General features: G+C 34.9%; 2 protein-coding genes across 2 annotated transcripts in view; both read right to left on the bottom strand.

Annotated features, from left to right (window-relative positions):
- Nucleotides 1-17,546: 17,546 nt before the first annotated feature.
- LOC149797890 (uncharacterized) lies at nucleotides 17,547-43,358 on the bottom strand. The gene is made up of 10 exons (XM_089960174.1): nucleotides 43,265-43,358; nucleotides 41,771-41,824; nucleotides 39,797-39,979; nucleotides 38,202-38,305; nucleotides 36,793-36,945; nucleotides 33,996-34,032; nucleotides 32,767-32,963; nucleotides 30,790-31,045; nucleotides 27,872-28,103; nucleotides 17,547-25,383 (listed from the first exon to the last, which is right to left on the bottom strand). Exons 1-10 carry the CDS (start codon nucleotides 43,356-43,358, stop codon nucleotides 25,281-25,283), a joined length of 1,413 nt encoding a protein of 470 aa, XP_089816300.1. The 3' UTR covers nucleotides 17,547-25,280.
- Nucleotides 43,359-58,091: 14,733 nt separating this feature from the next.
- Nucleotides 58,092-72,089, bottom strand: part of LOC149797889 (von Willebrand factor A domain-containing protein 3B-like) — a 22,627-nt gene continuing 8,629 nt past the window's right edge. The window contains exons 2-4 of the mRNA XM_089960173.1: nucleotides 69,917-70,046; nucleotides 63,235-63,359; nucleotides 58,092-58,256 (exon numbers count right to left, since the gene is read on the bottom strand). Coding sequence (XP_089816299.1) covers nucleotides 58,092-58,256; nucleotides 63,235-63,359; nucleotides 69,917-70,046 — 420 coding nt within the window. The remainder of the gene's footprint in view (nucleotides 58,257-63,234; nucleotides 63,360-69,916; nucleotides 70,047-72,089) is intronic.

Genomic DNA, 72,089 nt, shown 5'->3' with positions numbered 1-72,089 from the left:
ATATATATATATATATAGAGAGAGAGAGAGAGAGAGAGAGAGAGAGAGAGAGAGAGAGAGAGAGAGAAACACACGGGAACAGCTCTCCGCCTTTTCCTGCGTCAAATTTAAGAATTAACACTAATATTTCAAACTACTACGTGTAGCGTAATAAATTTGGCACTGATGTTTAGCTGAGAGATTTGACTTTTTCTGCCATTAGAAAATTTGAATCCATCTTTAGGGAAGGGACAACCCTTTATGCAAAGCTACTACTCGATATAGCCATGATCACACCCACTTAATATGCAAGAGCAACCGTTTGAATGAAAATACTGCCCTCTCGGTATTCCATTCCGTTCCAGAATAACGGATGTAAGCCAAATACACGTTTCCCGTAACTGCGTGTTTATTAGGAAGTTGCCATTTGGTAACATGTTTTAAAAAAATGGCCTAAATATCTGGAAGAACCCACTCCCAAAGCTTTCGCTAGAATAGGATTTGTGTATGTGTGATGGAAAGAGACAATGTACAGTATTTTCGATATGGCTTGAAACTCTACGAATGGGGGTTCTTATGTTACTGTTTAGGCTCGAATAAACAGTAATAAAAGAAAGAGTGAAAACAACAAGCTTTAACAAATAATTTATTTCCCTGGAAAAATTAAAAAATGAGAACGTACGGATTTAAGAATCAAATCCACAAAAAAAATCAGAGAATAATCAACGAATTCAATTTTGGAAGTCCTTATTCTAGTGAATTTAAATTCGAGTCCCGACGAAGAATCCTATTATGGAAGGCAATGACGTATAATGTAGCTATTATTAAGATGTTGTGTCTACAGTTCTGTTGTTATTCACAAACAATAATCCGGTGTTTGAATTTCCCAATAAAATTTATGAAATGTCTTTGTCCAAGAATTCTGTATAAGCACTCATATATTTCCAGGAAAAATAGTTAAACTTTTGAATCCAAATAATTCGAATAAACATTAAAATGTAATTTCCAAACGGATCACAAACAAACGAACACCTTGACATCAAGTGTTTTAAGCCCAGACTGACGAAATATCTCTATAAACAAAGGTTATATAGTAACTTGAAAAGCAAAACAGATTCCCAAATGAGGGTCAGCTTTCCAGAATCTTCGAGGAGTAATTACGCCTAAAGCACATAGTCCCAGTATGACCATGACACAAACCAATCATTTTACTCTAAGAACAAGGTAAAAATAAAAATTTGTTTACTTGTCTTGGTGATTTCTAAAATCAAAGTCGGGAACCAGGTCGCCTTTAGGTGTTTACATGTGAACAGTCAAGGTCAAGCTATTTTCTGAAAAAAAAATCGAGTGTCTACTAAACAAAACTACATTAGTTTGACATGTAATGAAATTTAATATAAATATATTCTAACACTTACAAACAATTAAATTAAATCAAATGTAAATTAATTCAAATATACACAACAGGGTAAAAGATTCATCCTACCAAGATCATGCCCAGTTGTCTCTGCTGTCACTACCTTCGCTTGGTTGGTCAAGAAATTGTCAGGAATTCTCGCACGAAGAGACCAAGGTCGGTAAAACGTCAGTTTACTAGAAAGTAATTTCGTTCAAAGTGCTGCGAATGGTGATAAATGTCTGCGTGAAGATAACATTTGTGGTATCAAGTTACCAAGACTTTTGCGTCACTGATTTACATCAACTGACTTCACAATTTAATGAATTACTGGACTGTAACGGTCTGAATATGAAACGCAGCTCGTATTTGAGACATCTTGTATGACTGTTTACACTGCCTCTAATCACAGCAGCAAGAAGAATCCTGATGGGTTGTTCTGTGAAAAAATAAAGACAAGGAAAAAAAATAAGCAACGCAAACACAAAGAGGGTGAACACAAAGAAGACGAACACCACAACCCTCACCCCAAGAAAGATAGGCATTGTCGTTAAAACGTGTACATACCCACGAAAATGTTGTCCTTCAATCACTATATCATTATTGTACCGTCACCTCCTTCATTGATGATGTATTTAAGCCTGATTTTGGAAAGGAGTCTAACGAAATGTTGAAGACACCCCCTGAATTAGCACCCATCTTTAAATATACGCCTACTCCTCCTCCTTCGTTTGATACCGCAGCTGCAAGTAAAGTGACACACCCCAAGAAATAGCACAACAAGAACTAACATGTTACTGGCATTAGCGGGTCTCTTCAGTAAAGCACTCACTCTATTTAGTACTTTGAAAGAGCATATTTATGTTGGGTCCAGTGGCCAAACCAATGTTCGTTTGAGATTCCGACAGAAAATGAATTCTTGTCTCTGTATGCAAAAGATATTTGAGTCCAGAGCATCATTATCGTCGAAGACACATTCAAAATTATGGTAGAAATCCCAAACGTCCTCGTTTAACCAAACAATGGCGTCTGTTGTAGGTGTTAAACAAAGCTAATGCACCAATGTGAAAGCAGACCCCTTCCCTAAAAGTTCCAAAATACATAACCTAATCTGTTGGTTCGACTATATGGTCCTAAAATAAGTAACGCAAAGACAGAGAAATGAACAAGTTTTGCAAAATTCAACAAATAATTTACTTGCATTGTATTCAAAGTGAAAATTTAAAACGAACTTACCGGATTGTGAATTAAATGCCAGATAATCCTAAATGTTCTATCACAAGCAATAAAAACTATAGGATATTTCGAAGGAATTCAAAGTCTTAACTGTGACGATGGATTAGCTGATGTACCATTATTCTTTCTGTATCCCAGTGATATGCTTCAGAATGTCTTTGAATGAATTCACAATAATCTCAAAGTAGTGTGTTACTCCAAAAATGTCAGTGAGAACTTTTTAATTGCAATGAATAATTTAAATACATGATTCGTCTGAACACAAAAGTAAATGATTCCTGCTAATATTAAAATAAAAATGAAGACATTGTTGTCAAAAAGGTTATGTTCTATACATCCTCACTTGACATGTCACAATAGCTTTTCTGAAACAAGACAAAAATCAGGTACACACTATAACTCCATCCTCAATAATGGACAAAGGTCAAGTGTACAACACAAATTAAATATGCACAACACTTTTCTCATAAGAAAAAGAAATATTTACACAATAAAGTTTTGTTTTACGTACTATTCAAATATACAATGGATATTATAACAATTAAATTTACATAGGAAGATGTCTTATGAATGACAAAATATAGATAAAATAAAACAATATCGTACTTCTAAATACGCGAAAGTGCATCTGCAATCAAATTATGTTTTCCCTTGATGTGACTAATGTCAACGTTAAATCCATGCAACATGAAAACCCCAGCGTAACATTCTCTGGTTTTTTAAAACCCTTTTGTCATGAAAATAAGCGGGTTGTGATCACTAGTTGCAATAATCGGAGAAGGAACTACTAATATACACTTCAACGTGTTGCAAAACCGATATCAGGTTTAACTTAACCGTGTCCCACAATATGGCTTAAAAATGTAACACAACATGGCAGTACCCACGTTTGCTTACTCAATTCTCAGATTTGCATCAGTGAGTCGTTCAAAGAATTTCCGAACGGTTTCCAATGATCTTTCCAGATGTCGTTGTAGATGATGACGTCATCGATGTAAACGTCACAGGTATCTAGACCACATGTTATCATGCTCATTAAACGCTGGAATATTGATGTAGAAGTTTTCATAATAAATGGTATCACTATATATTGATAAAGTCCAGCAGGAGTTGCAAAGACCGTAATTTCTTTTGCTCTTTCCGTGAGTGGAATTTGCCAGAATCCTTTCAAAAAGTCAGACTTCGTGACACATTTTGCATTTGCAATGATGTCAGTGCATTGGCATTAGAAATAAATCCGTTTTGGTGACAGCACTGACTTCTTAATAGTCAGGACACATGCAGAAAGTATTATCTGGTTTAGTGTCAAGAACACAAGGTGTACTCCAGTTACTTTTATTTGGTTCAATGGAATCATTTTCCAGCAAATATTGAATGTTTTAAACATTCTTTTTTGAGAGGATTCATCCTGTCTGTAATGATGCTGTTTCACAGATGTCGAATCTACAATTTCAGCGTCATGGTAGATTTTATTTATTCATGTTGGAGCATATTCAAACAATTGCTCATCTTTACATAATAATCTGTGTCCTTCACTCTTTCTGTGCATGTATAAGTGACAGTGTCAGGTCCAGATTATTCAATATGTCTGAACTCCGAAGACTGGTTACACCACATTCCGTTTGCATTCCATCGTTGAAATACTCACTATGTGGGACACGTATAACTAAATTGACTAACATGGCTATCTCTAGCAAGATATAATTTTAACAAGAGCATGAACTCTATCACCAGACTGAAAACTCCTTTCCTATGTATTTTTGTCTTACCTTAATTTCATGTCATCTTTGACTGAGTAGATTGCAAATTAGTTCTTGCAACTTCACAAGACTTTGAGAACTTATATGTGAAATTATAAACATAGTCAAGAAGATTAATTTCTGATTCTTCATTTGAGAGAAGTTTCTCTTTACAGCAAAAGAAGTTTCATTGGCTAGACTAAGATTTCCTGTCTATACGTTTTAGGAACATCAATTTGATAGCTCACTAACTACTCGTCACAAGCATGTACTTCACATGGTTTCCATTTTCTCATAAGGACCCCATTTATAACAAAATAATAAATAGGTACTTCTGCGGCTTCCGTTTTATTGATTGCCTTCTGACAAACAAAAGATCTCAGGATCTTGTTCCCTGTTCGATAATGAAATATTGCCGTTTGCCACCCTTATTAGAATAAAGAGAATGAGTTATAAAAAGTAGATCACTGTGATCAATACCTTTTCATTGATCCATATCAGGAGCAAAAGTGACCTCATCTAAAGCCTGACCAATAAATGTATCAGTTAAAGGAGTAATTTCCTGATCAACAACATTCCTAAGAGCTTTCTTTGCCATAACTCTATGACTACACGTGCTGAGTATGAGTCAGGGATCTCATTTTCAATAGGATCAATTTTCTGATCCAAACCAGACTTGTCAGTTACAAGTGGATTAACCACAACCTTGTATCCAGCTAGGCCATTGCCTAGTTATAAATGAATACCCTCTGTTGGTAAGGGAGTCACTATTCCAATTGTCGCAGGTTCTGAGACTAAGTCTGATGACAAATTTACACAATGGAGAGGAACATTAACACACATGCACTCTACTCCATGAATAAGAACACTTTCGTTAGAAGAAGACTTCTGAGAAAAAGTCAAAATACATGCTAATCAAAGACTCTGAGAAGCTCGTATGTCCCTTATAATTTCAATAGTGATATCATTGATAGAATCACTACTAAGTGATATAGAACCTCATGGCATGAATGGTCGATAATTCTCCATAATAAAATCAGAATGGGGTTTGTTTGACCAAGCAGATGTATTGCTTTCAATACATGACAGTGACATTGACCTCTTAGGAATAAAAGCATTGAATATCTCTGTCCTGAATCTGTTGGTTATTTTTCAATCTGTAGCAATCAGAAATAACGTCCCTTTTCTTCTTGTGATAGATGCACATAGGAAGAGATCATGATTCCTGATCATTCTTATCAGAAACTTTAATACTAAAAGCTGTGCCGTATTAAGATTTAGAATGTTCGTATGAGACTGATATGTTTTTGTTTTTACTAATAAACTTCTGAGTAGAAGGCTTACTGACAAACGAAACTTTGTGAATCAAGGAATACTCTTCAGCTGTGCGAGAAGCATTTCCTAACGTTTGGGCCTTATGCTCATCAAGGGAGGTCATAACGTCACTGTGGACACAATTATTAAACTCTTCAAGTAATTTGAGTTGTCTGAGGTTATCGTAGTCTTGACCATCATTCTTGGCTGACCATTTACCTATCAAATAATTGTTCTTTATCTCTTGCGAATGGACATGGGTCTCTCCACTTAGAATTTCTTGTCGATATGAACTCGGAGCTACAATTTAGTTAGTTCACTGACCACTCACTCCTCAGATGGTCCACCTTTTTCATAAGGACCCCATTTTTAACAAAATAACAAAATGGAGCTTGTGTGGTTTCCGTTTCAATAATAGCCCTCTGAAACAAACGGGAGATCTCAGGATAATGTTCCTATTAAAAAATGGGCAATTATTTTTTGTCACCCTGCCTGGAATAGAGAGAATGAGTAGTAAACAGAGAATCATTGATAAATATATCTTGAAAGCCTGACCAATAAATATGTCAACTAAAGGAATAATTTCCTGATCAATTTCGTGCTCAATAAATCTTGCTGCCATAGATCTGGTAACTGAGTATAAATAATGGATTTTAATCTGAACAGGATCAGCTTCTGATCCAATCAAAGTTTATTTCCAGTTCAGTTAGGTCTTTGCTTGGTAATAAATGAATACCTTCGATGGATAAGGAATACGCTATTCCAACAGTCAAGGGTACTGTGACTAAGTCTGATGACAAATTAATATAATCTAGAGAAACAGTAACAAGACCGCACTTTGCTCCATAAGAACAGAAAAATACTGAGAAACCTCTGTGTCCCTTAACATTTTAGTAGTGATAAGCTTGGTATACCACCAATATATGATATGGAACCTTTCGGCTTGAATAGTTCATAATTCTCCATAATAAAATCAGAGTAGTGTTGGTTTCCTTTCAATACATTTCCGTGACATTCACCTCTTAGAAATAAGAACACTTGGAATAACTCTGGTTTTATCATGTTGCTTATTTTTCCACCTGTAGCAATCAGAAGTAATGACCCATTTCTTCTTACATTAAGTGCATGTATGGATAGATACGAATTTCTGATAAATCTTACCAGAAGTTTGATTTCGAAAAGTTGTGCCAGATTGAGATTTAGAAGTACTCTTATGAGACTTGATGAAATGTTTCCAAAAAGCTGCTGAGAGTAATACTTATTGACAATTTAACTTTGTGAGTCAAGGAATACTCATCAGCTGCAAGACTGTTATTTTCCAACGTTTCCACCTTTTGCTCATCAAGCCAGGTCTTGACATCACTACAGACGTAATTCCTAAATTCTTCAATGAATATAAGCTGTCTGAGGCTATCTTAATCTTTAACAATAGTCTTGGCTGATCACCACATATCCAATACTTTTTCTGTATGAATCTCCTGTGCAAAATTCGACAAGGGTTTGTCAAGTTTCTATTCTGCAATTCCGAAACCTTTGTCGATATACCTCACTTACCAACTGATAACCCTTCATGACACATTCCTTAATGAAGTCATAATCAACACTTTATTGTGCCGACAGTGTAGTGTTGACTTCACGAGTTTTGCCAATATGTACACTTTGTTGTGCCGACAGTTTAGTATTGACTTCACGAGTTTGGCCAATATGTACACTTTGTTGTGCCGACATTGTAGTGTTGACTTCACGAGTTTTGCAAATATGTACACTTTGTAATAATAAAATTCAATTCTTTCTTGGCCATTACATGTTTGCAGCAATTTTCTCAATGTGAGGAAAATTTTGATCTACTAATTTTCTATAATATTGGTATTAAACTAACATTTCTGGTAAAATCTAAACCTGAACTTGTGTAGAAAGGTGTATGTGTGTAAGCTCTGACTTCCAGATCTAATTCTTATAATTTGAACTGCATCTCCCTCTCTCTCTCTCTCTCGGCATCTTCCTTTCCCTCTCTTTTTCTTCTATTTGAATTTATATATTATCTTTTCTCTCTCTTTGCATTTGCAATCCCATCTATTCTTTCTAAAGCGGAATTTTTGATAATTCCAATTCCATCTGGCTTTTTTTTTATTATAAAAAAACTGTAATTCCTATCAAAATCAGAGACAGACTTAAAAATCAAACAAAAATAAAAATTTCTCCAAAATTTCCTTTCCAAGATATTTTTTTATTCCTTGCTTTGTTAAAGATGCCTTTACCTCCGAAATATCATAACGTCTGGAAAGCTCACTGAATAATAATATATTGAAGCATTTTTTTTCAATGCATTTTACTTTGGGCGCCATGCGGCCACCTGTATCTACTCAATTACATCTCTGAATTTCTGGGCGAGTTTATGCTTTCTTCAGATAAATAGTTTCATTTGTACAGAACCCGTATTACTTTGTGTTTGCCTATGCTGTTAGGTGGGTGTACATTGGCATTGTTTGGTATTCAATATTGTTGCTAAGGTGGTTACAAACTCAGCATATATATAGATTTTAACTCATCCGACACTAGTAGTTCAATGACAAGGTATTAACTGCGATGTTTTAACTTGCCAGATTTTGTTTTCGTCCTGAATCCAAATAGACAGACACAGTACCTTCCATTGCATATAAATGTTACTTTGTGACTCTCATTAAGACATAGATACTGACTTCAGAAAAATCCAACATTTCCCCAAAAAGGGGAACCTCCTGCAGGAGCGTATGCAGAAATCTCGTTTTGAGGGAACGTAAATAAGTATACGAGGGGTCTCTAGAAAGGAACCCGATGAAGACCCACGGGGTTACATGACACAATTTTAACCATCTAACTTAAAGAGAACTCTTGCAAACGTTCCAGTTTCGTGCTGGCGGCGGGGGGAGAGGGGCAATGCCGACCTATCTGCCATATGGCCCCTGTGTGGAGTGCCAAACAGGCATTTGTTTACACAAAATATGAAGAGGAAGACGGTGTGTGTGTGTGTGTGTGTGTGTGTGTGTGTGTGATGTGGTAGGTAGAATGAGGAGAGCAAAGAGAACCGTCTATAGCAGTGTTGCTCTAACATATCTTTTCTACAGGGTCATACCGTGATGGCAGGGAGTAAGATTCTTGTAGTGTGTTGTCGGGCTATGCCTTTTCGTTTGAAGACGATTATGAACGTGATCCTCAAAATGTGTCTCTGAAGGCATGGAAAGAGGGCAAAGCACTGTCAGAAAAGGTACCGATGGTCGTTCTGCTGGACCCTAACCAGGTGTTCCATTATTTTGGTTACCAAGCCGAGAACAAGTATACTGAATTGGCAGAAACCGTTGACCATAATGACTGGTACTATTTCAACAATTTTAAAATGATGCTATACAAGCAAAAGCTATGTATATTTTTATTAAACATCAGATACAGTTAAGGAATTAGAGGGGGTTTGAGGACATGGGTTTTTCTTTCACATCAAAATGATTTACTGTTTGCATATAACAAGTTCTTTTCTTCTGCGAATCAGGGCAAAAATATTTTAATAGCTATTTCAATGCGGATTTTTCGTCTTCAAATAGTCCAGCCCTTATTGCCAGTCCCTAAGACATGGCACCATGCAGTCGTTATCCTAACTGAATCTTCGTTTATTGTTTAAAATCTTCATACGGAATATAGTTGTCCTAGGAAGTTAGGGTTCGCCACTAAGCTGTGAGCTGTGATATATTCTAGAACAGTAAGGAAAGGACGTCAGGAACTTTAACTTTATGTGGGTAGGAATGTGGGCGTGAACCTAGGACGCTTCTTTTGTTAAAATTCCCACCCCCAAAAAGCTTGAAAATTATTTCTTGCTCTGATTTATTAAATAAGAAAATATTATATCCATTTTATTAGCCAAAAAATCAGTTATCTTGATGAGAAAAAACCCACTGAAATAAAAATACCAATCCTACCATCCCCACAATTAAATGGTTCGTAAGTGATGTCCCTCATATAGGAGGGACAAAGTGCATTTTTGATAGGAGGACACGTGAAGTGATCCCACTTAAGGGCAATAGGGCCTATTGTTCGAGCAGTAATTAAAAAGCCATATAATAATAATAATAATAATGAGGACTATGTATAGCGCCTAATCTTTAGAAGCTCTAAGCGTTTTACAACATTAGACAACACATATAAGATAATAAAAGAACATATAATAATATTATTACAAACACACCATGAAATTAGAAAAACATTAAAAAATAAAAAACATGCTGAGAATATTTAAGGTAGGAAACATTATTAGGTCTTTAAGTTTGTTCTTGCAGTCGAAATAAGTGAGTTTTGAGAGCTATCTTGAATGTGATCACTGTGTCTTTGTGTCTAAGTTCAGTGGGCAATTCATTCCACGTTGCTGGGCCCTGGTATGCAAAAGAACGCCGTCCATATGACTTTGTTTTCATAGTGGGAATAATGAGTATACGATTGTCAGAATAGGAGCGTAAGTATCTTGCTGGTCGGTACACATGGGTGAGATCAGATAGGCATGTTGGACTAGAGTCCGACAGTGAAATGTAGCACAGAGAACAAATTTTGTGTTTGATTCTGGATCGAATAGATAGCCAGTGTAGGGTACAGAGCAGCGGTGAGGTGTGCTCTGATCCTGGTACTCTAAGTATGATCCAAGCAGCTGTGTTTTGAACTTTTTGAAATTTCTAGAGTAGATATTGAGATGAACCAGACAGAATTGAGTTACAATAGTCCAGTCTTGAAAGTACTAATGAACACACAAGTGTTTTAGTGGCATCAATATAAAAATATTTGCGAATTGAGCTGATGCGTTTCAGCTCAAGATATGCAGCTTTGCATATGTTCATGACATGTTGGTGCAATGTGAGAGTACTGTCCAGAGTAACACCTAGGTTTCGTACTGATTGTGTGAATTTAATGTTGGTGTTGCTGATATTTATTGTTTGAGGTAAAGGATGTGAATAAGAAAGTATTTTTTTTTTGTCATCAGAATGGCCTCAGTTTTATCATCAATCATCTGCAGCTTGTTACATGTCATCCATGATTTCACATCAGAAATGTACCTCTCTACACCTTGGATGTTAGCATCAACTTCAGTTGGGTGGCTAGATTTGTATATTTGGGTGTCATCAGCGTACAATTGGTGAGACACTGGATGATGATCTATGACACTTGAGAGCGGCTGAGTGTACAAAATGAAGAGAACAGGTCCAAGAACAGACCCCTGTGGAACACCACAACATAGATCAACTGGGCTGGAGTGTATTCCATTTGCAGATACAATTTATGTCCTGTTGACCACGTAGGACTTGAACCACAGAAAGGTTGTATCATGAATACCAAATACATGCTGGAGACGGTGAAGTAATATATCCTGGTCTACTGTGTCAAATTCAGCAGACAAATCAAGGAGGGTGAGGACTGTAATCTTTCCGCTATTCAACGCAGAGAGAATGTCATTAACTACTTTTAGAGGAGTAGTTTCAGTACTGTGGCAATTGTACATTGCTTAAAAGACTGTTTGAATTTAGATGAGATACAAGCGGGGATATAACAACCTTTTCTAAGATTTTTGATATGAATGGGAGATTAGAAACTGGGCAGTAGTTCTTTAAATCGTTATGGTCTAGTGTTGGTTTCTTCAGAAAAGGCTTTACAATGGCAGTTTTGAAAAATGATGGGAATTCCCCGGATGAGAGAGAGGTATTAATAACATCAGTTAGTGAAGGCAATACTGGATCTAAGCACTCAAGCAGCAGTGATATTGGAATTGGATCAAGTTTACATGACTTTGGTGCACTCTTCATCAGGATTGTACGTACGAAATCCATAGAGACAGGTTCAAATGCTGCTAATGGTTGCCGCTCAAATTCTGTATCCCAACTGTATGGTGACGACGAGTCAATTGAAATTGTGGTGTCAAGCTTATCTCTTATGGTTTGTACTTTGTCATGGAAGAAATTTGCAAACATGTCCGGAAAGTCGACTGGAGAGTAGGTAGTTGTAAGTGGTGTTGATTTGTTCCTTGACATTAGCTTGTTAGTAATCTCGAAGAGCTCTTTGCAGCTGGAACTTTCCATGATCTTAGTAGTATAGTGAGCTGATTTTGCTGCATAGACTATATTTGTGGCATTCTTCTTAGCGACTTCATAGATTTGCTTATGAATAGTGAGTCTGGTGGAAAGCCAGAGCCTCTCAGCTTTACGGCGGTCTCTTTTAGCAGTGCGAAGCTGGTCCCTAACACTGCCATACCATGGAGAACACTTTTGAATTGATACTCTGCACTTGGTAGCTGGGGTATGTTTGTCATGCAATGAACGCAGGCAGTTATTGAGTTGTTCTGCTGTAGGAGGTAACCAAGTTGTTAGGTTAGCTTGGATGTCATGCATTAGTTTGGTTCTATTTATCATACGGAGGTTTCTCTTAGTAGCAGATAAAGGTGGAGGGTTAGGGACTGATACGATGGCCTATAATGCAGAGGTGATCTGATGCAAGATCATGGGATACCAGGGAGGACCGTAGAATGTTATCATCAGGTCTATGAAGAATCCAGTCTAAAATGTGACCATGTTTATGTGTGGGTTGGTTAACTGACTGTTTGAGGTTGAAAACATTAATGGAATCAATGAGTTTTGATGTATTTGAGTTTCCGGGACAGTCAAAGTGAAAGTTGAAATCTCCGAGAATAATCAGGTTGCCACCTATCGAATTTCCATAGTCCAGGAGATTTGGAAACTGCTCCTAAAAGAGAGAGTCAGCCAGCTTGTTTTTTCTACTAGGAGGAGGGCGGTATAGGCAGAAAAAATGGACCAACCTTTGCTCCAGTGTGAGTGTTGTTTGGACTAGTTCAAACGATGTGTGGTCGAAATTGAATGTTGTGGTGTAGTTAAGACGTTTTATCATGGAGTTCTTTGTGATGACAGCAATTCCACCTCCGCCAGTTGTTGTTGTGGGGTTTAACGCCATTTTTCAGCACGATAGGCTATACATGGCGGCCAGTACCTCCGCCAGAATTACGGGGGAACGACTTGATGAAGTAACCAGTGGGTGTTAGATCCACACACTTGGACTGATCGCCTGATGTTTTTAGCCATGTTTCTGTCAGGAAAAATGTGTCAACATTTTGGTCGTTGATAAAATTAACCATTTCTGTGCGTTTTTCCGGTGGTCCTACTGACTGGGCATTGAATAATGCAATGAGCAGAGGTATTTCTAGGACAGTTGACACAAAGGTTGACGAATTAATAGTGATTTGAATTAAGTTACCTAAATTAACGGTCTAATTTTTTTTTAATGGTTGTGCCGATATAAGGGAGATAACTGGGATTCTTCTTCCTGTTCTTCGAAGGCCAGATTTGAAACAACGTTTCTTTTTTCGCCTCTGTTTACATTTAGGTAATGATGAATGTAGTCCCAGTTCGTTTAGTCTAGAGCAGAATGTAGTGTGGAGAGCCAAGGAGTGATCATTTAAAGCAATTAATGAGGGTCTATCGTAGCATAAACGGGATGACTGACGAGTATCACGTGATGGCGGTTTGTTCAAAAACAGTGCAGCAAGACAGCTGAAAAAGACTAATTGTTCTCGTTTCCAAAACAAGGAGATGAAGAAACGCATACGAATTTAACAGCCAATACATAATGAACACAATAACGAAGATGCAAACAGGTAACAAGCACAAATATCATGAAAACGGCACTAAAAAACGGAACAGCTGCTTCAAGCCGGTTAAGCGATAGCGGCCATCTTGTTTCAAAGATAAAACTTACAAATAACACAATTTCAAATGCATGAACGCCATCCAATATTGTTTTTAAAAATCAAATGCACGGTGTCGACTAAATATTGATTTGCGTGGAGAAAATAAGTCATTGTTTTGTGGCTGAACTTGCAAAAAGGGAATTTTCATTATTAAGGCAACAGGCTGCACTTTCGGGCACATGATAGCGTGCTGTAATGGCAACATGATGCACGGTAAGGAGAGCGAGTTTGCTGAACGGCCAATTTTTTTAGCGAGAAAACATTGTGTATATTAAGTAAGTATTGCAATTTCTATGAAATCTACCATTGCAAAACAACTGCCATATACTGAGCACAAGTATTACTTACATGGCGTTGAGTTATAAACAGCTCTAAGTTGAAAATGGTTTCCCTATCCTATAACGTGCCTAAACCGAAACAAATCCAGGTCAAAACGTACCCAAATTAAAGCATGACCCACACTCGCTTTAAAGATGGACATAATTTTAGTTTAAAATGTTCCATATGACACTAACCGGCCTAATGAGCAATGGAAACTGGGGCAGATGCAATGGAACTATATTATCTGATGATCTTTTAATTTAGAAGTATCGTTTGAATATATTTTTGTTGTGTTTTCACGTGGAGAAAATTCTGCCAACTGATCCATACCATGGTTGATGACTGTTTTACGTGTTTTAACCAGCACTCAAATGCACAATTTTCATACAATTATTAGCGTCAGTTTTGAAATTTAATTCCAATTTCTATTTCGCAATTAAAACAGATATGTATACTTGTGATGACAAAACCCTTTTTCTCTTTTTATAATTAAAAACACAGAAATAATTTCCATTGTATCTTTAGTTGCGTTGCGTTCCATTTTTCCATTTCTTATTTTATTTGATTGCCATTGTGATCTTTTTTCCATTGCATATTTTATTCATATCAGTTTGAATCAGCAGTAATACTAGGTTACTGTGACAATTAACTGCTCACGATTTAAAAAAAAATGCTGAAACTACCGAGAACAGTAGCACCATAAATTAAACTGGATATGGGTGCTTTTTTCATGTGAGTCAGCACATATTTCCAGTTCACTTGTCCGAAAGCTATAATTTGATGTAATAATTACATTTTATAAGGCTTGCGTGCAAATAGATGCAAGAGTACATAATGCAAGAAAATTGTCGGCCAGTGAGTTTTTTTTTTAATGATAATTAACATATCTGCCTAACATTACACTGGATTTGGGTGGATTGCAGGTGTTTAATTTTTTAAGTTCAGCTGATCTAATTAATCGAAACGTTTGTAGGAATACATAAATTTTAATGCAGCTAAATATGTGATATTACTCCTTAAAATCAATAGTATTTAACAAAAAGAAGTAAAGTATTACTGATGATTCAAGCTGGTTCGACTAAAATACGCAATGGAAAAATGAAACGCAAAGGAAATAAACTAAAACACGAAAGGTTTTAATTTGGAAACGTTTTGACTTCGGTACGTTTCGGTCTGGGCACGTTTTGACTTGGGTACGTTCCGGTTTGGGTACGTTTTGACTGATAAATTATTGTTTATGTAATGACAGTATTAACTGCAGTATTAACTGCAAACAACAGTAATAATACCAACAAGAACTTAAAAAAAGGAATAATTATAGGCGAATGAGTAAATAATGAACTGCATGAACGAATCATTTAAATGAAAAAAAAAATGGGAGCTCTAAACAGAAAACAAATAGTTGACCATTTTTGTTTAGTTAAAACGATTCGTTCATTGAATTCATTATTCACCCCTGCTTTCTATTTATTAGCAACTGGGCAGCAGATCGATAACAGAAATAGATCGCTCCGGTTGCCTAATAGGTTAGATCGTCTGCCTCGGATGCGCGAGGTTGCGGGTTCGAACCCCGGCTGAATCATAAAAAAGACTTATAAAAATTTTAAAAATTGTACTAGCAGCTGCCTCGCCTGGGGCTCAGCATTGAGTTTAGTGTTAGGACTGATCGGCCTGGTATCAGGATAATGTGACTTGGTGGGACATGATGCTACATGTCTGCGGCATGATATCCCAGTGCTAGACATCACTTTAGACAAAAGGGAATGTAGCTTTATCGATACATTTTATCGTAATGAATGAAAGAAACTCACAGAGAAATGCCGTATCTACACCTCAGTCAGCCCAGACCCCATGTACATTGATGAGGTGAAGTGTGAGACACTTGGGACAATATACATTTATCCTCCACAAGGAAGCTGGCCTCCCGAGATGCATGAAGAAGTCGTAATGGGGCTTGGCAGAACGGAATTTCGAGTCACAGTCTTATGATGAAACCAATAAAAGAGAATTTGATTTATCCTCTGACTTCCTTAAGTGAAATGCTGGTCTACATGTGCTATATGGAGATATATATGTACGTCTTGATCTTTCAATGTTAATAATAATAATAATAATAATAATAATAATACAACTATTTTTAATATTGATTGAAACCAGCCCTTTCTGAACGGATGAATCTTCTTGACAAACAACACCATTCTCTATAAGAGTTTTGATATCTTTATATTTCAGAAAAAGTGCAGAGAAAATGCACAGAAATGCATTGGAAACAAAATAACTGCAATTTGATCTTTTTTACTTCAAATTTAGGTTCCAGGGTATCACACATATTTTCCAAGAACTATTATCGTAAATAAAAGTAGAAGCCTTAAGAAATTAACATTGTCCATGTGCTTTCCTAAATTATTCATGCTGCTTCCTGTCCAACCATTTCCACATTACCACATCCAAAGCCATCCAGTCTTACATGATACATGCAGTTCATGTGACGAAGAACTCAAGAGCCTCCACTCAGAATAGTTTCTATACTTTCCAATAAAAGACTGAAACAGAATAATTTCAGGATGATCTTTGGAAGGAAACCTTCAATGTACTCAGCATGATATATCATTAAGTATTAATGAATGCACAATGATATCTAGACAGAATGTAGATGCCATATTGTTTGAATGTATTTAATATATATATATATATATATATATATATATATATATATATATATATATATATATATACATATACATACACACACACATACACTTCATCAATTAGAAATCTAGACGGTGTATTCAATGTTTCATGTTGGTTGTGCTTTGTGAAGATACACACACGTTTATAAGCCTAATGGGGTTTAACTCAGAGCTGATATGATCTCCTCCCTTCAATGCTCAAAAATCAGATAGCATGACATCCATGACCCTTCTATATCTAGATTGGGACCCTCCCATATTCTAACTGACTTGCCTGTTGGATTTGTCCTAAAAGTAAAAAACAAAATTTACTTTATGTTCTGAAAAATCATGAGTATTCCAGCAGAATGTAGCCCTTTTATTCTGAAGTTCTTGAATTTCACCAGTAAATTAAAAATATCCAGCCCCATGCTGAGGATGCATTTATAGGTCCCTACCCATATAAAGATAGGTTGCTTGCTTGTACTGAAAACTAAATACGTTGTGTGCAAAGTGAAGCACGTGACTAATAAATTGGAAACAGCACCATCTATGATTGCCATATTTAATTGGTTACCTATAATTAGCACTCTTTGGTCATTCATGAATAATAATGAGCTGTCCATTGCTCACATGTACAGTGTAATACCTGGATGGCTAAAAATATCCTAATAGTACCTATGTCATCATTACAATATTGTTTTAAGTGAAATAGAATAGTGAACAAAATTAAACATAAATGGTTAAAAAAAAACTGTAAAGCATAAATTATTTGGGTACCAAGTACTGGTTTACATCAAGACCTGGAGAATTCAAAACCTTAGTAGACAAGGTCACACAAATTTTGCTTTTGAAATACACTACAGGTGATGCATGTTTTACACTAATTTGATATATGTGCTTTCAGTTTATGTATAATGAAGAAATAACTTTCAATTTGCACCTCCTTGCTCATTTTTAAACCATTGCTTACATCATGTGCTGTGACTTGAGCACAGTTCATATATGTTCATTTAGATTACTTTAAATTTATGCCCATTTGATTTACGCCATAACTATAGGAATGTATCTATGGTATAAATTGAGAATCACCTGTGTTTTGAAGTCAAATAAACAGAGAAAATGAGTAAATTTAGAGCATTTTTTAATTTCCTTTTATTTAAAGTGTAGCAATTTCAGTTTTGTATCAAAATAAAAGTGAAGACTATGGGACTTTGTGGCAAGTGGAATGTGAGTCAGAGCAATGGTTTATTTTAAAGCTACATGCCCTGGGCCTATGACTGGACAATTTTCTTTGAGCTGGGCATTATCCAGACAAGTATGATTCTATACGAGACAGCTGTGAAAATAACCAAAGAACATCCCAGAGCTCAATAACCTCTACCACATGCAGGTAATGATAAATGCAGCTCCATAAAGAAAGTCACACAACAACAATATTCATCATCCACTAAAGTTGGCCTCACTAAGGCCATGCAAGAATGAATGAAATACCAAATTGCTCTCTTGTATACCCAGCTGCTTGAATTCTATTGGCTGATTAAGCTAATGCAGGACCGATGGTGTACATTGATTGGAGAAAATCTCCATAATCCGATTTTCTTGTTTCATTCTTTAGAGAATAACAATAATTCTTTGGTACACGTGATTACATATCTTTAGATAATTTTACTGAAAACATAAGGATGAATTAAAAAACAAGCAGAATCTTTCATGGGCTGTTCAAAGATCATTGAGAGCAAAGAAAAATGTGACATTCATTTGATATGACAGATAAGGCAAAATTCAATACGTAAAAATATATGTTTATACTTGTCAAAACAAATGGACTAAAATGATTGGGTATGACACATGCTGAAATAAGATACAATAGACTGGAAGTGCCTTTTAGAGGTACTAAAATATTTGATTTCTTTGCAAAGATAATATGGAAGATGAAAGAAAATCATCTTAAAAAATGTCATGTCAGGACCGACTTCAATACTAACCTTGGGTTTTTCAAATTAATAATATAAAATGAGACAATAAAAGAAAAACATGTTCTATCACTGTTTTAACTTTCATGATGACTGTGTTGTCCAAACATTTTCAAATATAATATCTCCAGTAGAGTTTGCAGCAACTTTGTCTCAGTTTTTCTTGTGCAAATTATTAATTATATGTATTTGGTCATTACAAAAACTAGATATAGCTAAATGGTATTTCACATACTTCAAACAGGCCTATAACTAAAACATTTTAAGACTACTGAGTAAAAAGGGTCATGCTTAATGGTTGATAGTTTAAAATTGTCCTCTTTATTGAATTGCAGATGGAAAAGAAATACACGGATTTTTTGTTCATAGCACAATTTTACATCAATATCAAACTATTTTTAGCAATTATATATATTGGCAATATAAGCCAGTAAATCAAAATTCCATATTAATGACAACAGCGAGATTTTTTTAAAAATGACTATCAAAACATTTATCAGTTTATGATCATGGTATAGAACAACAGTGAAATGACAAGTGCAAAGTTACTTTTTTACCACTTTTAAATGATCCTACATATAATCTTTTGTATGGCGCTAGATAGCCTAACAGTGCTGGTGTGCCATAAAAATAAAATCAATCAATCAATCAACAAGAGCAAAATTGATTCAGTTCATGTAATTAACACACAGTGAACATTTTACAGAGTAAGACTGTGTATGTCATCTTATAAAGCAGACTATAAGAACTTGAATATTGTCATATATTATAATCTGATTTATATGAATCCCATACTGAGAGCAAAGAAGAACCATCAAAGAGCCTAGAGACTGGGATAGAATTACACCAGGACTGGCATCTAAGCTTTCTCTGAAGCTATGTACGACTCACCACTGAGGTCCCCATTTTCAGCACTTTTATGTCTGAGGTCCTCACTGTTATATATTTAATACCTTTAGAAAATACCAGTATAAGTTTCATTCCTATAAATGATACAAAAAGCAAACTGGTTTACAAAATATTCTACACTTTTGGTTCATGAGCTAAACTTTCAATAAATCTTGCTTCACTTTCATTGCAATTTTTCACTGTAACTAGAATACAAAGTCAAAATAAATTACATGTGTACATTTTTTTCAAATATCTTTCATATCCTTCACAAATGTAAAGATACTTGTAAAATCTTTGTAAATAAATAAATAAAGACAGAGTGTGAAGTACAAATCAAGTACTGCAACATAATGTGCCACATGCTTAAAAGCCTAGGTGGAAAGATAAATATCTGGTGAGGCAAAGAAGGAAAGGTATATTTTTGCATAATTCTAGTTCCAATGAGGCTAGGGTCTATCGGCAAAATTTTACTGAGGAAATGGCTCATTGAGCTCTTGAAGATTCTTGTCTCCCAGGTATTTAAATCATTGCAATATTCTCTAGATAAATATCTCTTGATGTAAGACCATATTGTATTTGACAGTAACATAAATTTGGATTAATATACAGTACAATACTGTGCATGAAAATGCTTGGAGTGTAGGAGCCATGACCTATTTGAGCAGAATACACAATGTCAATGAATGAAAAGTATGGCTGATTTGAAAATAATGTTAATTTTTATTTTCTTAACTTGGTTAAACAGATGTTATAGAAGCAGCTTCCATTCTAAATGAGCAAATTAAATCAGTTCAAAGGTAATACTCATGTTGCTTACATGTACATAAGCCATATACTTACATATCCATGTTATAAAAATGTTTTCTTTCTTTGTGATGGGACAAAATATATGGACAATATAAATTTGTTAAAATCTTGGGTTACATAAATGATTTTGTGATAGCTGGAAATTATAGCATTTATTTGACTGACATTACCTCAGAAAGGCCAGACATTGACCTTAAGTGAACTAATGGCGAGTAAAAGGCATGACCTTTTTCATATGGTCAAATAAAAGGGTAACTATTGTGATACTTGTCAATGATATGCATGTTTTTGATCATCTTGATTTTCTCTTGACTTTATCTACTTGTCTCCCAAAAATTTTACCACAAGCCCATGACATATTGTGCCACAAGCACTTGTCATATTGTGCTACACACCAGTGACATATTGTGCCAAAAACTCTTGATATACTGCGCCATGAGCAACTGATATATTACGCTGCATATCAATGAAATAGTGTGCTGCAAACCCTCAACATACTGTGCCATAAGCCCTTAACATATTGTACCACTAGCCCTTTACATATTGTGCCACAAGCACTTGAGATTTTATGCCACAAGCACTTGACATATTGTGCCACATGCACTTGACATATTGTGCCACAAGCACTTGACATATTGTGCCACATGCACTTGACATATTGTGCCACAAGCACTTGACATATTGTGCCACATGCACTTGACATATTGTGCCACATGCACTTGACATATTGTGCCACAAGCCTTTGACATATTGTGCCACAAGCACTTGACATATTGTGCCACATGCACTTGACATATTGTGCCACAAGCACTTGACATATTGTGCCACAAGCACTTGTCATATTGTTCCTGTGACAAACCAGTGACATATTTTGCCACAAACTCTTGATATACTGTACCATGAACAATTGATATATTATGCTGCATGTCATTGAAATAGTGTGCTGCAAACCCTCAACATACTGTGCCATAAGCACTTGACATATTATGCCACAAGCACTTGACATATTGTACCACTAGCCCTTTACATATTGTGCCACAAGCACTTGACATATTATGCCACAAGCACTTGACATATTGTGCCACAAGCACTTGTCATATTGTTCCTGTGACAAACCAGTGACATATTTTGCCACAAACTCTTGATATACTGTACCATGAGCAATTGATATATTATGCTGCATGTCATTGAAATAGTGTGCTGCAAACCCTCAACATACTGTGCCATAAGCCCTTGACATATTGTGCCATAAATGGCACTTGGCATATTGTGCCACAAGCCTTTGACATACTGTGCCATAAGCCCTTGACATATTGTGCCATAAATGGCACTTGACATATTGTGCCACAAGCCTTTGACATATTGTGCCACAAGCCTGTGACATATTGTGCCACAAGCCTGTGACATACTGTGCAGATTTACTCATTCATCATCTTGACCAATGAGTATTATTGTTGATGGTTATTGTGAAATAAGTCACATTATATAGATTTGGGACCGGAAATGGGACTTTTTAAAGAGTTCATATATTTCATCAGAATTATCTTGTATGGGAAATTGCCATAAATGAACTGTTAGTACTGAAATGCATACAGTGATATCATGATTCCTGTATCAAATATTTTAATGCTTGAAAAGATTCAATATAAATAAGCTTAATAAATACTCTTAGGCATGAATATGAAACACAATGAAAGGAAGTATTACACAGGGAAATTAAAGCATGGACCTAGACCCAATCTGCCAAAGTTAATCAAGCTCATTTTACAACATACAAAATATAGAAAAAGTAACATTTTATTAATTTCACACTTCTTGAAAAAAAGAGATCGCATTCAGGTTGAAACAAAAGTTTTGTGAGACAGACAGGAGTCATGTTTCCTGATTATGCATCATACTAAAAATGTGACAAAGTTACATCTCCAAGACATGTAAACCTACATCACATATATTCCATTATGAATAATCTTGTTCATTTTCATATTCAAAATTTCAAGGTAAAAATCAAACCATTCATTGCAAAAGTAATTAAAAAGTACACCCTTCTTTCAAACAATTAATGTTCATGAAAACTGGGACAGTATTAATTACATAATAATTATGGACAGTAATAACATTCCATATATTTTTGTCTATAATGCATGTTTTGTTTTTCTTCTGTGTACAAACAACTGCCTCAAAACAAATACTTTTGCAACAGCACCATTACCAATTATAGGTCTTAATACAAAGAAAGGCTCTCACAAAGTAGTTGATCCATAAAATGTATTTGAAATCTGCAATTCCTAAATCTGTAACAATATGTTAAAAATATTGTTTAATTTGCTCAATATTAATATAACAAGATGACACTGAACCACATGAAAGCCATATTTGATTTATACATGTAATTTTACAAGAATGAAAAGAATTTAAAGATATCATTAAAAAAATGTATAGCAACAAATCACCAACAATGTAAAGTGGTCCCTCACTATAATGATATCTAGGAGAGTCCTAAGGGGAACTGTAGTATAGGTAAGGCTACATTATACTGGGGTGAGAGCCCTAAACAGAACTGTATTATAGGTAAGGTGACCTTATACTGGGGTGAGAGCCCTAAAGGGAACTGTATTATAGGTAAGGCTACCTTATACTGGGGTAAGAGCCCTAAAAGGAACTGTATTATAGGTAAGGTGACCTTATACTGGGGTGAGAATCCTAAAGGGAACTGTATTATAGGTGAGGCTACTTTATACTTGGGTGAGAGCCCTAAACAGAACTGTATTATAGGTAAGGGTACCTTATACTGGGGTGAGAACCCTAAAGGGAACTGTATTATAGGTAAGGCTACCTTATACTGTGGTGAGAGCCCTAAAAGGGAATTGTATTATAGGTGAGGCTACCATATACTGAGGTATTGTATAAACTTATTTATAAGTTGGATCCAACTGCAAACTGTATAGACCCAGATCTGCCATGGCATGATGTAACAGTCTGTCCAGTTTGTTAGGAGTAATCACTAAAACAAACAGCAGAGACACTGATCTGATCACTATTCACAAATCAGGGTCCATGTTCCTTGCAGTTGGACCCGATTTATAAGTGAGTATATATGGTGTATTATAAGCAAAACCAAAATGTATTGAATATAATGGAATTTTTTATACTGCATTATACTAAGGTTCTTTATAGTGAGGGTATCACATGACATGACACATAGACAGAAAGCCTCAATAAATTATACCAAAGGACACTGACACACAGACAGAAAGCCTCCCTTTATTATATCACAATGAAATGTAACAAACTTTTTATTCTCAGAAAGATTGATTTTTTCAAACTGTGTACATAGCAAACATGTAATTAAATAAATTTTGTATAAAAAAAAGTTTGAGCTAAATTTAATGAAATCTTAATGTATGATTAAAAAACTATTTTATAAAATATATGAAACAACTATTATATAAATACAGTATTTCTATAATGATAAGCCCAGAAGATCCTGTCTGTAAAATGTGATTAAGTTGCAAATAGTTTGTTAAATTTGGGAATGACTAACCTTAAAGCATGGGTTTATAACTTATATTTGAAGCGTTTCCTCTTGGATTAAAAATCCACATTTGTACATTTCCTATTATATTAATTTCATCTAAAAACAGTGTTATCAGTATTAATTTTTTTGAATGACTGAATTAGTCATGGAAGAACAATACTAACACTAATGCAGCAGCAAATCCAGAAATGAAAATGACACATTTCCTTGTACATTTAATAATTAGGTATATCAATCCTTTTGGTTGTTTTTTATTTAGAGCTTGCCACATCTTGGTTGAATGTTTTAATATTAAATTTCATAAACAATTAAATTTTTGGGTTAATTTTTTTAGAAAGATCTCACAGTTCAGCTTGAGCCATAAGAATATCAGGATCTATAGTATATAAATATATAATATGCAGATTAAATGACAAAATTCCATAGATGGATCGTATAAAACCTCTGACTTACCATTCCATAACATTATTATAGATGTTAATATGTTGATACTTTCATTTGTTTCTAACATGGGTAATGCCAAACAAGCTCATTAAAATAGTAAAAGGTAATGTCAGAGTAGAAAATGTATGTGTGGCAGCTTGTGTTATATTACTAAGTTTAAGGTATCTAAGAGATTATTTCCATACAAAATATAAAAAAATACATCTTTAACTTTGTTCGGTTCCTGACACACCCACACTGGGTGTAGTGATTATAGATGCCTGCTGAACATTGCCACAAAATTTTGCTCAACATTGGAAAGATTCAGCATGTACAGAAAAATGACTAAAATGTCTCACAACCTTGAGTTGTCTTGTGACCCTGAATCATAGCCATTATAAATTTTACAGAATAATTATTTTCAGAGTTTACTTAAAAAAATAGTGAGAATTTTATTAAAAAAATTATGTGTCCTTACAGCTGAGGTCAGCATGTAATTGTGAAATTGACAAGATCCTAACTGGTATATATATATATATATATATATATATATATATATATATATATATATATATATATATATATATATATATATATATATGTATATATCATTAAATAGAAGAATATATACATATCATTCAATAGAAATCAGCCAGCGCAAAAATATTCAAAGATAATAATTTCACTGTAACTTTGACCTCAGAGTTTAATATGTTTGACTAATATGCATGATATATCTAGGGACAATATTTATATTAATGTATTGTTCCACAAAAGCATATTCCATATTTCCAAATTTACAGTGGACAGACAAAAAATGGCTAACAAATACAGGACAACTTTAAAATCTCTGACTAAAGTACCATGGGTAAAATCATTTTTGTCTTCATATTTTGGGATGTTTCAAGTTTTTGAGGTCACAGTTAAATGAATGTTTCATGCCAGGAGAAGACAATAAATTTATTTGGTCCAGAGTAACTGCACATGGTTTATGTCTGAATTATTGCTCACTTAATTTGACCAAGTTACAACCCTTAACCTGAAACCAGAAACTTGAATGCTGACATATAATAATGTAAACACACATAAGGTACCATCCAATGATTTTACCGAGAGTTTGTAAAATGAACACTAGCACAATATGGATGTGCAGATCGACTGACAAAAAGTTACTGCATCAATAAATAGCATTCAGAAAATCAATATTCCAATGTATTTGCCATTTAAAATTAATCATCATCTAATTGTGAACGTTCCCTGGCCAGGTAGTAATTCTTGGCATTTTCATAGTAGTCTTCATTTAGCAAGAGACAGTCATCTGACCCCGTCTTCCTGAAAATGGAATACATACATTATGTATAGTGATGTAAAGCAGATGTGTAACTTCCTACAGGCCATGGGCTGGATAAGCAATTTTTAAAGTCACACCCTATGATGTAAATAATGGGATATAATCAGATGGCAGGCCATAGTTTCCACATGCCTGATGTAAACAAAATATCAAGTTTTAACATACATTATGGTAAAAATTAAAATAAGAAAATCTTCCTGCAAATGAAATATAAGCAGAACAGAACAATTATGAGAGAGTTGGGCAATAAAACAAACATACAGAGTTCCTTTGTGATATCATTATGCTAAATGCCTATGCTATCAGATAACAAGATATAAGTGTCACTTTTCTATAACTAGCATTGGCTTCATCAATAGCAAAGTTTTCTGTTTAAGTTTTAAAAGTCCTTACTTTAATGATTTTGTACAATCCAGCTATTGTCCTATATTTGGTAGATGAAAGCACTCAGCTTTTTCAAGTTTATTATTCACCATGCCAAAAAAATATTCTCAAATGCTATAATAGTGGAAATTCTTGACATTAATATTGGAAATGAACGTAATTTAAACACACCATTTGTTAAACACATATTTGGTCCTAATAAAAATATGCTCTAGAACTGGTTCTTTCATCATTAAACTCAATGGACCTAAAGGGGTCAACACTGAGTAAAACGTTCTCTTCATATGACCAAGCTAATCTAAATAGCAGTTTCTGATTGGCTTCATACCAGTGATAATGTAATAGTGTGTGATTTTTGTGTGTGTGTGTGTGTGTGTGTGATTTTGATTTTTTATGTAGCTTTAACAATTGTTCAGTCATATCGCTTCAATATCTGCAGTGTGACAGTTTATATTGATGTCTAGTACTGGGGCATCACGCTGCAGACATGTAGTATGATGTCCAACCCAGTCACATTATCCTGACACCAGGTCAAGCAGTCCTCGCACTAACCTCTTAATGTTGAGCGCCAAGCAAGGCAACTACTAGTACCATTATTATAAGTCTTTGGTATGACTCAGTTGGGTTCAAACCCATGACCTCCTGCATCCAAGGATAATGTAATTATAATAGTATAATTATGCCTAGAACCAGTCTCAGGTAAAAAGGTGTTACATACAATCCTATTTTTGTCTGTACACTTTTTAAAATTATATTTTCCTGTGTACAAATAGTTCTAGGTTAAATACAAAATATAATTTTCTTAGGTACCTAAAATGTACAATTTTAATTTTTAAAAAGATTCAAATAACACATATATGTTTTGTATGGAACCCATGCATACAAGTTTTGGTGATCCCAGTGAGAAAAAACAACCTTGAGACTGGGTCCCTCATTAATCAATCATTGTTTTCTTGCCTGTACAGGTATCACTTTCCTATTATTCTTTATTTTCTGTATCACTTTCCTGTTATTCTTTATTTTCTGTATCACTTTCCTGTTATTCTTTATTTTCTGTATCACTTTCCTGTTATTCTTTATTTTCTGAGTTGCTATTGTTGTTGTTATTTAGATGACTTGCATGGGCATATGTTTGAAGTTTTTCTACTAACCGCAAATTTTCTAAACTATTGCATGTAAACACAAAGCTTGCTGTATTTCTTCAGTTTCATGAGTTTGAAAGAGTGATCAACATTGGCAAAGTAGTTTGCAGTGACCTAATCTTTAATGCTCCAGTCATTATTTAGTTTCATTTTTTAAATACTGTTGATGGTACAATCATAGAATTTAAGTATGTCTATTTCCAGGAATGATCTTCACAGCCATGAAAATCAGGTCACATAAACCTATTTGTGTTGCTCTGATCACTGTGCAAGGTTTCTAGATTATACTGCTAGCATAGCGAAGAAGGCAAAACAATTTTCTGAATTATTGTATTGTCTAAAAATAGCTCACACTTGTCCAGTGTGACTAGGCAATGCCTAAACCAAGTAATGTATTAGAGTTTGAATAAATATTAACTATAACTTGTCTAGTGTGACTAGGCGATGCCTAAACCAAGTAATGTATTAGAATTTGAATACATATTAACTATAACTTGTCCAGTGTGACTAGGCAATGCCTAAACCAAGTAATGTTTTAGAATTTGAATACATATTAACTATTGCTGAATTTCCATGACTGTGTCTCTAATACAGCTTAAGGATTCTGTTAGAGGTTCATGCAGTCTGATAGATATATTGATAAATAGACATATAAAATATATTTAAATGGTTAGATTGGATAGAAAATTTAATTTAAACATTAATTTGGATACATATTCAGTGGAAATGAAGTGAATCAGACCAAGCTACCAACACTTTATAACGCACTACCTACAAAATTATCACACTTTTATATAGGCTATAATGTAAGGTCAGAGTTATGGATATTTTTGATTTTATTAAAATTCTACTGTATGTATGTAACAACTGTTGTTGTGTTTAACGCCATTTGTCAGCAATAACTGAACCAGTGGGCACTGAAATATTGCTATATTTTGCATACCTTGATCCATCACAGAATTTAACATTAAGTGGCGTCAACCTTTCAATGACTGCAGGTATGTAGTAGGATTTTCCATAAGGTTTGGCCAATACATAGTCTTTCTCCTGCAGATGTGTGATTCTTTTCATGTTCTCCTTGTTGAATACATGGACAATTCTCTGGGATATTGTAGCACCATCACTACACTGTACTTTGTATTGCAGATCCCAGCCACTGATCCCTAGCACTTTACCTGCAAGTTGGTTATGTTGAGTAGGTAAATACATGTTTAGCTCCAAGTACACATACCATCAACATATTGTAATAGTTCAGTTATATTTTTGAAATATGGAAAATCAAAGCAGGAGAATAAAAATTGACAGTCATACTCCCATGAAAAACCCATCCAATACTGTCAAAAAAAATTGGCAAATTTTTATTAAAGAAAATCATCGCTAACGACAAGTCAACCTGCCACTTTTAAAATGTGTATGAGGTAGGCTGCTAGACATAGGAGAAATATGGTTGTAGGCCTTAATTGATTTATTTGATTATTTCTAATCAAACTTTTGACAGAAGAGTCAAACTCATACAGACTGAAGACTTTGACTATTAAAAAGAACATCAAGTACTATTTTCTCATTGAAATATGCTGGTTTTATACAGGCATGGCTGAAGTATTTACTTACAAGGGCAAAATGCTGTCACAGTATGTTTCAAAAAACCAAGTTCAAGGACAAAACTTAGCATGAAAAGCTATAATTTTTCCTTATTGAGTTTTTGAAAACTGCTCATTTTGAATAATTTTGGTGTTCAAATATTTAAATTTACCAGAAATAAAAGCATCAGGACTCTCACAAATACAATCATAAATAAAATAAAATAAATAGAAAATAAATAAATAAAATAAATAAGTAAATAAACAAATAATTGTTCCCAACAGCATGATTAGGAAATGACTTCATGATGGCAATGACCTGAACTCATTCATCAGTTTAATACAGATTGTCATATTCTCAAGTACACCTGTTTCCATAACTGCAGCATAACTCAATGAATTATCCAAACTTTATTTGAAGGCTAACTCAGATCCTTTATTCACTGCAGAAATTTCAAGTGTAGCATTACATCAATAAAAGGAATTTACATTTCATTACACTGCCATGAAAGTATGTCTACCATGCAATAATGGTCAAAACTATAAACCAAGCCAAGCTTATTTCATCCAGTAATGAAAGATATATAGAACAAAATCACACTAATGCCAGCTTAGACCCACTGATCTCATATGCTGTTATTAGCCCCACCCCCAATTTTGAAAAGTTTCAGGTAACTGGCAAAAATTCCAACTCAAAGGGTTTATTTTATTTATCATTTGAAATTTCAAACATTGCTTATCTATTATTTAAAAGTTCGAAAATTCTTACTCAAAGGACTTATTTTCATTTAAAAGTTCTTGTCAGCAAAATATGTCTTTCATAGATACTCTTCTGTTGACTTTTCATGTACATGTATTATACTTATGCTTGGATTCAAGGTAATGGGCCACTTACAGCTCTAGTACTACTTGTTTACAGTTAGATTCAAGGTAAGGGGGCCACACATAGCTCTAGTACTACTTGTTTACACTTAGATTCATGGTAAGGGGGCCACTTACAGCTCTAGTACTACTTGTTTACACTTAGATTCATGGTAAGGGGGCACATATAGCTCTAGTTCTACTTGTTTACTTGTTTACACTTAGATTCGTGGTAAGGAGGCCACATATAGCTCTAGTACTACTTGAACACACTTAGATTCAAGGTAAGGGAACCACATCTAGCTCTAGTGAAGAAAAATAAACCCATGTTGATATGACCATCCCATTCTGGAGGAGTAGCAATAAAAATATTTTTAAAATGGCCACTGTGACAGCCATAGTTAAATGTTCAAGAAGTATGGACCAAATAGACCTACCAGTTTCATGGCAATCCTGTGGGTAATAACAACAACAAACATGTGCTAATGGATGGATGGATAATGTGCCATTCCAATACTCTTTTCTGGCCTATGATCAGAATTTGACCAACCAATCTGGCATAGAGGCCTGTTAGTATTTGACAAATGATTTGCTAAAAATATGAATGAAGGAAATACAAACTGAAGAAACCTTGAACCAACTGTTTTCATAGCATATGCAATCAACAGTCTTGGATGAAATTTCTACAGACAGGATGCTTTTCATTCAGATATTCTGGCTAATTTGCACTTGCATCTGGATATTAGGCATGTCAGGGACAATGTCAATTTCAGGCCAACTCTGGCTAATTGTGCTTGCACCTGAGTATTAGGCAGATGTCAGTGACAAGGTCAATTTCAGGTCAACTCTGGCTAATTGCAATTGCATCTGGGTATTAGGCAGATGTCAGGGACAATGTCAATTTCAAACCAAATCTGGTTAATTGCGCTTGCACCTGGGTATTAGGCAGATGCCAGTGACAAGGTCAATTTCAGGTCAACTCTGGCTAATTGCACTTGCATCTGGGTATTAGGCATGTCAGTGACAAAGTTAATTTCAGGCCAGCTCTGGCTAATTGCACTTGCACCTGCGTATTAGGCAGATGCCAGTGACAAGGTCAATTTCAGGCCAACTCTGGCTAATTGCACTTGCATCTGGGTATTAGGCATATGTCAGTGACAAGGTTAATTTCAGGCCAACTTTAGTCTCCTGCAACAGGTTTGACAGTACACTGAAATGTACCTCATCACTTTGAAAGGTCATTGTATCTGTTCTACATCAAAAAACTGAAGTCATTTAAAAAAATAACAAAGAATTATCATAAAGTTATAAGTTGGTACTGCATAAAATGACATAAACAGCATCCACAAATGAACATAAACCAATTTAAAGAAATATGTAAGTCATTGCAGGATGTAACGTTTGTATTCTAGATAAATACCTAAAAAGTATCTTCCATTATCATCATTCCTTGTGAGAACCTTTCTTCTAATAAAATCTTTTTCACACTTCCTTATGTAACGAACATCAGAATCATACTGGTCTGATGATATGGTAAAAATGTCACCCAGGTCCACCTCATCAACCTCATCATCATAAAATTTGACTTCAACCTCTCTGTTATGCACACTCAGTACTTTTCCTGGAGCATAGCTGTTCTTGTACTCTGGATGTGGTGCAATGACATAGTCATGACGCTACAAAGAAACATAAGCAGTATGAATCAGGATAAGAAATGTCTGCAAGTAATTGTACAAAACTTTTGCTGTACTGGACATTTATAATAGTGACACTTATTTTAGCAGGACAGTGTAGGTTTTGGTCTGCTAAATTAATTATGATCCTAGTTATCCTCCATTGTCCTATTTGATAATATAGTATTCACCTTACCCCTCGTAGTTTGCACCTCCCACCAATTTAAAAATGGAAAATCCCAGGGATATCAAATTCACAAAACTTTTCTGGTTCCTGGAAAAGTTCATTTTCAGTGAAGCGGTAATATCCTTGGACTGCACATACATACAATGTATTTCACTCATTAATTTATAATTTCTAAGCTGATTGTTGCTAGTGTGTTTTCCTAACAATGTCATATTTTTTGCATTTCAAACCAAATGGGAGGGTATCTTTTTTAGTAACATGGCAGTCATATTTGCATGGAAAGTCAGTTTTGTCAGACAACATGAGTGATGTAGTTCATCATCTTTGACAAGCTCTGAATAATACTGTAAGTTTCCATAAGCTTGGGAGTTACATCCCTTTGAACCCATGTACTGTATTGTTAAAATGCTTTGTAAAATTATTAAAACTAGACATTGCAAATACAGTTTTTACCTTGTATGTATGTGTAGTCCAAGAATTATCACCCTTTCATAGAAAATGAACTTTTCCAGAAACCAGAAAAGGCTAGTGAGCAGACTCATTGTTTACACTGATAACTCTCTGCACACAAGATGACAGCATTATGGACACTCTGGGGAACATCATGTTTGAAATTATAAATGAATGAAGAAATCAACTAAATTGTGAGTATTTTTATATCCTAGATGCTTTTCATTTTTAAAATCACAAGTGGGGGGTACAAACTGCCAGGGGATTGGGTGAATAAACTAGATGTCAAGGAAAACAGAAAGATAAAAGTGTGTACCAAATGTTCTAAGATTTGTGGTCTGGTAGAAAATCTCAGATGTTGATAGGACAAAATCAGTGACTGCTAATATCAATTTATCCTGATTGATTAAATTAGCATATTAGGCATCATAACATATGATCACTATGCCATATAACATACACTGTGATCACTATGCCATATAACATACTTTGTGATCACTATGCCAAATCCTTTAATGAGAAATCAGTAAAATAAGGTGTGAAACAGTCTTTTATTTCTGTGTTGATATCAATAGAGTAAGATGATCTTTTACGTAAATACCTTAAACACATTTTTATAATCTTATATCCAAAACTGACAATGTGTTCTTTGGCAAATATTGGATATCTCAGTGTCTTTATCATCCAAATCCATGTAAGAGGATTAAAACAATGATTGCCACTTTGCGACATAAAGGCTGCCTTAATCTACTGAGTTGCTCCCTGAATGTAGAATATGCATTTACATGTCCACCATCTGCGGTGTTATCTTGAGAAGCTGAAGAACACTTGTGCTAGAAATTGTTGTAAAATCATAAGCAGGAGTAGGTACACTCCAAACTACACAAACCTAGATCTGCTGTCACATAATGTACAGGCAGATCTGGGTCTATGCAGTTTGTTTGGCATAATCAGAAGAACAAATAAAATAGACTCATATCTACCAGCTCATTATGTAATGGCAGATCAGGGTCTATGTTAATTGCAGTTAGACTGGACTTGTAAGGAAATATATGTTATAGTGTTTTACAAAAACAACCAGTCTTGCCTGTAGATTGACAGCGGTATTTTCTAAATCAGTGAGAATGTGGTCTCGAGGGATTTCCTCCTGATGTCGAGTTTGGTCCATGATAATATAAGACTGGTTTTCCAGTTTTTCTGACACGGTTCCCCAGTAGTACCATCCATCATCGGACCAGCGTGCCAAGACTTCCTCTCTTTCCTCTAGTTCTCTTAGTACATGTACTGAATTAAAGGATAAAGAACTCATAAATAACTTGTACTAGCAAATGTGTTTTCAATTTTCTTTTCTTGTTTTGCAAATTTCTTTCTTTAATTAGTCATGCTTACAAAAAGATAAAACAAATACTGACTTGATGATTTAAATTGGAGTGATACACAATTTTTTGTGTGCAGATTCCTTTTATGAAATATTTATCTACAATACTGATTGTTGTGAATACAATTTTACAAAGGTAGATCTTATAAATTCATGATTACCAAGATAGTTGTGGAGATCTCTCTGCATGATTAAAGTAACAGATTTTCCACAATAAAATATACTTAATTAAATGAAAGGTCTCTAGCAAATAGTATAGTAGTGTAAATTTTGTACAGCATTTACTGTTTTGATCACTCTTGTTCTACCATTTCTTACTAATTTATTTTATATTTACCAGTGTGTCATTATCATTTATGAATTTTTATTTTCAATGTACCATATGTACTCACTTGTAAGATGAATCCATCCATAATTTGTAATGAATATTCAATAGAACAAGCAGCACAGGTCCTGGTCTGCCAGTGCATTATGTGACAGTAGATCAGGGTCTATGTTGTATGCAGCTGGACTTGACTTATAAGTGAGTAGCCATGGTAATTTACTTCAAGTGTGGATATTCCACTTCTTTTATGGGTCAATGTTCCAAACTGTGCATTTGACCATAAATTAAAAACCATCAGTTATCTTCTTTAAAAACCCAATGTTTTTTTAAAGATGTAACTTCAATAGAAGCTTCTCTGCATTTTATTTGATACAGTTTGAAGTATAAACCTGTTCTGTACTTGGTAATACCTTGCTAAAGGTAAAATAAATCTCCTAAAACTTTTGCACATGGTGTCAAACGTCAGCCAGGGCAACATAGACAGTATTAATCATACATACTAGACAAAAGTCATAGTCATGATCAATGAAGAGTAAAAATCTAAACTGTATCATAAATTTTAATGACTCTGAAGGATATGGAATTTTTAGCACTAAAAATGAGTTTTTCTTACCTTGCTTGTTATTGTCTAAACTGTCTGGTACATCAGGCTGAAAATGATGCAGCAAGAAAAATAAGTAACATTACTGCCGACTGTGGAAGACATCTTGAAATAAACCAATATTTAGAGGCCACAAAATGTAAAACAAAATTCCACAACGGTGTTTTAAATGGTAAACAGTTTTTTGTTTTGTTTTTCTAAATGTGTGTGTGCATATGTATGATGGGATGGTGTGAACTGGACCACATTCACAATTAAATCCAAACATTTATGAGGGCATTACTTAAAGATTGAATTGTTTTTAAAATGGTAAAATGACAACAAGAAGACAATAAGTAGATTAATCACATGAAATATCTTTGATGTCTAAATCTTGAAAATTTAAAACAGGACTTTTCTATGACACGATGCCACCTCCATGTGACTACATGTTATTGAAAAATGTATATCCTTAGCTTATTATTTTCTGAAATTAAATCATTATTCTGACGTGTGATCATTCATTTAAATGAATGTTTGCTTGCTACTCTTTCTTTTAAAAAGAAATAAATTTTCTATATAAATTTGTGAAATTGAAATGCTGCGGGATTCTTAATGTTACTGTATCACGTACATAACAACCCAACAATAAATTTACGAGAATTGTGTACAGACTGTAGAAAGTGTGTCTTCTTTAACTTTCTTCAAAATGAGCTTGCGAAGTGTAAGAACTGTGTGGCAGTGAATATTTTCTTGTTGTCTATTTACTTAAGAGTTGTTGCACTAAAAGTATTGGACACAGTCTGTACTCCAACACAATCACACCAGATGAGCTGAGTGGCTGCTTATAAAGTTTCTCCACTGAGGCCAAGCCAAAATTCTTATCCTCAGGGGTCACAAGAATGCCAGCTCATCAGGCACGTGAATATTATAAGAATTCCTTGAAAAATGTTCATGTAGCCATAAATGGGATTTTAAAGGACACTATAAAAGAAATCGACATTGTCAAAGACAAAGAATTCAAATAAGCTCATTCAATGTTAAATGCAATATCAAGAAATTTCACCAGAATAATTAGGGAAAATAAATTCCACATCTTCAAAGATATAACTGACTTTTCATGCGACTCCACCTTTAGCAACTGCACATTTCACATCACTTTAGAAAGGTGAAAGGGCCTTGGTATAGAGTTAATGCTGGTAAAGAGTGAATTCTGTGGCACATGATCAAAATGTCATTGCTGTATATAGCTTATTTCATTATTACCCCTTTATTTGGTAAAGGATTACATCACCTTGTTCCTATTTCCATGTTCATTGATAAAAACAGTTAATATTAGTTTTGCTTCTAAATTTAAGTTGGCACACTCATTATATCAACTTTTATGCCTAAGGTCATGGTCATATGACATAGAAGAAAGGAACTGACTAAAAGTTAAAAAGAATGTCTTTCTTTTTGTTTTTGAATAAAATAAAATATGCAGAAACCAAGGGCAGCCAATGCCTAACATGTAAAGTATAAAGTTTCTCAATAAATGTAAATTTGACAGTCATCAACCAGTTGTTGTGGTTTGTACAGATTAGGTATTCTGGAGCCATGTGAAGAGGTTAATGAAAGAAAACTATATGTTACCAAAATTCAAATGTTGGGGCCTCGAGTTGCCGAGTGGTCTAAAGTGCTCTCTGTTACGGATCACTGCCATCTCACCTCTGTCTGCGTGGGTTCGAGTCTTGGGTTCGGCCAATGAGGGTATGTGAGAAAGTTTGCCAGTAGCTTCTCGTGGGTTGGTGGTTCTTTACAGGGTTTTCCCAGGTTCTTCCTCCACCATGTATACTGGCTGTCATGTATAGCCTATCTTGAGCTGCAAAATGACGTTAAACCCTACAACACACTAATACACTGATCTTATGATAGAAAGGAAGAAAATTGGAATTATAAAGATTAAATGATCATGGTTGAGTATTTATCAAAGTGTTAATTTTACCTAATCCCTCACAAAGTAAATTAAGTCCAGACTAGGTTCATCAGTTGGCAGCATCCTGTACATTTCCTTCATGTTAGTTTGGTTAAGTAGTTAGCAGCACACTGCGCATGATTTTCCTGCATATAATGCACAGCCTAAGAATATTGATTCAGATCTACCAGTCACATAATGTGCACAAACATTTTGATCCATCCTAAATGATTTCAACCATACAGCTTACAGACCCCGATCTGCTGGTTTATGATGTTACATATGGATTATGTGATTTAAAGGTGTGCATATATTTCTTTTTGTAAGTAAACGATTGCCTTGGTAACCAAAACTGAAATTGCTTTTTTAAAAATTAAATTGAGCCCCAGAAGTCAATGCATGAAGTCTGATATACACGTTTCCATTTGCATTGAACCCTTTCTGTGAGGATAAGATCTTTGAATGTTAAAAGATTGAGAGAAAATAAATAAATAGATAAATAAAGAAGATGAGACACACAAGTGTTATGACCTCTGCAGACCTCACAGGGATCATTCACACAAGTGTTAGGACCTATGCATACCTCACAGGGATCATTCATACTAGTGTTGGGACCTATGCAGACCTCACAGGAATCATTCATATTAGTGTTAGGACCTATGCAGACCTCACAGGGATCATTCATACTAGTGTTAGGACCTATGCAGACCTAACAGGGATCATTCATACTAGTGTTAGGACCTATGCAGGCCTCACAGGGATCATTCATACTAGTGTTAGGACCTATGCAGACCTTACAGGGATCATTCATACTAGTGTTAGAACCTATGCAGGACCCACATGGATCATTCATACTAGTGTTAGGACCATGCATACCTCACAGGGATCATTTATATTAGTGTTAGGACCTATGAAGACCTCACAGGGATGATTCCCTCCATCCTTCTTTACATTATTCTTGAGTATTTGCTTGAACAACTTCATTCTCTGTCTCATCTTGTTGATTTCTATTCTCTGCTTGAACAATTTCTATAAAGTCAAAATTTTAAAAAAATTAAAAAGTGTTACACCTTTTAAATGAAAACAAAACAAACAGACTCAGATATTAAATGAAAACACAGTAAAAGATAATGCAATTTCTAGATATTAAATTTTAACAGAATAGACATGTAAACTGTCTGTGACAGGTCAACATGTATTTATCTCCACTCATTTCAAAGAAAAGGGGAACTATACTACACTAGCTGTCCAAGCACGTATGTAAAATACCACTCCAAAACTCATCATAAATTATTTTATATATATGTGTGTGTGTGTGTGTATGCAGAATATCCTATCTTCATCTTTCCTATACTAAAAAATATTTGAAAAGCAACATCATTTATATGACATTATTACTAGCATCTTTAATTCTTAATATTTCACAAAATTAATATTATCTCTAGTCATCTCTAAAGGTAACGTATATATTTTTATATGTCAAATCCAACTGCATCCTATACAGTCACTGATCTGCCATCACATAATGCATCGGCACATCTGCAGTGCGTTAGGAGTAATCAGTAGAACAAACAACACAGACCCTGATATGCTCATACATTATGCAATGGCAGATCAGGGTTTATGTTGTTTGCACTGTGATTTGACTTACAGGTGAATATATATGGTATAATATTAAAAACATTTGTTAATCAGTGAAAACTCAATTGATACTAGTGAATATTCTTGTAGCAGCAACCAAAGAAAACATACATGTATTTTGTAGGGTTTTAAATGAATCTTTGATTTTTCCTCATTCAAACTAACAAATGAAACACATTTAATTTGTTTTATGTTTTGCTCACCAAGGCATGCAAAACGTACAAATTATTCCATTATTTTTTTAACTCAAACTTTTTTTTATGTATGCCACTGAATCTTCTGGAATTATAAAACACTTATAGCTACTGGAATTATGAAACACTTATAGCTACTGGAATTATAAAACACTTATAGCTACTGGAATTATAAAACACGTACAGCTACTGGAATTGCAAAACATTTATAGATATTGGAATTATAAAACATTTCTAGTTTATAACAATTTCTCTTTCTAAATGTATATGTATAATGTTGGATTCATTCACAAATAAGTGAATTCATGATCAACTGGCATTTGTCTTGTGCATCCACAAACATCGTTTTACAATAATTATAAAATTGTTTGTGACGCCTTGCAAATTCATAGAAATATAAATCTGATGCAAAATAGAGAAGACTGACAATATGAAAAGTAGCAAACATACATTTTTTTCTTTCTCTTGCTGAAACTGTTGCTTTTGTAGTTGTTCTTTTAATTCAGATAGCTTTCTCTGTTTATCGTCATCAGGATCAGTGATGATGTATATATCTATGAAATATAAAAAAAACAGCACATCAGAAAATTTGAAACATTCTGCTTTATAAATAGCAGAATGTTTAGATAGGATATTCTACACACACACACACACACACACACACTGTGTTCAGGTATTGTAAGTCTTAAAATTTGTGATTGGAAAATAAGTAAATAAAAAACTGACCTTCTAAATATGTCTATTTGTTGTTTTTTGCTCTATATCAAAATATATTTTATTTCCAGCTTAAATCAGATGGCTGATGGAAACAATCAGTAAACAGACACCATGTAGATTCCAGGTTATGCAAGGAGTTACTCCGATATTGCGGTAATAAAAAAGAATATATATTTATGATGGTATGTATTTGCCCTAATGTTTGGAACTTGATGTACATGATGTACAAAATGTAAATGAACTTGAAAAAAATGGATGCTGCTTCCATGACACTCATTCTGCCACCTGTGCCATCCAAAAGAAACTTAGCAAATAGAATGAAAGAAATGCATCTGTAACCACACTGGTATTATCACTGATAAGACCACCAATATGAGCATGAAACTGACCTCAGACTTTTTAAACAACTCCCGGTGTTCCAATGAAAAATAATAAATTGTGTACAATAACGTTTTATAGTCAACACTTTTCAATTCTGAAAGTCACCAGAAAACAACAACCGTCCTTACTTCACATTTTGACTCTTATTTGCTGTCATGGATTTGACCTCTTGGTTCTTGACAAATACGGTAGTCATGTGAACTAACTCTTGCATAACATCATTGGCCATTATCAGATGAGAAATTGGTTAACGGATTTGTAAGTTATAGAGATTTTAAGAAGTTAAGATTCTATTTGAGAACATGGGATACAGCCATTATTTGGATACAGTGATATTCATGGATGTATTTTTAAAATTGTGTACTCATCAGCAATCCCAACATTTTATCGAAATCAACCGGTGATGCAGAGCACATAACTTATGGTCATGTAGATTATATGTAAGTACATATAAGATAAGTATGTGATAGGTAGTACCATGCAGAAAAAATGCTGAAAAATCTTAATATCACAATAAGATAGAACTTATGAAATCATAGGAATCTTCTATACATGGTCTTTCAAAAGTTATTAATTGGATTAAAGGGTCATGATGCTAATGGAGAAAAAAAATTATTGGAGAAAGGTAAAAATGAAACTCCTCCAGTCCTTATAATAATGTCTTATACAACATCTGGTTTTGATTCACCAAGTCCTTCAAAGATATAAATCTGAAAATAAGTATGTGATAGGGTGGATTGTGACAGACATATGTAACAGTGTTGTAAATGGCATGTAGTGGTAACTAAGAAAAAACTTGAGTTGAAAATTAGGTCACAGAATTCTATCTAACTTTTGGAGAAGTGCATCTACTTGCTTCACGAATTTAAAATTTGTGTCATTTGTTTTTATCTTAATACAGTATGAATGATCATCCTGAACTGTTCCAAATAAGACAGCATGGTTACCAGGCCGAGCCACTACTTCCTTGACAATATCCCGGATTCTATCCTCATCCAACAGCTGCAAGACTGGTGTTGGGGATGGAGAAATGACTGCTAGGTGATCCGATCCCGGTGTGACAGATTTGGGCTCATCTCTGGTTTGAAAAAAAGCACTGTTAATTTTAATTCTTAAAATATCCAAACATTCTGCTAATCAATAGAAATTTTATGTTAAAATCCAATGTGCTAAATGTGAGGCCCTAGTGGGCATAATATCTCTCACCTGTCTGACATTTGCCTAATAGACCAATGCAAGAGCAGTGTCCAAGAAAACTGGGTCAGTAGAATCATTTCTGTAGAAATTTCTTCCAGTGCTATTTATGCATATGTTATGAAAACGACTGTTTCAAGCTTCTCTAGTTTTGAGACATTTTCATCCTCATTTCATACCGCCCAATGGAGCAATATTTGCCCAATCCTAAAAAAAAAACACTAATCACTACTTTCTGCCAAAGCTGATCAAATTCTTTGAAGCACTTTCTGAGGGGATGCTGTATGAATATTTTCTAATATTAGAAACCTTTCAATATTTTCTTTGTGGATTGGTATCATTTGTAAAAAAAAAATGTAAAGCCCTACATGCCAAGGTACAATCTGTGAAATATGCTCCAATTCTGTGCAGTGATTTTTTAGATGTAAAATTTCAGGTTTTGTTTGTAACAGCAGTCAAATTTGATGGCAGATAGGAATCACTGGTATGAATCTGAATGACTTTGACCTTGATATCAAATTTGGTTCATATGCTTATGCTGAAGGTTTTTTTTTGAGATGGGGTCATTTAAAGGTTGATCTAATTTTAGAAACAGTAACCAAGTACAATGGCAAAGCATCCTAATTTATAAATATTTTTAAGCCCTTCCTGAAAAGATGCTTTCTGGCCAAATTCTGAGTTTGACAATTTGCTACAAGTTGCTTAATAGTTTCTTTTTTGTCATGAGGATATTATCTATGAAAATTTGACTGAATTCTGTCAATCAGTTTCAGAGATGATGAAAATATTGATGGATGATGCACAGACATGAGGTATGAATGACCACACCATAAATGCACTTGACCTGATGCCCACTGTTGACCTAACAACTAATTCTGGATATGGCAACCAGCCTAGCTTTGGAACCTTGTAGTCACTATTTCTTCAGAATGTATGATCAATTATGACACATGGTTTTCCTGTAAATTTTTGTATCCATTACAGCGTAAGTATCCTCAAGGGACTCTTGTTTCTGATTAAAATGTCAGAATGACATTGATATACATTGAATTTGCTCTATCCTAAATCTTGCCCTTTGATATACATACATATGAACTAAGATCCATCTCAAACAAGAAGTTATATTTACCTAAACCAAATTCAGAGTTTTATAAGAAGAGTTTTGCTTTTTCCGGAGCCAAACTATGGAATTCCATGCCACCTTATATATAGTCAGCTGACATATGCCAAGCTTTCAAGAAGCTTCTTAGTCAATATCTACAGAAACTATCACTCATATTATTTTGTTTAATTCAGTACTACTACTTTTTACAACATTGTTATCATTTACTCACCTATAATGTTTTACACATGTTCACTACAACTATTAATATGAATCCTTTATGTACCCATCCTTGAAGCCTTGTACAAATTTTATTGTAGCAGTAGATCAATTGTCTAGTTTTTAACCGCAGACACCTCATCTTATAAAAATTATGCATTATGTATATATCTGTACAAACGTCATTGTGGAAGGCCTCATGGAAGATTAATCAGTTGACCAAATGAGCTTCTTCTTTAACTAAACTCATTATTATTATTATTATTAGTAGTAGTAGTAGTAGTAGTATTGCTCCAAAGCATTTTTTCAGTCTTTGAGCATCCTCTTGTTTACATGCATTTAAACTGCGATGTCGGTCCATGTTTACAAATCGGAAAGATAATCCATGCACTTGACCTAAATTTACCTCTTTTCTCTATCAGAACTGTTACTAGATACTGATTTTGACCTTGAAGGTGATCTGCAAAAAAGCAGCAGAGGATTAACTGTTGCATACAAAATTAATCCCAAATACTGTAAAATCTTCTTTACACCTTTATGCAGTAAAAAGTTTCATGTTTATGTTTGCTGAATGAAAGCTTTTAATTTGACTCTTGAAAATTTAACTAAAAAGGTATTAGTATATTATGTTACTAAACAAAATATGCCAACCAGGAATAGTAATTATAGACCATCCAGGAATAATAATTATAAGAATAAAACAAGAGATCAGTGTTATATATGCACTAAAAGCTGATAACTTCGAATTTGGGCAGAAACTGAAAGAAGCTTCAGAAAATACATTTGGTCTAATTTGTAAAAAATAAACTCTGATTTAGCAAACTTTGGAGATGACATTGGACAAATTCAAGAAACAATAGTTACTATGAAAATGTGTTTCTTTCTGTTTGTAATGGATGTTTATGTGTGTGCGTGTGTGTGTGATTTAACTGCACATCAGCACAACCCTAGCTTTTAGTGCTGAGATACAGTTTATGCATCCCATACTAGAGGAATCGTGAACGATGTACTCATACATATATATCACTGCCTCGCTCACATCCTGTCCACTGTAAAGAAAACCAAGTAACTAATCTGAAAATAGTATAAGTAAATAAGTCAACACACATATGATCTGATTATAACCATAATATGTACCAAATTTCACAGCAATCCACACAAATAACCATGTCTTAGAGCAGCTGCACTCACAAAATTCTTTCATACACTGTTATCCAGCTGTGAGTCAAAAAGGGATATAACTCTTGCAAAAATCACAGAATCACACAGATTTGTCAATATGTTCATCTTTTGATGATGACCATTATATGCATCAAATTTCAAAGCAATTCAAGAAAACTGTAAGACAAGTTGCATTCAGAAAATTTCGTATTATACTGCATCCAGCTGCAGGACATAAGAGGCAATAAATTATAAATAATATTAATTTGTTAATATGCACATCTTCAAATAATATGTACAATGTTTCATGACAACTTATCCAAAAGAAAAACTGTGGGTCTAGTTGTGCTAAAAAGATTGTGTCCATCTTCACTAGCCAAGGCTCTGATATGTTAACCTATCTACACCTTAATACAATATTTCAGTGCTTTACCTAGTGACATCTATCAGATTTGATGAATTGTCTCCCTTAGTGCATAATGCCAACTAACCAATAGAGTATCATAAACAGTGGTTCATTGTACATGGGCCAAAAATGGTGGAGGCAATGACTTAAAAGTATACTTTGTAAGTTTAACATCTAAAGTCTGACTACATATCACAGAGAAGATATTACAGGTGTATTTTGGAGTGGACAGATACTTATTTATGATTCCATTCCAGTTGTGTGTGCAACTGCCAACTTGGTTATTGTGATTCCACTAGTCTCAATCATAGAGGCAGGTTAACATATTGGAACCTTGGCTAGAGAAGATGGATTCTAATACATTGCGTTTCATGACAAAAAGGGCAATAACTCTAACAAACTTGCAGAAGTAGTTAGGCCATCTCATTTCCCTTGGAAAATTGTAACAGAGAGAGAGAGAGAGAGATAGAGATAGAGAGAGCTCAGTGAAGGGTAATGTGTGAGCATGCAAGAAAGCTCATCACTATGAGAAACGACTAAGCTAAGGTCTGCACATTTTGAAATTAGCAGATTATTTAATTTAAGCTCACAAGGCATGACAGAAAGTAGAAGATGACTGTCAGTTTAAGAAGAATAATGCATACCGACCATTTTTAAAATTTTCTTTTGTAATTCTGCAGACCAGTGGGATGAATATTGTTACCTTATATTCATACAATCATATAAATACAATATAAAAATATATTGGATTTTGTAGCTTGTTCCATGGATAATTTAAGCTGATCATCTAGTTATTATTATTCTCCATACAGCCACGATACTCCTGATATACATTTACTATGTTTCAGTCATGTGTGTCCATGTGTCCAGCTATGTGCCATCCATCTGTTCTTGGTGTAAAATGGGCTTTGTCTATGAACCAGGTTAACAGTATTTAGTATAATACTACAAAAAGATCAGCAGATAACAAAGAAAGTATGGGATCCGGTGTGTACCTCTTACTCACTGGGAGTGGGGGAAGTCGTATTTTTGTGTTACTCAGCCCTGCCAGAGACCACAATGTTCTACTCAAACACATATCATAACAAGAGGAAAACATAATCTGGATCAGCAGGAATCGGACCTCATGTCCTTGGACCGTATGATACTACAGCAATGTAATTAGAGTCTTGATCAGATTCTACTGAACACATACATAATAACACCTGTAGCACTGTATGAAAGCTTGACTGGATTCTATTAACACACAGGTACTAACAGAGGCTGTACCACAGTATGATAACTTCACCTGATTATAATAATACATAGGTAATGACACAGGTTGTACCACAGCATGGCAGCTCGACCTGATTCTATTAATACACAGGTACTGACACAGGCTGTACCAGAGTATGACAGCTTGACCTGATTATATTAATACATAGGTAATAACACAGGCTGTATGACTGTATGAATGCCTGACCTCATTATATTGTTAAATTGGTAAAAAAAACAGGCTGCACCAACATATGAAAGCTAGACCAGATTATATTCATACATAGGTAATAACAGGCTGTACCAACGCATGACAGCTTGGCTGTTTTGTATGTGGAATTATTATTAGATAATGCCAAAACTGTTACTTTAAATTTACATGACAATTAATTGCTGTGTACAGCAGGAACTAATATCATATACATCTTTGAAATGTATGACCCTAAATAATACCAATCTTATGGGACTGAAATGTATGACCTTAAATAATACCAATCTTATGGGACTGAAATGTATAACGCTAAATAATACCAATCTTACGGGACTGAAATGTAAGACCTTAAATAATACCAATCTTATATAATTGAAATATATTACCCTAAATAATATCAAACTTATGGGACTGAAATGTATGACCCTAAATAATACAATCCTTATGGGACTGAAATGTAAGACCTTAAATAATACCAATCTTATATAATTGAAATATATTACCCTAAATAATATCAAACTTATGGGACTGAAATGTATGACCCTAAATAATACAATCCTTATGGGACTGAAATGTATGACCTTAAATAATACCAATCTTCCAGGACTGAAATGTATGACCTTAATTAATACCAATTTTATGGGACTTACGTGTATGAACTTAAATAATACCACTCTTACAGGATTGAAATAAATGACCCTAAATAATACCATTCTCAAAAGACTGACTGTAGGTATTTACTGTGACTGCAAACTGGGAGCTGGGACCAGGACCAGGACCCAAGACTTGCACACTTTGATCTGGGTCTCTGGTAACAGGCTTTCAAGCACTGTTTTGTGAACAAGTAAAGATAAAGTTATGGGCTATTTTATCTCTAAAAGCAGGGAAAAACAAAATCAGATCAAAATACAGGGCCCAATCATGAAATGACTGATCATCCTTTCTAGTTGAACCAACTATATAATCACATCTCAATTCACATGCCTGCTCCTCCAATTAAGAAAATTTCTTTTTCTAGTAATATGTGTGTGTGTATGTGTGTGTGTGATTTGGATTTTTAACGTAGCTTTAAAAAATTTAAAGTCATATCACTATGATGTCTGCAGTGTGACAGTTTATAGTGATATCTAGCACTGCGGCATCATGCTGCAGACATATAGCATGATGTCCCACCCAGTCACATTATCCTGACATTAGGGCAACTTGAAAGCTTCTGGTAAAGTGTAGAAGAACCAAAACTTCACTATTTTTCTTGTGAATTATTAAATTTCATTAAAATTTAAAATTAAGTTAAAATTTAAACTACATGTGTAAAATATGACCTGAAAACTGCTCACACTAGAGCCAAAAGTGGTTACCCATAACAAATGAAAGCTGTGTGGTGAAAAGCTGCTAAACATGTTGAGGTTCGTCTACAAAAGTAAATGCATTCAAGAGTTCTCCAGTGTCAGACATTATGGCACAACATTCACTCCAATGAATCAAACCTGGAATAGGATCGGAAATGTTTCCTGTCTTCATTCCTGGGTCTAGATCTTGACCTTGATTTTGAAAAAGATCTTAATCTATTCCTTGATCGGGAATAACTTCTTGACCTTCTTCCAGATGTGGATCTTGCTTTAGATCTTGACCTTGACCTTGATTTTGATTCAGATCTGGATCTGCTCCTTGATTTAGATCTAGACCTTGATCGAGATTTTGATTCAGACCTGGATCTGCTCCTTGATTCAGATCTGGATCTTGATCGAGATTTTGATTCAGATCTGGATCTGTTCCTTGATTTAGATCTAGACCTTGATCGAGATTTTGATTCAGACCTGGATCTGCTCCTTGATTCAGATCTGGATCTTGATCGAGATTTTGATTCAGATCTGGATCTGCTCCTTGATTCAGATCTGGATCTTGATCGAAATTTTGATTCAAATCTGTATCTGCTCATTGATCCAGATCTGGATCTTGATCTAGATCTGCTTCGAGACTTTGATCTGGATTTGGATTTGGTTAAAGATGATCTTGATCTGTGTGTCTTTTCTTCCTTTTCTGCTTTCTGTCTGATAAAAAAGTACCACGAGGATAGAAATGTTAGAATACAAACAAGCATAGGAAAGAAAAAGGCAAAATATGCTGACCATGAAGTATTTAAGCTTTATGTAAAATGTACTGGTAAGCTTAATCTATGCTAAACATAGACAGCCAAAAGTAACACAGATATACAGTGAAACCTCTGAAGATCAAAATTTCTCAGGACCTAATTAATTTTTTGGCATTGATGGACTTTCAGTTTACTGATGTTGACTACCTTCACCTATTATTCAAATGTGATCATGTTTCTTCTGACCTACCATATGTACTTGCAGATAGGTAAAGTCCAACTACACACAACATATATCCTGATCTGCCATTGCATAATGTTCTGGAAGATCAGGATTTATATAGCTGTGTCATTACTCTGAAAAAACGGCAAAGTCCCAGATTGACCAGTGCATTATGCTACAGCAGATCTAGGTCTATGCAGTTAGCAGCTGGGCTTGAATTATAAGCAGGTATATATGGTAGAAGTCAGTTTTAATGTTTTATAACAAAGTCAAAAAGAGGTCAACTTTTAAAGACTACATCTATGAAAATTAAGATTTCTTTTCATCTGTACTTATTTCTGTGATGGATCTTATACAATTCTGCATGGTTGTAGCTGTTTACAGATCATTGGCTTCCTGACTGAATGAGTTTGTTTTATTCAGTTCATTTTAAATTCAAAACTTTTTGGGACCAAAATTTTCTTTCAGTTTTCTGAGCAGAGAATTTGGTTTACTGAGTTAAAGCTTACTGAAATTAACAAGGAAAAAATTAAGAACTAGAATCATGATTCAGTTCCAAAGGAATTTTGGTGTACTCTCGGTTTCAGTCTCTGAAAGTTTCATTGTATTTATAAGCAACTAATTATATACATACACTATATACAATAATTTGTATCAATGAATTTGACTTGGGATTAAAATCTAAGTTACCTAAGAATGAAGTACATACACAATAGGTTGAAATGTATACATTCAGTTTGACCATTCTAAAAATTCCATTCTCAAGAAAATTACACAACTGGTTTTAGACAAGGTTCCATAGACTGCTGTCTGTGACACCCATATAATGCAGTATCCCACATCCTCTTCCGAATCTGACCCACAAAAACTATAGCGCAGTATCATAATGCTTGCACCATTGCCATCACAATTAGAAAAAAAACAAGTCTTATGTCAGAATATACTTATGATAGTGAGATAAAAATGTTTCATGCACATGAAATGCAATGATAGTTAAATACAGGCTACTATACTGGAAATCAACCCATCTCATACATATTTTGAACTAACAATGTTCCATGAATAAAAAATGGACACCTTGAAAAAACTTCCAAGATTAAAAAGTTTTCCAAAAATCAAAGTATACACATGAAAGCATGAGATAAGGAACAAAAAGCCATGTGGACTCAGTATATAGACCCCCAAATAAAACTTTAATTAAATCACCTATATCTATGGTACATACCATACTGGTACCACCAGAAAATCCTTTAGCACAAACATGCACAAAAATTCAATGATTGAAGAATATTTTGACAGAAGGCAAAAGACTTATTCAAATTAATAAATAACATAAAAATTGTTTTTATTCCGAAATACTCAAGGTGAAAGAGGGGATAGGGACAAAACCATATAGGGTTCGTCATTATTTGGAATGGTTGTAATTTGAATTTTATAAAAGATTCAAAGTGTTTTTTTATGGACTAGGTAACATTGCTTATATTATTTTTTTTTTACAATGCATTATACAGATAACTGAAATAAAACCAACTGTTAAAAAACAAAAGAAAATGTACAGGTTATTATTATTACAATTTGCTCACAGTAACAATGAACTGCATAAATGTAAACTTACTGTAAAAATCTGAACCAAACATTTAGACACAGGTCAGAACTCTCTGTGATTATTCGACCTGTATACCCAGACATAGGTCAGAACTACTATATGTATTGGAACTTTATTTATGGGTTACTGCAATTGTATGGGAAAATATGAAGAAGTTTTCTGGCTAATACTATAGGAAATTAGGAGTGCAGTATTAGCCTGATAAAATTTTTCCCATATAAATGCAGAAACCTTTGTATTATATACACATTTTGTTTTTCTACCAAAGGATCAATAATAACAAAAATACACAACAATACATAAACTGAATTTATGCTGTATTTCAAAATAACAACACAACCATGCATTCATCAATACATAGTAACAATATTAATGCATACATAGCATCACCCACTGACCTTTGAATTTCATCACGTACTTGACATTAAATTTTTCTTTTATAAAATGGTCAGTTTGGTCTACTTAAAATTAAAATTTAGAGTCATATTGTCAATGAATGCGCATTGTAACAACTTTTCCAGTTTATCTGGAATGGATGGATTTGTTTTTTGTTTTTTCATCTTCTGTTGATTCCACTCAATTTTATTTTTCTGCTTGTGATGGACTCAGTTTGTTAGCTGCAGTGTAAATTCTGTATGATGTACATGTGATTTGAGCAGGGAGGGGAATCAGCTGCATGTGTTTTTGTTCTATGAGTATGTGTGTGTGTGTTTGGATTTTTAATGTAGCTTTAACAATTTTTCAGTCATATTGTTACATTGATTTCTGCAGTGTGGCAGTTTATAGTGATGACTAGCACTGGGGCATCATGCTGCAGACATGTAGCATGATGTCCCACCCAGTTACATTATCCTGACACCAGGCCGACCAGTCCTAACACTAACCTCTTAATGCTGATTGCCAAGCGAGGCAGCTGTTAGTACCATTTTTCTAAGTCTTTGGTATGATTCGGGTGATGATTGAATCCATGACCTCTTGCATAAGAGGTAGATGCTCTAGCCACTAGGCCGTTGTTGTGGTCTTCTGTTCTCTCATTGATTGTTTGAAACCATAATATGGTAAAGAAATGAATTCTTTTGATTGAAGTTATTAAAAAGTCACTATGGAATATTAGTTTCATTTCATTTTGAGTACAGTAAGAAGAATGTGATTGCAGTTGGAAATGTAGTTGAAATTACAGTACAACATCACAATATTTAGTCAAGTTTTTGAACCCAGGACATAGCTCATGTAATTCAGATTTGCAGAATTAAGAAAGTACATTTTGAGAAAATTTAAGATGCAAATATGTAAGTATATTTTTTGATATTCTTATTACCAACTAAAGAAGACATGTTTATACTTTGTCACTTGCATGCTCTTCAGGGACCCCATCTATGTACATCATCTGTATGGCTTCTATTGCTTGTCTAAATCCAAAACATTGTATTAAAAAAGTTAACTTTGAAAACTGCAAAACAGCTGATGTGTGACAGTCAATTCAGCCTATGGAAATAAGAATTCTTCATTTGTTTGGTTTATTCATATGCTTGTTTAATTCCTCCAAGAAACAATTCAAATACACATGAGTGTACAGTTTGTTTCTTTACAAAGTATTTCCTGATACATGATACTATTTTTAGACATGTGTCATGCAGTATAAAGCTGTGCAATATGGAAAAATACTGCATGATTCTGACGATGCATTAGTTAATGGAGAAAAAATTGTAGCATATAATAAACCCATATAAAGGTCAGCACTTACTGTAAGTATTGAACTGTATACACAGATAGAGGTCAGACCTTACTGAAAGTACTGGAATTGTATTTCCAGACATAGATCAAAACTTACAGTAAGTATTGGAACTGTATACCCAGATAGAGCTCAGAACTTAGCGTAAGTATTGGAACTGTATACCCAGATACAGGTGAGAACTTATTACAAGTATAATGGAACTGTATACCCTGACATAGGTCAGAATGTACTGTAACTTCACTGTATTGGAACTGTATACCCAGATACAGGTCAGAACTTACTGTAATTAATTGAACTCTATACCCTGACATAAGTCATAACTTACTGTAAGTATTATTATTAAATTGGAACTCAATACCCACTTACAGGTCATACCCTACAGTAAGTATTGGAACTCTATATACAGGCACAGACAGGGCGTGTCATTTGAGTGCCCACGTAAAGTATTCTAGTTTGTGCAGATGTCTGAGTTATCAAAGTTCAAGTAATATTGGTACAGGCAATACTGTTAACTGCAAGGTCTCAATATAAAGATCCAAAAAGTGATCCAAAAATGTTATCCTCCAAGATTATAAATATTTCAGGTTGCAAGAATATTAAAGAGAATAATAATTCCTCTTGAAGGACAATAATCATTGCACTAAAAGGATGGTAACAAGCCAGAGTTCTTTCTGTTGATTTTTGCTGTATCTGCTGTTGTTGTGGTTGTAGTTTTTTTGACAGTTGTTTTTTGTCTGTTTAAAACAGCCTGAACCAAGAATCGTATTTACATTCTAAGTCAGAATTATTCATTTGTTAATTTACAAAGAAATGTGGAAACACATTAATATGGACAAGGGAAAATAAAACCTAAAATATTATGAATTTCAAAAGAAGCATGAATATTGTGCATGATAAACAATTGCAAATATGATTATAATACCCAAGTGATTCCTGGTGCCAATGATGGGAATGTAGAGTTATTGGTCTATAACCCAATAAATGATTTTTCATGATGCTCTAGCCTTTTTTTAGCCAATTTTTATATTAAAAATGTACAGAGCAGCAAGCTAATATCATAAATTATTTTATCAGTGAGCTCTCAGTGACTGCAGGTCCAACAAGCGCTATTCTTTGCATGGATCAAATTTATTCAAAAACAAAAATGTGCTATTTTCATCCACTGTACAGATCCTAATACACCTCTCCCTCGATAACTCGAGCACAATGTGTCCACAAACATAGACTACACACACAGTATAAGCAAGGGCGGCCTCCAAAATTGAAAACAAAATGGTTTTGACATTGAGAAAACTAGGGGGGGGGGAGCATTAGTGAACTGGGCTGTTTATTGACTGAATCCTCATTTTACAATCATGTTGATAATAATTTTTGTAACATGCTGCTTTTGTAATGAAGTTCATTATTCTGTTTAAATAACATTTATTTTCAAAATGTCCAACATATCATAGATCGTTCCAACTGGTTTCAACAACCATCATGTGTACGCAAACAAATCTGTGTATTACGTCACTGCTTTTTGTTTTCTTGGTGAGTCTGTTTCCCGTACTGGTGTTTAATATTATCCTGCCAAATAGGGAGCCGATAGAGCAGGGAATTAGACTAACTGTTGCTAAACCACCAAACAAGATGCCTTTTTTCAAAAACACGTGTCATTAATTTTGAGAGACAATCACCTACGTTGAAACTCAAATTTTGTAATACTCAATTAGTACAATATTGATGTTGTGATTTCATTTGAATTAATAATGAAACGTCTTATCATACTTGAGGATATCTTTAAGTGCCAGTTCAAGAATTCTCTGAAACCTGCTTGCCCACAATGGTCCGTATCTGTGAAACCAAGCTCATTATTTTGCGAAGCATTCATTTCTTTATATTGCGAAGTATTCAAACAAACTGCATAAATTCAGATCTGCCAGGACGCTATGCAATGGTAGACCTGGGTCTGTGCAACTTGCAGATGAACTTCCCTTATGAGCCAGAACAGACAGTAATTAATTAAGAACAGTTTCTTTTACTTACCCATCTCTGAATGAACTCTGAAGTTCTGCTATGTATTGCACTGTTACATAGAACCTGACTTGCCCAATCTTCACTAAGTGGGACCTCATTGTTGTGCACTAACGCAAAGAAAAGAAACAAAAATAAGTTCCTTAAACTGTGCTCAAGTAACTGTAGAAAGTAGGTTGCAGCAATCTAGTTTTGGTGTGTTCCAAGGCTTTAATCTCCAGAAGCACCTAAAATGGATTTTTGGTTGCAGTAAGTTAAAAAGTGTTGAAATATGAGTCTAGACACAAAAATAATATTCAAATCCCTGGAAATGATGTCATAGGAATTGTTGCCTAGACAAGAATGATGGATAGACAAAGAGGAATGTAGTTGTGAATCTAAATAGTGTCCACTTCTGCAAGCAGTGATATAAAATTACAAAGTACTCTGTGCTTATATAAAGCTCTAGGTTTATACAATACTCCATGTTATCTGTCTATTTTAGGAACTGACAGTTTTTAATCTCATAAATACATATATTTACCCTTATTTAGAGAGCATTTAAAAGAAATAGAACTCAATATATTTAATATAATGATCCCATATCACCTGCATACATCTACAAATAAAGTCTCATCAATGTTTAAGTACTTAAGGTACTGAAAGCCCAACCGATCTTAATAATCAGTATGTGACCATTTTAGTCTTTCAGTTTGAGATTCTGAAGATATTAATTATAATGATTAAATCATCTGAAACTGACTTCTCTGCAACAGATGTTGCCACTATAACCTTAAAATCTGACCACTGACCCTAATGGTCATAAGTGAGACATCATTTAAAAATATAACAAAAACTTCAAGAAAATGTCATGTCAAAAAACATGAGCTGTTAAGCTCAACAAAACTGGACACTGAATAAAAAAAAAAACAATATTTGATACAGGTCATAAAGATGACTGAGAGCAGTGTGAAACTTTATGATACAGGTGAGAAAGATGACGGGGAATTGTGTGACATGGCAGCTACACCTCTGACAGTCGTACAACCAAGACCATCAATCACATTACGATACTGTATAGTATAGTCTTTTAAATACAGTAGAAAATCAGTAATCCAAATTAATCATAGACATGAGAAATTGTTAATGATATCTGAGAGTTTGGATACTTAAATCTATATTAATATTAATATTAGAAATGGTGGGTAGGGGTGGATGTGTGAACCGAAAATTGGTTAAATGAGGTTCAGATAATTAGGATTTGAATAAATGATGCTTTAATGTATTATTTTTATTTATCTGTCACATCAATATCACACCATAATTACAGTCTAGTCTCATTTATATGTCACATCAATATCACACCATAATTACCATCTAGTCTCATATGTCACATCAATATCACACCATAATTACAGTCTAGTCTCATTTATATGTCACATCAATATCACACCATATTACCATCTAGTCTCATATGTCACATCAATATCACACCATAATCACAGTCTAGTCTCATTTATATGTCGCATGAATATCACACCATAAGTATAGCCCTTTCTCATTTATATGTCACATCAATATCACACCATAATCACCATCTAGTCTTATTTATGTCACATCAGTATCACACTATGATTACAGTTTAGTCTCATTTATGTGGCATGTGTTTATCTAGTGATCAAATTTATATAGCACAACAATAGGAATACTTTTTGGAAGGTTAATCATATCTTGTATCTCTTCATCCAACAATCACCTTTACACAACCTTTGTAGAGGCTATTGTCTCTGAAAGGGTGACAACTACAATTAAGATAAATATTACCAATGGATGCATCACAAAGGGACCCATTCGCCTAACTTTGCTCATTAGGTCTTTATCGGGTTCATTTTGATGACATCACCAAATATGAATATTCCTTGTGTATTTAAACACCTGTGCAGCGACACTGCATGTAAATGACAAATTTGGCCATTCTTTGATAATTTGTAAAAAATTTCCAAAACTCTTGTTAACTCATTAACCTGTGGTACCTCATTTATACATCAGGAGGTAGTAGCCTACTTCCGAGCTCTGTAGCGTCAAGGTCATATACACTAAAGTGGGTGATATTACAGAAAGCTAGACACTTGTAGCTCTACAATGATACAAAAAATCTGGACATTTACGTTAAATACAGAGGAAAAAATGTAATATTTTGGACCCAATTTTTTTCCACAAAAATTTTGCCAGTGGTCAGAATCCAATTTTGTGTCTGGATTTTAGACCTTTTGGCCTCATATCTAAGGCAGACAGGTCTGAGCTAAACACAAACAGGCAAACCTTTGCAAAAAGTAGGATAAGATGGGCAGTTGAAATAAAGAATAGTCTCAAACCATTAAGCAAAAAAAAGATATAAAAAATAAAGAAAAGAAGTCCAACTTTTATGCTTCTGCTCATGCGCAAGCGAAATAGCCAATGAAAAATGGTGTTTCTAACATAACTAGGCATTAGTTTCACTGGAAATCTCTTGCAAGTCAATGTATTAGGATGTATTCAGAAATAGCCAACAAAATGTGTTTCTTACTCACATTTCAGGCGAAAATGACAAAAACCTCCAGGGGTTAATGAGTTAAAGAGGAACTTGGTTTAGGCAACCAAAAGTTACAATAAGATGACCATTTAGGGGCCATAACTCCTCTAAATGATGATATGGAATGCTTGAAATCCAACTCCTGCTAGAAACCATCAATATAAGTAACATCCTATGTAAGAATAAGGAGTTGATCAACAATGGCCATAACTCTGTCCAAAATAGAGCAGATGTGACAAAATCCATAAAAGACATTCAGGGTCAGTGAAACAATGTTCACAACAAACTGTATCAGATTATCCTGAATGGCTTTTCATTTATGCTGTTACAAGCAACATTTAATGTAAATATATGAAACTAAACAAAAGGGACATAACTCCATCCAAAATGGGGTAGAAAAGCTTCCAAGAGTTTGCTTGACAACTAGCATAACTCTGTTTAAAATGGAGTAGAAATGGCTAAACCCATATGAAGCGTGCAAGTGTGCTCATACCAAAATCCTATACAAACAATGTGGAGTTAATTATAAAGAACTATAACTCCTCAAAAGGAGCTAAGAAGACCAAATACCTTAAAAGGCACATGTAATGTATGAGCCATTGTCCATACCAAATGGCATCAGAATATTCTGAATGGTTCTTCAGCTATGCTGCTTGCAAGCAAAATCCTAATTATAATTATAATTATAAGGGGCTATAACTCTACCATATCCCTAATGCAGCTGATGAGACAAACCCCATAAAAGATACACCTAGGTCTACGAGTCAATGTTCATACCAAAAATATGTGTGTGTGTGTGATTTGGATTTTTAACGTACCTTTAACTATTTTTGAGCCATATTGCAACGATGCCTGCAGTGTGGCCGTTTATATTGATGTCTAGCACTGGAGCATCATGCCACAGACATGTAGCATGATATCTCACCCAGTCACATTATCCTGACACCAGGCTGACCAGTCCTAACACTAACCTCTTAATGCTGAGCACCTAGCAAGGCAGTTGTTAGTATCCTTTTTTTATAAGTCTTTAGTATGACTCTGCTCGAGTTCATACCAGTGACCTCAAAACATCCAAGGCGGATGCTCTAACCACTAGCCAGTGAAGTGGTCCAAAAATATGTGAAAATTGAGACAATGTTCATGCCAAAAAGATGTCAAAATATGAAGTTAATTGTAAGGGACAATAGCTCTATCCAAAAGGAGTTGACAAGAACTAAACACGATAAAAGGCACACCTAGATCTATGAGACAATCTTTATACCAAAAATATGTCAAAATATTAAGTAAACTGTATGCAAAGGACCATAACTCAATCAAAAATGATTTGACAAAACTAAAAGCCATAAATGGTACACCTAGGTTTATAAGAAAATGTTCATTCCAACATTGCATCAAAATATGCACAATCGTTCTACATCAGTGCTGGTTGCAAGCAGTATCACATATGTTGATGTAAAATTAATTGTTAATTGAATAGGTATCATTCAAAGAATGCATATATTATATAACAATCTCATGCCTTGAATAAATTATAAAGAAATATTGAAGCACACAAGGTAACATATATATTATGCATAATATTGGTTAATACAGATTTGACCATATCTAAACATTTTGTGGACTTACTCATTTTGAAAAATGGTACATTTTTATATAATTTTCAATTAGTGAACAGTAAAATATTTTCTGGAAGAATTCTTTGCTCTGTCATTTTTAATTTGCTCATGGCAAAAAGTAGCAGCACATAAACACCTGGAGCACACTTTATTTGTTCAATAATATGTTTGACAATCATCGATTTGAACTTAAATATTAAATAACACCACAATTTAATTGATGTTAATTTGCATATAAATATAAACCCTTAAAATGTACAAATTAAGTGCAATTTGCCTCTTTCATGATACATGTATGAAGAAAGGTTAGATGTAGTATAGATCACACCTGTAAATGAACTAAGTACAGTGTTTCTCTCTCTGATCACAAGAGCTGTACATAGGAATTTCACCCGCATTGAACCATGTACTGTTAATTCTTCTTACTAGTTTATATTAGATAGATGAGATTTGACTGCAATAAGAATTTATTGCTGGTTGTATATTCCGAATCTCAGTCATTTATCCAACAGTTTGATTTCCCCAATGAAAAATAGGAACAGCTGGGTTAACCCAATGACTAATGGGAAAAGCTCATTAACCCAATGACTAATGCAAACAGTTGATTAATCCAATAACTAATGGGAAAAGCTGTATTAACCCAATAACTAATGCAAACAGCTGGATTAACGTGATGACTAATGCAAACAGCTGGATAAACACAATGACTAATGCAAACAGCTTGATCAACCCAATGACTAACGAGAACATCTGGATTAACCCAATCACTAACAGGAACAGTTGGTTTAACCCAATGGCAAATAGGAGGAGCTGGTCAAGGATTACCCCAATGAGAAATAGGAAGAGCTGGATTAACGCGATGACTAATGCAAACAGCTGGATTAATGCAATGATTAATGCAAACAGCTGGATAAACACAATGACTAATGCAAACAGCTTGATCAACCCAATGACTAATGGGAAAAGCAAGATCAACCCAATTACTAATGGGAACAGTTGGATTAATCCAATGACAAGTAGAAGGAGATGGATTAACCCAATGACAAATTGGAACAGCTGGATTAACCCAATGACTAATAGGAAGAGCTGGATTAACCCAATGGCTTATGGGAACAGTTGGATTAACCCAATGACTAATGGGAACAGACTGATTAACCCAGTGACAAATTGGAACACCTGAATTAACACAATCAGAAATGAGAACAGCAGGATTAACCAAATGACTAATAGGAACATCTGGATTAAACCAAAGACTGATGAGAACAGTTGGATTAACCCAGTGACTAATGGAAACAGCTGGATTAACCGATTGACATATAGGAAGAGCTGGATTTACCCAATGGCTTATGGGATAATCAGCTGGATTAAATCAATGACTAATGTGAACAGTCAGATTAACCCAAAGACAAATAGGAACAGCTGGATTAACCCAATGACAAATAGGAACAGCAGGATTAACCCTATGACTAATGGGAACAATTGGATTAACCCAAGGGCTAATGGGAAAAGCTAGATTAACCCAATTACTAATGGGAACAGTTGGAATAATCCAATGACAAGTAGAAGGAGCTGGATTAACCCAATGACAAACTGGAACAGCTGGATTAACCCAATGGCTTAAAGGGAACAGTTGGATTAACCCAATGACTAATGGGAACAGCAGGATTAACCCAATGACTGATGGGAACAATTGGATTAACTCAATGACTAATGTGAACAGTTGGATTAAACCAATGACTAATAGGAACAGTTGGATTTAGCCAATGACTAATCAGAATAGCTGGATTAACCCAATGATTAATAGGAACAGTTTGCTATAATATTAATTAGATCCTATAACAGGTGTTACCATAAGACAATTAGGTCAAAGAAAACTGTGTAACCTCCTGCCCATTGTACATAATTATGGTGTAAAACTTCATCTGGTCCCCAAGTCTCTTTGGCAGATGCCGCACTCTTCCAGGAACATAACATTCCTTTTCTGCATCCACACTGAGAACTCTCACAAGAACAAAGTCACCAATCTGAAAAAATATGGACAAAGCTATAAATCAAAATATACATGAAATTCTTTCAGATATGTGAAAACACCTATATAATCTTATTCTATTTTCTTGATCCATTTATCTTTGACATTCCTTTATATTCAGTTGTATTTAAATTTGACTTCACTAAAGACAAAAAGTTTTCTTACAAGGAGATACGATTGTTCTTGCTGAGATAAACACATTTATCTCTGTTCTGTAAAGTTATGTACACACCAAAAGACAACAACAAACCACAAAGTACCATATATAAGACTGATCCTACTGCATACAGCACAGACCCAGATCTGCTGCTGCATCATGTGCTGAAAGATCTGGGTCTATACTGTTAGGAATAATCAGTAGAACAAACAATAGAGACCCTGATCTGACATTACATCAAGCAATGGCATATATGGGTCTGCACTGTTTGGAGACAGACTGAACTTATAAGTCAGTGTATATGGTATATATATATCATAGAACAACTATTACATGCACAGACTCAATAAGGTGCATTCTTTTTGTATTCAAACCAGTTTGCACTTTTGAATGCTATCAATTTACATGGAGTTTATTATCACCCCTGTATTCAATTACTTAAAACCAAAAGAAGGCTAAAACTGAAACCTGTGTCATTTGTTACATAATTTTATATATATGTAATTTGGGACAACTTGTAAAAATGGTTGCCATGAATTGTAAGTAAGGGCAGCATTAACTGCATCTCAGAACAATATTGGCTATAATGTTCCAATTAAATCAAATAATATCTAAAACTGTAGTGATAAATAATGTAAGAAACAATTTTAGGAAGGCCGATACTTTCAAAAAACATAAAAATACAGTCCTACCAAACTTAAAATAAAAGGTAAAAATGTTAAAATTTTAGACAAGTATATAATATAAGTAATTAAGTTAAAATAAAGACTCAAAATGCATTACATAACCATATTCTTGTAAAAACAGACTTTTTGTTGCTCTACAGCATAATACAAGTTCTTAAGAGAGTTCACATAAACAATTTATGTCTCACAGGGTGGAAGTCAATAAACATGACCAAACAAATGTGTTCAACCATCTATAGACACTGGCAAGGTATACGGTCTCATCAGCATGCAACCTTGATAAGTCATGCAGATATGCTTGTCCTTAACCCATCCATTACAATACTGCTTCATCTCGGCAATTTACTCTGCAGAGAGATTGCCCCTCTCCAGTGAAATGTTCTCAATCTTTCTTTTTTTGTACAGCTTTCATTCAACATTATTTTCTATAAAACATGGTAATTTCTATAATATTTATAGTAACTATGAATATTCCATTCCAAAATAGGTGGCTGCTGGGTAGCTTTGGCTGCTTTATATGCCCTTTCATTATCCTTACCAATGTGACCAGTACAGAAGAGTTTTATTCAGATTTTATGAGTAAATCATGTTTCTGTTAAATCTGGAATATTAATGTGTTGTAATTATTAAGATTCTTCAAGGCTTTTGGTGTTAAAAGACGGTAAAATGTGTCTTTTGAATGGCTCCAGTGTAACGCATGAATCTGAGTATGGGCATTCCTAGTGATAATCAGCTTTAGATGGTGACATGAGGTGTTCCGATGGCAGCTACAACCTCCATCTTTGGGAATGTGGGTATAGAGGGACATGCAACATGACAGGAGACTCTGATTTCATTGACTGAATTTACTCTTCACGAGGGAGGTATCCATTGAGGCCTTTATGAAATGGATAAGATTTAATATTTGGGTGTGGGGCTTTTAATATCCAAAGTGATTTGGAAACAGAAATCTGCACTGATCAAAAATAAATTTTACCTTCTAGATGAGAAGAAATTTTATACCAAAAACATGAATGAAATCTGGTTTCTGAGCATACATGGGTTGTTTATTGGACTAAAAAACTACATCACACTCATAATTTCCGATTAGAGCATCTGTATACTGAACACTAAATTGTTATGTATAAGAGCCAGGTACCATGATTAAGCTTACAGACTGCTCCGGTGGCCTAGTGGTTAGAGCGTCCACCTCGGATGTGGGAGGTCATGGGTTTGATCCCTGGCCGAGTCATACCAAAGACTTACAAAAATGTTAATAACAGCTGCCTCACTTGGCACTCAGCATTAAGAGTTTAGTGTTAGGATAATGTGATTGGGTGAGACACCATGCTACATATCTGCAGCATGATGTCCCAGTGCTAGACATCACTATAAACTGTCACACTGCAGACATTGTAGTGATATAACTGAAAAATTGTTAAAACTACATTAAAGATCCAAATCACACACACACACACACACACACATTAAGCTTACACTATAGTTGATACTGTGAAAGACATAGTGCTGACAAAGACAGCCTATTGATAAAAATATTAAGCATTGATACTGAAGCCAACAGTTCACTAGCTACTATATTCTGATATAATAGGCACAGAAACTTTGAGTGGGAAGCCAACACACAGGGAAGATATTTATCAGAAAAGACTAGTAAACATTAAATATGATTACTCAAAAGCAAGAAAATATTTAGTTGACCTGAGTAATTACATATAGTTCTGACAGAAAAATAAGATTTCTCCTGAAAATCGTACGATCATTCACAGTCTTATGAAGGAATACATATAATATAACTCAAACATGACATGTGTTGTTTTTTCTTTTATTTCTCTGTTTTTTAATTTGAAATTTTTCTTAAAGTTAGAGTTTGCCCTAACATGTTTCAAAATGTATTTGGCCACCTTTCTGGCACATATGACAAGTGTCAAAGATGTGATTAATGGATCGTACCTAGAATTATATTTGTCATCATTAATTTTGACAGATACAACAGGTTTTGTAAAAAAAGAAGTTAAATTTGTCAAACTACTGTGTCATTAAATAATGAAAACACGCTATTAATATCATAAAAGATGACACAAGATTCTTCAGGAATTTCTATAAAACCTTACTGATGGAAACTACCAATACAGTGAAAAATTACCACAAAACATACTACCTTAAAAAAAGCACAGTTTATCAGTATACCAGTACAAATGAATTGTACACATCTTATCTTATATATATATTTATTTATCTCCACTCGAATTAATTTGCATTTACTTTAAGATCATTTTCAGTTGCAAGCAATTTTTATATTTAATTTTTGGTCTTTTTCTTTCATTTTCAGTGATTATACATGACCCGCTTCAACCATGTACCCTTAAAGAACCCTGACCAAATAATCTTCGTGAGAAAACTGAATGTAAATAATGAGATCATGCAAGGCACATAATATAGTTATATGGTCTGCTTTATTTTTTAATATGCAAAATTATATAACTTCGATGCGTTTTTAAATGGAAAAAACTGGTACAAACTGTGGTTTACGTTCCAATTTTTACAATATAATTTTCTTGCATATTTTCAAAGTGTTTTCTGAATCCTTTTCTTTTCTTTTCCTTCTCTTTTTGTTGTTTTCAAACATCAGATAGCCCTGATAGCCATTTGATAGCCCAAATTGCCAATACAGATTTATGTTGCCCAAAACAGAAAACTGGAGTTAAATGCAGTTAGTTTACATCCTTGCCTTTATAAAGGTACATAGTAATCCTAATGTCTGTCTGTCTATTTGATCCAGCACAGATGGCCCTTAGTTTTTGATGGATTACCATGAAACCTGAAAATATTATGATTATCCCAGAAAATGCATATATTGACAAGTTCATGCAATTTTTTTCAAGAGTTATTGCCCTTTTGTCCAGTAGTTTAATGAAGTGTATGAAACAATCACATAAGTCCAGTACCTTTTAGCCATGAAACTTGCTTAATGTTATGGTCACCATCTGAAAATACTGACAAATCCTGCTTATTTTTCCTATTGCCCTTTTTTACATGCAGCAATATGCAGCGCATGTTAGAACCTTCTGACAACAAAAAGTATTTTAGTCAGTTTTTATTAAACTTGGGAAATGTTATGATCATCATTAAAGATATAAATAGCAACAAATCACTTTAGCAATTGTATTTGGAGTTTTTGCCCTTTATTTGGAGCCTGATGTAGTGCACGATAAGATCTTGCAAAACAAAACTAGTGCCACTATTTTCATTGAAAGTCAATGAAGCTGATCTGTACATGTCATGGTCATCATTTTCAGATGCACATATCAATGAACCACTGGGGGGGTGGGCGAATGGCCAAGTGGTCTAAAGCGCTCTCCGTTACGGTTCACTGCCATCACACCTCTGTGTGGGTTTGAGTCTAGGATTTGGCCAATGTGGGTATGTGAGAAAGCTTGCGAGTAGGTTCTCGTGGGTTATGTGAGAAAGCTTGCGAGTAGGTTCTCATGGGTTGATGGTTCTTCCCGGGGTTTCCCCGGGTTCTTCCTCCACCATTATTACTGGCTGCCATGCATAACCTATCATGTGCTGATAAATGGAATTAAACCCCACAATAACAATAACCACTTGGGGGCTAATAAATTTTGTTAGAGTTATTGCCCTTTATATCCTACAGCTGAATGCAATGAAAGATGAAGTCTTGTGAATACAACTGGTCATGTAGTTTTGCATGAATCTCTGTAAAATTGCAATACAAATCATATGGCGAATAACAATCCTTTCAAGTGCACTGGATCCAGGAAGGGATCATGTGTGTCAGGCATTGATTAAGATAAATGTAATAAACTGACAAGGAACAGTGTGAAACTAGTATCTAGCTAGCCTGAGCACTTTTGATTTGAGTCAAATGCACTCAGGCTAGTTAGATTCTAGCTTGGCACTGTTCATTGTCAGTTTATTGCATATATATATATATATATATATATATATATATATATATATATATATATATATATATATATATATATATAATTGTATGTATATATAGAATGGGGACATATTTTGCCTCCAGGTAGATAGGAGAATGGGAGTTCTGGACTTATATCCAGGAAACATTTTTATAAAGAGAGTGAAAAATAATATGTTCTTACCCCCAGTTCTGGTCTAGGGACAGAACCTCCCATTGGAATAATCAATTTTGTCATGGTCTCCTGCTGCTTATTGTTGTCAAACACAACCACTGCAAATTTTCTACTCAAAGTGACAAGGACATGCCCTGAAAGAAAAAGAAGTATTAGATAGAAAAAAGTTTAGCACCATCTTGTATGGGTAAATCACAGTGATTCCATTAATTTGTGTACTCCCAGAGCATTCAGTTCAAAATAATTACAAGCTGATTATCTGATGAGAGCTTGGCTATACATACATGTAAAAAATTTATAAAGTAACTTACATCAACTTTATGATAAGAAGGATACTATAAAATCAGTTGAAATTCCACCACACAAAAAGGTCCCTTTATGTCATCTGCAGTAAATATTAATGTGGTTTTTTATATGTCAAGTGATGGTGTCTATCACTGTATGTTCATACAATGGTCAGCTGGATTATTATGACGATGATTATGATGATGATGGTTATTATTATTATTATTTATTATTGCTTTTTAGAGACAGTCTAATATCTAATTTTAATTGCTGCAGCTTTTAAAGACATCAAGTCCTGTTTGCTTGAGTCACAGAATGCTCCAACCAGCTGCCATGGTTCTGTTATTTTCATGCAATGAAATTCTATGATTCAAGATTTACACTGTTACAAAATATTTTCTCTGAACTTGGTCTCCATCCCTCCTACTCCCTGTTTATCAATTCTCATTACCTCTTCACTAACCACTAATTTTCTTTCTTTTCTTTCCTATTTCATTCATTCATTCATTCATTCATTCATTCATTCATTCGTGCATTCATTCGTTCCAAAATAGGACATATTTGCTATTAAGTATGGTTACAGCCACAGTACTACAAATGTTGTGTTTCTAGGCAAGCATTTCCAAAAAGAGTCATTCCCTGTTGATTTTAACAAATTGTTTATAACACATTCAACTCTTCATTTCTCTCTCTCCTTCCATACAACCAGTAAGTATGATGTTTGACAGCTAGTTGCTTTACAAATATGGTAGTATGGCATATGTAATAAAATTTTCTAAATCAGTTGACACACCGTGTACATTTGCAGTTTACATAAATGTTAAACCTACATATACATGTACTAGTAAACTCTAAATCCATCTAATATGGAACATGAATCATGTAATTATTTCACTATTACACACCAGAATTTGACTGCATGGGTAAAAATAATGTTTCATCAAAACAAAGTGGCTGAGGCTACAATATTAGCTCACTCTGAAAAGACAGACAGACAGATAGCACGGGACAGAGATGTACACAGTGACAGAGAAAGACAGAAAGATTCAAGGGCACAGGGAGTCAGTAATATATATAAATTTCAACCTGTAACAAGAAATACATCCAGACTTATCTATCTCCACTATAAACAGGAGTCCTACATTTTTGGGGCTATTGCATTCTTATTGAGAATAACAATAAATTCGTGACACAGGTTACAAAATACAAATACAAAATAAATATATATATATGTGTGTGTGTGTGTGTGTGTGTGTGTGTGTGTGTGTGTGTGTTATCTTTTTATGAAAGATATGCTTCTTGACATGATTCAATTTTTTGTGGAATAAATGATCCATGTATAGGCTGTATTACAATGTCATCTGTAAGATGGCAACATAGCTTACATTTAATTAAAAATCAATTAAGGTGGCAGATTCATCATCATCATCAGCCTCATGACCTAGTGTGGTCATTGAGGCACTGTGCTGCTGAACATCTGACCAGCTCCCTCCACTTGTCTCGATCATGTGCCAATACCTGTGTCTATGCAAAACTTTTCCTTGTCCATTCTGTGATGTTGTCAGTCCACTTTTTTCTCTGTCTACCTCTCCTTCTGCCACCCTGGACACTGCCCTGCAGGACTGTTGTGGATAGACTGTTGGCTCTAGTGACATGGCCATACCATTTCAGTTTTCTCTTTTTGACGTTGGTAAGGAGGTCCTCATATTGGCCCACTTCGCGCCTGATGGTGTTACGCACTTCTTCATTTGTGATGTGGTCCATGTAAGAGATGCCAAGGATGGTTCTGTAGCATCTCATTTCAAGTGACTGGATTCTTCGTTGTAATTCTGCTGTCAGGGTCCATGCCTCACATGAGTACAAAAAGACTGAGATGACTAGAGCTCGCAATAGTCTGATTTTAGTTTTCAGACAGACATTCTTGTCTCTCCAGATGGGTCTTAGCTTTGACATAGCTGCCATTGTTTGTGCTGCTCTTGACAAAATTTCTGCTCTTTATCCCTCTTCAGTGATTATGGAACCAAGATATTTGAACTGGCTCACTGTTTCCAATTCATGTCCTCTGACTTCAATCTTGGCTGAGATTTGTTTGCCACTATTTGTCATCAGTTTTGTCTTCTCAGCGCTTATCTCCATGTCAAATCTGGACTATGTTTCATCCAGGTTCCTCACTAAGGTGGCTAGCTCGTCTTCACTGCCTGCCAGTCCATCAATGTCATCTGCAAAGCTGAGGTTGGTGATGTTACGCCCTCCAATGCTGACTGTCCCACAGTGGTTTTCCAGGGCTTCGCTCATGATGCACTCTAAGTAGATGTTGAAAAGCGTGGGTGACAGGAGACAGCCTTGACGCACTCCCACTGTTGTCTGGAACCAGTCCCCCACAGCACCTTGGGCAATTAATGCACTGGTAGCCTTGGCGTACAGCTGCTTGATGGTATTGATTAACTTTTGACCCATGTTATACTTCTTCATTGTGGCCCACAATGCCTCATGCCACACTCTGTCAAAGACCTTTTTGAAATCGACGAACACATGATTGATGTCTTGTTGGTGTTGCGAGTACTTTTCACACAGAACCCTGAGATTGAATATTTGTTTTGTCGTGCTTCTTCCACTCCGGAACCCGGCCTGTTCTTCAGCGATTATTTCTTCTGCTTGTGGTTTCAGTCTGTTCAAGATGATCTTCAGCATTACCTTAGTAGCATGGCTGATCAAACTGATAGTTCTGTAATTTTGGCATAGCTGGAGATTGCCTTTTTTGGGAAGTGTTATAATCAGTGACTGGGTCCATTGTGTTGGCCATTCACCTGTCTGCCAGATCTTGTTGCAGATTTTTGTTAGTCGCTCTTTCACTGATTCTTCCCCATTCTTGATAAGTTCAGCTGGGATGTTGTCTACTCCAGCTGCCTTCCCATTCTTCAGTGTTCTTATTGCTGACTCCACCTCTTCTTTGAGAATGGGGAAGTCATCATCATTTGTGGAGTTTGGAACTTCAAGCACCTCTGGGTCTCCTGTGGAATGATGGTTGTAGAGTTCTTTGCAATACTCAGCCCATCTTTCTGTAATGTTACTCGCTTCTGTGAGGCATTTTCCAATTTTGTCTTGAATGGTACTGACTCTTGGTTGTTTCTGTCTGGTGAGGTCTTTCACAATTTGGAATGCCTTTTTGTTGTTATTCTTTATCAGACTGTTCTCCATTTCTGTGCACTTTTGTCCAATCCAATTTTCTTTTGCTTTGCTCAAGTTTTTCCGATATTCTTGTTTATTTCTCGGTACTTCAATGCCCCTGTTGTGTGTCTGGTGTTTTTTAGTTCTCTTCGGGCATCACACAACTTCAGAATCTCTTCTGTAACCCAGGGTTTTTTCGTCGGTCGATGGAGGCCAATGATGTCCTTGGCAGTTGCTGTAATGGCTGTGTTGAAGGTGTCTGTCATCTCATTGACATCACCATCCATCACAAGGAGTGGAGCAAATTTTCCTCCAATTGTGGCTTGGAATGACTTGCAGATGTTAGGGTCCTTCAGTTGTTCAAGGTTGAATTTGAGCCTGATGTTCTTTGGCTTGTTAATTTTCTTCAGCCTCACTTGGAAGTTCATAATCACGAGGTCGTGATCACTCCCAACATCAGCACCTGGGAATGTCCTTGTTTTTGCTCTATTGATGCCAGATCGGTAACGGTTTTGAACCAGTATGTAGTCGATCTGGTTGTGATGGGTTCCATTTGGTGAGTGCCATGTCCAGCATCGTGAAGCTTTATGTTGACCCAGGGTGTTGGCTAGTACCAAGTTGTTGTAGCTTGCGAACTCGAGCAGCCGTCTCCCTCTTTCATTAGTAAGCTCATTGCAAGAAGGCCCACAATGTACTCCCCAGTCTTTTAGAGCATCTTTGCCAACTTTGGCATTCCAGTCTCCTTGGACAATGAGGATATCTTTCTTACTGACCATGTTTAGAATACCCTGTAGTTTGTTGTAAAACTCCTCTATTTCTTCATCATCATGATCGGTAGTTGGAGCATAGACTTGAATAATTGTGATGTTAAAGGGAGATGCTTTCAATCGAATGGAAATGATTCTGCTAGATATTGGGCAGCATTCAAGCACAGATGCCTTGATGGCTTTGTTTACAAGGAAGCCTACTGCATTTATGGACTTGTCACACTCTCCACTACAGTATAATATATGCCAATCTTCAGTTTGGTGTTCTCCTAGGGATTTCCGTCTAACTTCACAGAGTCCCAGAATGTGCCATGTGTGTAGTGTTCCAGCTCATGTGTCAACTCTTGGAGTCTTCCAATATGCGCCAGAGTTCTAATGTTCCAGGTGGCAATGGCAGTGTTGTCTCTCGCTCTGATTGTATGTATAGTACCAGTAGCACACTTGTCACCTCCGTCCTGGTGGACAACGGCATGCGCGGTCCTTGTTGACCCGGGCGACGACCGATCCGGTATTGTAAGCTCAGATTTCTCAAGCATTATCAGTGTGTCTTGGGCAAAATTCGTCTGGCGGAGCCCATCCCTCTCCAGACCAAGGCGTTGCCAGAAGGGGATGTAGTACATCGCCCAGCTGCCTTAGGGTCTCCACTCCGGATTTTCTTTTAGGGTTTACTCCCTTAGCCTTTGGCTAACCAAAGCCGACCTGCAAGGCAGCAGGAGACTCGTGGATGGGCGGGTGCGTCCATTTCCCGAGCAGATAAAGCATCTGCCACTGCCCATATGGCAGATGGCAGATTATAGTCTTTTAATTAAAAATCATTTAAGATGACACACTTACAGGTTTGCATTTTGCATACGGTTAGATTTTTAAAGATAAAGAATTTCAGGGTTTCTGCACAGGTTATACTTGCTATTTAAAACAGACCTTGTATATCTCAGGTATTGTTAAAAGAACATTTAATTCCCTTTTTTTTGCTGTATGATTAATGGGTGCAGTTTGGGTTATATTGCATACAACTAGGCCATACTCCAGATGTGTACTTATCAAATAACTGCTAGCTCTGTTTGGTCATTTTCAACCTCTGGACTTTAGAGGTAAATTAGAAGTAAATTGTAAAAAAAGCCGATAACTCTTTATTTGTATACATTTTTTAATTCATACATTGCACTTTCAGAACCTGGTATTGTCTAGTCTGGCAAAATTCATTTTCCCTATTTTAATAACTGCTACAGATAGTGTACTTAACATTAGTTCAGGCTGATTTTTCAAGCTTGTGGGAGCAGCCATTTTGGATAGCTGTGTGTTTAGATCATGTACAATTTCTACAAGCACTTAAACCAAAGAACTTTAAACCACAGTACTTGAAAGTAACACATAGGTTAGTGGACAATTTCCAATACACTTTGTACATTTACTTATATTACGTTAAGTCCAACTGCAAACAATATAGACCCTGATCTGCTGTGACACAATGTGGTCCCAAATGATTGCATGTCATTCTGATTACTCCTAACATAGACCCAGATTTGCTGATTAAATGATGGCAGACTGGGGTCTAATTTGTGCCACTTGTCCAACATTGACATGGTGATGGTTATGGAATGTCAGCCCCATTGGGCATCACCATTTCATGACCTGAAGTGGCAAATTGTGTGACAAAGCAACAACAAAAAAAATTAACTGAGAAAAATTAATATTATATTCTTAACGTGTCTACTGTTTTCAGAAGTTATCAGAACTTGTTCACTGTTGGTCAGAGTTGTGTTACCTGCAAATAAGTTCTTTTGATTAGGGTGAAGGGTGAAATATTCTTGACTTACCGCTTTAAATAATGTCATTGATATAAATGTTGATGATGACTGTGGTCAGCTTTACCAGTATGATGCTGACCTAGATGGCCAGAATCAACATAATATTATATGTGCCACATTTATACCATAACAAAATAACAAATCTTGGCCTCTAATAATAGTGTAATACATGTATGTATGTATATATATATATATATATATATATATATATATATATATATATATATATATATATATATACATTTTGTGTAAGCTACTGAATATTAAATAGAATTATAAATATGATTTTTCTGGTAATTTGTTTACTCAAAACTAGTAAATATGTGCCCTCTCTCTCTCTCTCTCTCACACACACACACAAAAACACACACGTGCACACACACACACACACACACACATGCAGACCTGCGTGAAGTTCAATAGAATTAACAGTGCTAACATGGCATTAAACAGAAGTGCCTGTTGCACACCACAAATATAATGCCATTTAAATTAAAGTAGCAAAAATCTTTGCTTTGCAAATATTGAAAAATTAAGTTTTCTTTCTGTGAGACATAGTCAATCCAAATGAAATCTGGCAAGAGAGAAATGCTTGCAGACCCCACCACCCCGCCTCTTGATACATATATAACTAGTTGCTTGGTAGTAATGATGTATTTTTACCTGCATAATACAAGCCATCCTTTTCATTGCGGGCTATGACATTCAGTCCCCTGGTCACACAGGCCTGATAAGGGTCTGAACTCTTATAGATCGGCATAGTCTTCTTCTTCACTTTCTCAGTTTTCTCTGTCTGCAAATGAAGTCCTTCAGTCAAAACAAAGAGTCACAAGATGATACTTAGGTGTGCAACTATTTCTGTAGCATACTAAATCAACTTTACAGATGACAATCCAACTGTGAAATTTTGTAAGATTAAACGTTCCACAACAAATCAAACGGGTTATTTTCTACTTTATTAAATCCATGCAAATTTTGGGTTCTGATTCTGAAAATTTGTGTCTTTCAGTTTCAAAATTCCAATTATGAATTTCTATGAGGTTACTTTTTTCAATCTGTGACCAGATCACTTGTAGCACCTTGATTATGGCTGATCTTATGGCCTAATTAGGTGCTACTCAGTTATAAATAGATATATACAGGTTATGAAAAGGCATAACTGTATGCTCATAAATACCATATGTACTTGCTTATAAGTCAAGTCCAACTGCAGACTACATAGATCTGGATCTGCCAATGCATAATGCACTGGAGTTCTAAAGCTTGTTAGGAGTAATCCTAGTAGAAAAAAATAACATATCTGTGACCTGGCGGTGTTATATGTGACAGAAGAATGTGATTTATGTTGTTTGCAGCTGGACTCAACTTATAAGTTAGTATATATTGTACAATATGGCTTTTTTGTTTGATGCTCTCTCTCTCTCTCCTGAAAAAAACTCAGACAAAATTACAAAATTACCAGCAGGTGTTAATTAACTTTCAGAAATGTATACATATGTATTACTTTGGAGGGTAGAGGGGCAGGACACGTCTGAGATATTTTACAGTTACTGACCTTTTGGGGTTATATGATGAACTGTCAAGCTTAGGCATACTTATGAAATGTCAACTTAAAGCATATGTTATGAATTGTCAAACCAAAGCATATGCTTTAAATTGTCAACTTGATGTATGCTATGTATTGTCAATTTGGCGTATGCTTTGGATTGTTAGCTTTTGGCATATGCTATGAATTGTCAATTTCACGTGGCTTTGAATTGTTAGCTTTTGGCATATGCTATGAATTGTCAACTTGATGTATTCTTTGAATTTTAAGCTTGAGGCATATGCTATGAATTGTCAACTTGATGTATTCTTTGAATTTTAAGCTTGAGGCATATGCTATGAATTGTCAACTTGATGTATTCTTTGAATTTTAAGCTTGAGGCACATGCTATGAATTGTCAACTTGATATATGCTTTGAATTGTCAGTTTGAGGCATATACTATGAATTGTCAACTTGATGTATGCTTTGAATTGTTAGCTTGAGGCATATGCTATGAATTGTCAAACCCAAAGCATATGTTTTGAATTGTCAAATGCAAGGCATATTATGAATACTCAGTTCAAGGCATATATTTAGAATTGTCAATCCAAGGCATCGGTTTTGAATTGTCAGCTTGATGCATATGGTATAAATTGTCAATCCATGGCATATGTTATGAACTGTCAACTCAAGGCATATGTTATGATTGTCAACCCATATCATATGTTAAGAATTGTCAACCCATATCATATGTTAAGAATTGTCAACCCATGACATGTTTCGAATTGTCAACCCATGGCATATGTTACGAATTGTCAACCCATGGCATATGTCAACCCATGGCATATGTTAAGAATGGTCAACACATAGTATATACTATGAATTGTCAACCCGTGGCATATGTAAAGAATTGTCAATCCATGACATATACTATGAATTGTCAACTCATATGTTAAGAATTGTGAACCCATGGTACATGTTAAGCTGTTTGATAATAAAATGGCATATATCATAAGGGTACATACCGTCATTTAACCTCAAAATAAGGGCAATACAAATTATATCATGCCAAAGAAAACTAAAATTACCAGGGTGGAAAAATGGCAGAATCTAAGTCATTCCATTCTAAGTGGCTAAGCACATTTTTTAACTGCTAATAGTCCAAACACTTGAAGTGGAATATGATTGTTATATAAGGGCAATATGCCATGATGTCATGGACACAAAAGGGTAATATACCATGATGTTATGAACACACAGTGGTAATAATATGATATGGCATTGAAGGATCATATAGAGGCATATGAGAT

Source organism: Sinohyriopsis cumingii, chromosome 6 (assembly GCF_028554795.1).
Source record: "Sinohyriopsis cumingii isolate HCF-2022 chromosome 6, ASM2855479v2, whole genome shotgun sequence".
In the NCBI taxonomy this organism is placed as follows: Eukaryota; Metazoa; Mollusca; class Bivalvia; order Unionida; family Unionidae; genus Sinohyriopsis; species Sinohyriopsis cumingii.
The sequence above is the reverse complement of the archived record's forward strand: the minus strand, read 5'-3'. Positions and strand labels throughout refer to the sequence as shown.

Coding starts and splice junctions, on each gene's coding strand:
- LOC149797890 (XM_089960174.1), bottom strand. CDS start 43,358: ATGAGATGGCCTAACTACTTCTGCAAGTTTGTTAGAGTTATTGCCCTT. Junction 41,825..43,264: donor ATCCATCTTCTCTAGCCAAG/GTTCCAATATGT, acceptor GCTTTTTTGCAG/ATCACCTTCAAGGTCAAAAT. Junction 34,033..36,792: donor ATATAAATGATCCCTGTGAG/GTATGCATGGTC, acceptor CATCATTTTCAG/CCTGATGTACCAGACAGTTT.